Source organism: Mytilus galloprovincialis, chromosome 8 (genome assembly GCF_965363235.1).
Source record: "Mytilus galloprovincialis chromosome 8, xbMytGall1.hap1.1, whole genome shotgun sequence".
Classification (NCBI taxonomy): domain Eukaryota; kingdom Metazoa; phylum Mollusca; class Bivalvia; order Mytilida; family Mytilidae; genus Mytilus; species Mytilus galloprovincialis.
The window spans coordinates 54095368-54167456 of record NC_134845.1 but is presented as its reverse complement, the minus strand read 5'-3'; the positions used below and the strand labels follow the sequence as shown (position 1 = coordinate 54167456).

Below are 72089 nucleotides of genomic sequence, written 5' to 3'. Positions count from 1 at the left end.
TTTGCTCTCTGTTTTAATAGTTCTGCACCAAAATGATGCCATCCTAAGTTTTATATAGAGATATCTAACGGAACCCGACCTAATTCCCCGTAAACCATAAAATTTGGTGTACTATTCCGAACATCAAGAATATTTTTACAGAATTGCAAATGCATTTTCTCAATATTCTGTTTATTTTCAAACCCCCAAACCTCTGATGAATATAATAATATAGGTGACTAGTCTAGTTGTCCACTGTCTAAAAATGTATGGCCAATGTCCCCCTTTATTTTAATTGTTCCGTTATTTGGTTCACATGTCCAGTTTTTAAAAAAAAATGATGAATTTCATCATTTATTAATATTCTTAATCATTGTTAATATATTTACTTCGGTAGAAAAGAAAGTTAAATTATATAAATCTTCATCTGGACTCTAATCTATATGTCCATTCTCTTTTTTGGGATAAAAAAAATATCTTTAAAAAATGCGGTTTCGAGCCTGTTTCGTCGTTTTAATTTGGTTACACTCTCAGCAATTAGTGAGACAAATATGGTATATTACCATTGATAAAGCCTTATATGTGAAGCTGTTCAAATTTTTTTTCTTTGGAGGTACGTGTATTAGATCGATTTTTTAATTGTCCTATATAAATAGTTAAAGTTATCTCAGGTCTAGTTATGTAAAGTATGAAATGTGTCCACTGGAAATAAGACCTTTAAAACACAAATCCCCATTTACTCAATACGAAGTTTATTTGTTAGTGTCTTTTTAATGATTTTATTATATTATCCATTTTTTGTGATAATTTGAGTGGTTGAGCATGAAATGGACACCGATGCTAAAATGAAAATTTGTTTAATGTCATCAGTTGCAATATATACTAAGTATTACACGTGTACAGGATGTTCCCCAGAAAATTAAGGTATTCAAAATAAGTTATACACACCCCAAGGTTAGTACACGCTACTGTCATATGGAAAATTACTGGGTCACCTGTATAATGGTAATCAGCCATGCAATTAATCAGTTAACTGACCATGCCACGACAATTAAAAAAAAAGTTTGTCGTTAAACAAAATACTAATTCATTTCACCCATTTTTTTGTTTTTTGTTATGAAATTTAATTGTTATGAAATTTAAAATTGTTTTCATGAGCGCACTCCAAAATTGTGACAGGATAGTCAACCAGTTGACGGTGACTGCTACTGGAAGAAGAAAACGCAACATGAATATTTATTGAGAGATTTTTAAAGGGTTTGTCCGTACAACGTTTGTCATTGGTATTTATTTTCACATGACTAATATGTTTTCGCGCTTCGCCTTGAAGCTCATTATTCAGAGTATTTCAGACAAGATGATGAAAACAACGTTCAAGGTACTTTTTCGAATATCGTGAAGTGGCAAATATTTAATTTAATTCACATTCCAGGCGCGTAGCAACCCGTACGCAAAAACGCAGTTGCGTACACATTGAAAATTTGACAAAAAAAAATTATGGTAAATCTCGTTAGAATAAAACTTAAATAATAGAATTAATTATAAAGTGTTATAAAAATATGTTAATAGTTACTTTGTAACTATATTCCGTTCCAGAAACTAGTTTTCTCTTTACATTTTCAGGACCAGCATCTTCATTGTGCTGCTGATGTAAACAATTAAAATAATTGAGTCCTCGGGGTTTCAGAATACAAGAAGTGCGTCTACTATGCATTCTTACCCTGACACCTTTTCTGAAGATTTCTGATGAAATAAAACATGATGTTCTATTATTAAGGGTAATATTTTTGCAACCTATTCGCCGTTTTTTTTTTTTAACGATCAACGTGTTTTTTACTTTTTTATTTTATGTTCGGTCGTGCAAGATTGGTGCCTCGTTCGTTCAATTATACGTGTCTCGAAATTAAAAGTGCTTATTCTCCATGTGCAAAATTTAAAGTGATTGTTTTCCTTGCTTTGTAAAAATAAAAGACTCGTTTTTGGAAGTTGATAAAAAGAACTCAGATTTAGTTTTGAAGCTTTTCCTTGTAGATTTTGGGACTTCAAAAGTATTTATATATAAATGTATCATAATAGTTAAAGGTTTCCAAACTATGGTGTTATAAACAAGGACTTATACCCGGGAATCTTTAAAATACTTAACAAAAGTCATATAATATGCATGTATGTCGGTCTTGACGACAACGATAGAACACTCTTTCAGTACCATGAGACGACTAAAGAAATACAATGAAATCCATTTATCTGGGCTTGTTCTATTGAACATATACCACGAAAAACAAATTTCAACAGACACGGTTTTGGATAACTGGAAAGGAAATGGTCATTGACTTTCAGAACTGACTTTGAGAATTAAAAGCTAAAAGAAAGACTGATTGTTCTCTTATAAAATAAAACAGAGAAATGTGATTCGATTTATTTATGTATTTTCTCAATAAAAAAAACCCCTTTAAGGCTTAGAAATTTGGATTTTCTCAGTGAATGTATAGTGGGTTCAGGCGCGTAGCAACCCGTACGCAAAAACGCAGTTGCGTACACATTGAAAATTTGACAAAAAAAAATTATGGTAAATCTCGTTAGAATAAAACTTAAATAATAGAATTAATTATAAAGTGTTATAAAAATATGTTAATAGTTACTTTGTAACTATATTCCGTTCCAGAAACTAGTTTTCTCTTTACATTTTCAGGACCAGCATCTTCATTGTGCTGCTGATGTAAACAATTAAAATAATTGAGTCCTCGGGGTTTCAGAATACAAGAAGTGCGTCTACTATGCATTCTTACCCTGACACCTTTTCTGAAGATTTCTGATGAAATAAAACATGATGTTCTATTATTAAGGGTAATATTTTTGCAACCTATTCGCCGTTTTTTTTTTTTAACGATCAACGTGTTTTTTACTTTTTTATTTTATGTTCGGTCGTGCAAGATTGGTGCCTCGTTCGTTCAATTATACGTGTCTCGAAATTAAAAGTGCTTATTCTCCATGTGCAAAATTTAAAGTGATTGTTTTCCTTGCTTTGTAAAAATAAAAGACTCGTTTTTGGAAGTTGATAAAAAGAACTCAGATTTAGTTTTGAAGCTTTTCCTTGTAGATTTTGGGACTTCAAAAGTATTTATATATAAATGTATCATAATAGTTAAAGGTTTCCAAACTATGGTGTTATAAACAAGGACTTATACCCGGGAATCTTTAAAATACTTAACAAAAGTCATATAATATGCATGTATGTCGGTCTTGACGACAACGATAGAACACTCTTTCAGTACCATGAGACGACTAAAGAAATACAATGAAATCCATTTATCTGGGCTTGTTCTATTGAACATATACCACGAAAAACAAATTTCAACAGACACGGTTTTGGATAACTGGAAAGGAAATGGTCATTGACTTTCAGAACTGACTTTGAGAATTAAAAGCTAAAAGAAAGACTGATTGTTCTCTTATAAAATAAAACAGAGAAATGTGATTCGATTTATTTATGTATTTTCTCAATAAAAAAAACCCCTTTAAGGCTTAGAAATTTGGATTTTCTCAGTGAATGTATAGTGGGTTGAGACTGATTAGGTAGCATTTAAAATATATGGTGGTGGCACTATATATTTTAATTGTTACCTAATATATAAATAAGCTCTACCCACTACACATTAGAAGGTTTTTTTCTCTAATTTTTTTTTTCAAAGGAGTAGGTCCAGTAAGACCACTTTTTGGCCCCAAATTAAAGCAAATTTTTTTTTACAAAATTATTAAAATGTAAACTTTTAGTTATTTATTGGAGAGTAGAATGTTTCAGCTACATAAAGATGGTCTGTTTTTCAACCATGCAATGCACATATATCGGGATTTAGCATCATTAAGTCATACCAAATTACTGAAATCGCCACAATTTTAGCATTTACGTCAAATTTTAGACGGTTTTCGTGTTAAATGAAAGTTGCCGCATTCGTGTTCATTCTTAATATTGAAATGTAAGTTGTATTTGATGATAATACATAACATATTTAAAGGTTGAGGATGAACACGGATGCGGCCACTTTCATTTTTGACAAAAGCTATATGAAAAGTGATCATTTTTTGCTTAATTGATAGATTTTCCATATTTAAGCTTGAATCGGAGCGTTTTTAATGACTAAATCAGTTAAAATCTTTCACATAAACTTATTGAATCAATTGAAATAGACACTTAACTGTTTAAAAAGTGCCCAAAATCTTTCGTCAGATGAACCTGAAATTTGAGGCCAAAATCGGCCCTTACCGGACCTACTCCTTTAATTATTTTCAAAAGTTGACTTGTTACTCATGAAAATAATATTTCTGTGCTCAGGTCATTTTCAGTCCCAGGAAATCGCGAGAATGCAGGATTTTGCACCATTTACTCTAAAGCTTCGGGGGGCCTTGGGCGGCCCCCAGACCCCTCGCCGTATGACTTCTTTCCCCGGCATTGCGTACACATCATTTTGGCCTAGCTACGCCCCTGACTTCAATTTCAACGTTTGTGGATAGGTGTTTCATTGACAGCCATACCACATCTCTTTTTGCTTATTTTTGTTGTATATATTTTTTTTCATTTTCCTTGTCTTTTAAAAAATATTCCATTACAAATTTTATTTGATGCCGAAAATAAGAATACGAAGAGTTATTTGTTAAATGCTATAACTAAGCGAAGTAAAACAACCATTAATAATTGTGTATAAGAGCATCATATATATTTATAAAAAAAAATCATATATATTTATAAAAAAAAATCAAATACAAGCAGACATACCATTTGTGACACCAATTTCATTTATTTCCAAATCTTAAAATCTTATATTTCCACAGTTGTCCAGTTCTTTAGCGTCTCTTAATAATGACAGAACGGGCTTTAGAGTCATATGATTAAGTTAACTAAATTATTTAGTTCTCCCATGCACATTGTGAATTATATTTCTTACATCACTGCTTATTACATTATACAATAAAATGGTATTCATCTTCAATTGTTGAATAAAGATGAATTGTTAAAAAAAAAGCATTGACATCAGTTTTAAAGTTATCGTTCATAGAAGACAGTTATGATTTATATTCTCTTTTAAAAACGTAATATAGTATTTACCCCTTGGAGTTTTTCTATATTACTTCTGTAATCGAATTTGAAGAACCCCACGGACGCCACATACTCTCATATGTCTCTCAAGGTATAATGATAGTCTGTAAACTCTAGTGTTGTAAATAAGGAAATGAAATCGCAAAAGCTTTGTTTCTCACTTTGTATCTCAAAATTGGCTTCTTTAAATAAACAAAGAAGCTTACATAGCAATTTCCTTAGAAACAAAATAAAACAAAGGCAAAGTAAACACAAAAATTTTGAATTGTGGTTCCATTTTGCAGGCTTTCCCTGAATCGTTTATTCCTTCTATAGTTCCTGAGTGGAATAAACCTGATACAAAACATTGCAGTGTCAACTCTATATCTAAATTTGAGAAAGAATTGAAAACAAAAACCAATATCTTTTGGTAGGAAATTAAATATTAATTTTTAACGCAATTGCGATGCTCCGCTTTATTCTAAAACTATGAAATTTTTCCAGCTTATATTACAAATGACCTGTTTTGCAAATGTGTGTCAGATATTGTGGATCGGTACGTCTAAATAACAACACAGGACTTCCTGTACGAATAGGGACATAAAAAGTATACCCAAGGCAAGTTATAGATATAGGAAGATGTGGTGTGAGTGTGAGATATAGGAAGATGTGGTATAGATATGCATTCGGCACTTTATTTATTTCAAAAAATATTCGTGTATTGAAAAATTTGTGTAAATTAGAAATATCAATATAGACGTATGTTCTCCAGGTTAATCCCCAATCTCTCATTCTTGTTGCTCGTTTTGTGCAAACTTGTCATGCGCAAAATCTGTATGTTATTATATGTAAAAATATCGTTCCTTGTACCATTAAACTTGGTTTTATAAGAAATAAAGAATCTTGATAGAAAATTTAATTTTTGATCTTATACTTTTTGTTTTGATAAAATCAGTTCAATATTTGAGAAGATATTTACAAAAAACGTTAAATACACTTTTCGTTTTGTTTCAACTTTATAATGAAACTCGTCCTCAATTTCAGCTAATTTTACATAAAGTATATATAATAAATAAAATGTTCTCTTTAACTATTTTGCCATCTACCAATATCAATAGACATTTTTTTAATTGTGTTCAAAGTTCTAAATCTACAAAAGAATAACTATTTTTGTAACATTGAATACCAAAGAAAGCTTCGCAAGTTAAACTGTTTTTTGGCATAATTGTTTTTATTCCCCCTTTTCTGAAACTCCTGATAGAATAGAACATCACAAAACAGCTTACACATGCACATTTGTTTAAAAAAATATTTTTCGCCATTAAAACTCATTCTTGTTCCGTATGACATTTCCTGAACGAGTGAAAATCTGAAATAATTATTTTATTAAGCTTATATCTTTATTGCGGTAGCCTATTATTGAAAAAGGGTATAATTTTAAATTTCATGAAGTAAGATTCATACCACCAGAGACATTCAATATACTAGTAAACAAAAGAAACGACACAAGGCAATACATTAATCATATAAAATAAAATTAGATACAAAAGCTTTGCTCATTGTGGGAAGCCGTAAGGTGAACTACATGTATAGTTGTTAATTTCTATGTCATTCGTCTCTTTGGCAATCATACCACATCTTCTTTTTTTATATAAATTTGCGTTCATCAGCTTCATGTGGACCTTGGTGGAAAGCAATAGTTTGAAGTTGTCTCATTCACAATCGAACCACATCTACTTTTTATTCTGTCCAAAACCGGGAATGATAGCTGCAATAGGCAGCGATTAAAAAACAACAGCATAAAGCATCGTAGTGGCCATCTTAGTCTGTTAACTTATTTTCACGTTGGTAGGAATAGGGGGGGGGGGCTTTACTTTTTCAGCAAGGTTAAGTCGAAAGTCGAGCTGATGAAGTCAAGAGTGGACAATATTTCTGTGCTCAAGTCTACCCTTTGGGTTCGAAAAAAGAGATTAAGAGTAAATATTGATGAGACAACAACCCAACAACACAGACAATCAAGATATTGAAAGTTTTTTTTACAGTCTTTTGTTTTTTTTTATTATAGAGAGATCCCTATACACCTTATCAAGCCAAACAAAAACGTTCCATGTATAAATAAAGTAAGGAGCTAATTTCATATTACCTGCCATTAAAAATATCACAAAAGGCACATACATATTTTGTGAAAAGTTTAACCATACCATTTTTATAATATCAATTCGTGGAAATCAAACCAAGTACATGAAATAAAAATCAGTACAAGGAAAATACTTCTCTATTTATCAACGATTTAGTAGATATAATAAAAGATATATAATGAACGTTGAATATGCCTTATATCCAGACCTGTCCAGAGACAAATTCAAGTTCCAAATGTTATACTGAATATGAACCCTGTTCTAGACTGATAGTGTCGAGAAAGATTTTTAACGTGCTAGTTCACAAGGTAACACTCCGCATTTGGACATCATTTAGCCACTCGAGCATACCAGTCTTTTTTTACAGATATATCATGTAATGGAGGAGAGGTGTAATTAAATTATTAATTCCACTTGCTTAGCGGAGGAACAGCAATTTTAAACGTTGACGTATTTGGATTGACCAGGCCGGGATTTGAACCCACGATTTCCCGCACAAAGTGCAAAAACATAACCAAGAGAAATCTGAAATATAGTATCCTACCAAAAAAACTAAAGTGCTATAAATAATCCAATCTAAAAGAACTCTCCCTTTTATTTAAGCCATCAAAATGCATTTAACCAGTTGATATTATTAAAAACTGTACTTGAAAAACGATGGTCGATTTAAGCATAGATTTCATGTACGGAAGACTTCTGCACATTTGGTACTCTTGCACAATTAATTGAGGCAGCTCTGTTTTTTATTCAATATATCCTCATTTTGCATTACCATTCCAAGTTCCATGTCCATTCTCTCAGTCGACCTTTTATATTTGCTATGAAAAGCCTACCTATTGTGTTCTCGTTATGAACATACATGTAATATTTGCCACAGGACGTAAAACAAACAACATTTATTAAACAGACTCATTAATAATTAATATCATGAAAACCATATACGAAGGCAAGATTTGCACAATCCTATAAAGTAATATTTCCATGTATCCGTTTCGATAATTATTGAAACTATAACGACCCTTTTCAGGGTTGCGTTCAATATCGTAGCAACTACGTAGTGCGACGTAAATTTATGACTATTGAACGAGAAGCTAGCTTAGCTGCAATTAATATCTATGTAGCAGCTAGGCTAGCCACCCGTTCAAAAGTCATAAATCTACATAGCCCTATATAGCCGATAAGATATTGAACACAACCCAAGGTCGTGTTCAATATCGTAGCGGTTACGTAGATGGGTCGAGTTCAATATCGTAGCAGCTACGAAGTGCTACGTAGATTTTGACCATTGAATGTGTAGCTATAGACTAGTTGTTACATAAATATTGATAGCAGCTACGTAGCCGCTACGTAGCTGCTACGATATTGAACCCAACCCTGGGACGAGTTCAATATCGTAGCAGCTACGTAGTGCTACGTAGATATTGACTATTGAACGTGTAGCTATAGACAAGTTATTACTTAGATTTTGATAGCAGCTACATAGTCGCTACGTAGCTGCTACGATATTGAACTGATCCCTGGTATCAATATCTATGTAGCAGCTAGGCTAAATACAAAGGTTGAGTTCAATATCGTAGTAGCTACGTAGTGATCAGTATCTATGTAGCAACAATTGTTAACGTTTGTAAGATACCAACAAAACTGACGAATCCATCTTAGATGACAAAACGTATCAAAATTTAATCCTATGGGAGAAAAAATAATCCTATAGGACAAAGTTAATCCTAAGGGAAAACAAAATATCTTACAGGACAAAATTTATCCTAAGGGAGAAAAAAAAATCCGGTAGGAGAAAAAAATATCCCATGGGAGAAAAAACATCCCACAGGACAAAATAAATCCCTTAGGAGAAAAAAATATCCTAAGGGACATTAGTTTCTGTCAAAAAGTCTTTCATGATAATCCTATAGGATAAAAAAAATCCTATCGGATTTAACACTTTTTTTGAAAATCCTACAGGATTTTAAATCCCATAGGATATTAATTTAATCCCATAGGAGATAAATTTTCCTATAGGATAAATAAATCCGATAGGATTTATATATCCCATAGGATATTTAAAATATCCTACGGGATTATGACTTTATCCTATAGGATTTCTCAAAATCCTGTAGGATTTTTAAAAATCCTATGGGAGAAAAAAATATCCTACAGGATTTTGTCACTGTTTTCGCTCCAGTTGCCGAACCGGGCAAGCCATATCAAATTTATTTTTGTATTGTGTTATTTATCCCCAGAGGTACATTATTGCCAAATTTGATGATTCTACGACAAAAAAAAGTGTGGTTCCAATTTGCACTTATGAGAAGTGCAAATTAATCCAAGAACATGTTTATTATATATCGTCGCTGTTATGCAAAAACCTCGTATCTAAGGTTTTGATCAGTAAAAACTGAAATCTTTTTATCGATTATTTAGAATTAAATATGTATGTTCCACTGTATGCAAAAATATCTGACCTTCTAACCAATCAATTACCAAGACGAGCAAAAATTTCTGCACCTATATATTGTAATTTCAAAGCTTTTCATTATTTCTAAGCTATATTAGAACCTAAAATTGATAAAACTGTACCTGTTATAATGTCAGCTGCCGTGACATGTGTTTTTCTTTTGAGATACGATATTTTCGCACAACAAAATGTGTCATCAATCCGACTACACTTTTTCGTCACATGTCAGAAATCGGGTTAATGATTGGTTAGAAGATCAGATATTTTCGCATACAGTTGAAGATACATATTTAAATTCTAATTAATCGATAAAAAGATTTCCGCAAAAAATTGAGATACGAGATTTTTGCATAACAGCGACGATATAGTAAAGTAATTGGAACTGATTTTTTCTTCTAAATTCTAAATTGCCCTTTCTGCAGTGACGTCATTTAGAACTGTTCTACAGTCCTGACTGATTTTAGTCAGTTCTGCTGACAGTTCTACGGTTAGAACTGATTTGGTCAGTTCTACCTAGAACAGTTTTAGACAGTTCTACCCTAGAACTGATCCTGACAGTTCTACCTAGAACTGATTTAGTCAGTTCTACCTAGAACAGTTCTAGGGTAGAACTGTTCTAGCTAGAACTGTTCTAGGACAGGTTAGAACAGTTCTATGACAGAATATTCTGACAGTTCTAATGAGAGGTTAGAAGTGATCTCCACTGTACATGCTTTCAACCAAGCTCTAAAAGCCCGCGATTTCGCGGGTGTGTTCTAGTTTTATAGAATTGATGCTTTTCGCTTAGTCCGATCCCCTATTTCCCTGTAACTTTAGTGCGAGTTGATTTATAGTGTTTCATTTGTTGAAAATTCAGTACAAGTCTTTTGATTTATGTCGAGCCTGTGACATAAATCAAAAGACTGTGATATACAATAAACCTTTATTCCGTTGTCGGAAGTGGCGTCGGCGTCTTCATCATTTAGATCGCTATGTTTATCGTTTGAAATGTTTTTACATTTTTTATTTCGGGACCTGTTTAAGCTTACTATTTGGTATGGGTTGTGCTCATTATTGAAGTTGCTATCTTCTTAGTCATTTTGGTATTTGGTTGAGAGTTGTCTCATTGGCAATCATATCACAATCACTTTTTTCCGACATTTTTATATAAGTTTTTTTTTTTTTTTTTGCATTAAATATTACCGAATTAAACTATTTTGACTATGGAAAGGTATTGGTTGCAATCAAAAAAAAATTTTTGTTAAAGTAATAGTTTTTATTTTATTGGCGTCTTCATTGAAATGCCTTTTTTTTAAATTTAAATTGTATATTTTTTTCATTTAATGCGGGGTTCACACATTTCCGATTATTGCTCCCGTTTGAGATCAGACAGCGATACGACACGAAAAGTGAAAAAGTCGGATTACTATCCTCAATTATCTGGAATGTCCTATCATTGTCTGAACGCAGTTGTTTAAGTTCGTAACAGATTCCTACCGGTCGGGAAGGGTCCGCATAGTTCGGCGAAGCACCCCGACAGTTAGCTGCGTCCCGTAATGCCCGCATCACACTGTCCCGATTTTTACGCCGATGGCTACACGATAATGGAAATTTTCAAACTCGGGACTGATCGTATCCAGATCCGGCTATTCGTAGTGCCATCTTTAACCATCGTAGAACCATCGGCCACTTTTTCTAGCATTCGGGGACAACTTCGGGAAGGGTTCTAAATTTTTTAACATGTTAAAAAATCCCCGAAGGTGCGTCCGATGTTGGGGGTTCGTATTGAGTTCGTTTCACCATCCTCACCATCGTAATGTCACCGGGAATGCATCTTTGCAAATCGTATTGCATTCGTGTTTCCATCGTTTCCATCGGGCAGTTTTGTCATTACGATGTCTACACGAATGAATCACGAAGATACCCGTAAGTCTTACGATGGCAACACGACTTCGTGAAGACCTCGTAATCCCGTCGTGTTGCCATCGAATAACAGTACGAAGACGACAAGATGGAACTACGACGGCAATAAATCCAGCTAAAAGTAAGTTAATTTTCGCGCTAAAATACATTTGAAGTGCCATGCGCAATATGCACTGGCCAGTCTAATACGACAGTCAAGAAAGACGTTCACAAAACATGGAGCTTATATCATATGATTCTATGAGAACAAGAAAGGCGACAGCGTTGTTTCTATTAATTCAAATGGAACAAGAAGAGCAGCTATTACAGGCTCAGGATTTACTTTTACATGTAAAATATTATTTTTTGTCAATTTTTCATATCAAGTAACATAATGAAAATCATAAACGCGCCTCGTACTCCAACACTGCAGGTACGAGTATATAGGGAAACCAACTTTTTCTTCATTATTCTGATTTTTTATGTATCGTCTGAGTTGTTGTCACACGAATGTTTACTCCATAACCATTTTGTTTTCTATATGTCATATTTTGCCGCATTTGTTGCTTTCCCCACATCCTTCCTTTTGTCTTTATTATTATGATATTCTCCTGGAAAGAGCTTTTTTTTAATAAAAGGGATCAACGAACCCATTACCTTATCTTTAAGACAGATCAGTAAACATGGGCATAATTATGGATGATTATTCAGACGAGTGCACACATTTTACAGTTCAAACAAGGCAATGCCGAGCGTGGCATCCCCTCGTATGTAACATATTGGGGACAAATATGGACACTATATTTGTATATGACACATGCAGAAAATGGTAAATTGAATATGCATATTTGATACATAAACTATTTTTTTAGAAATCAACCAAAACATTCAGTAACTGGAAATACCTTTAATATATTGTCTTTAGAACCAGCAGGTAAAAAAATTAAGCAACCAATTTCCTGTGTATTATGCTATTTCAAGGAGAAAAAACAAGTCCATCTGCATGACCTTGAACTTTGGCCTTGAACGTAAAAAATGTCAGATCATTACAAGGAGGAACAATATATCAAATGTGGTTAAAATCTTTTGAAGCATATTGGTTTTAGAGTGTCCACAAGGGTGATATTGCCTTGTATTACAACTGCCACTGTGACCTTGACCTTTGAACAATAGGCTTAAGATATTCTTAACGAGTAACACCATACCAAGTTTTGAGCATTTTGGTTCTAGAGTGTCCACAACAATTTTATCTACACGCAACTTACATGTAGTAGGCGAGGGGATAATAAACTAAGTTTTATAAGAATTAGACAAAAAGATCGATCTCCCGCCATGCATGGCAGACTTGTACAGAAACGATATGTTGTCGAAATTCTGTTCGTATCTTTTAGACATCGTATGGCCATCGCGCCATCATCGTAATCCATCGTGTAGCCTTCGTAATCCATCGTGTAGCCTTCGTGATCCATCGTGTAGGCTTCGGCTGAGATATGAAGCTTAAATACCCGTCTTCGGTTAACCTTTGTATGTCCATCTTTTGCTATCGTATATAAATTCGGCACCATCGTATAGACTTCGTTATTCATCGTACTTGATTCGGTCACTTTTTGGTATTTTAACGAGATCGGGACCAACTTCGTACGAACTTACAATTTTTGCATTCGGGTGTCCATCGTATATAAAAATCGGGACAGTGTGACGCGGGCATAACAATCGGGGAAACTCAGCCGATTTAGTCTAGTCGGATTACAATCGTGCCTATGTCGTGACAGATTCAGCTGTATCGAATCAAAATCCTAACAATGCTCTGTGTATTCTGGACGGTGTCCTGTGGAACGGGAATGATCTGGAGAAATTTTTCATTGCTGTTTTTCTGCCGATTGAGTCCAGATTGCATCCAGATCTTGTCGATTGCGAACCGTTTTTGCCGAAACCGTTCCGGAACAATCTCGTTATTAATACGAAATTCGTCAATAATACCCACGTCAGAGTCCCGACAATTACAGAATACAATACGACTGAGACCAGACAAAGCCGTTTGCAATGCGATAGAGCGGACCGTGATAGGATTACGTTCCGACAGTACCTGATCATCCCGATTATGCAGACAGTTTTCGTCGGTTCACTGTCTGGTCACTGTCTGATCTCTGTCGGATTACATTCGGTAGAATCGGGACGCAGTCGTAACAGACTCGGTCGACTTTTACCTGGCGAAAGATACAAATTGGATTAAAAGCGGATTGAAAACGGGATTATCGGGATAAATTCGCTTGAAAACGGTTGAATATCGACGCTTCCTGAACAATATCTGATTGTTGTCGTGATTGAATTATTTGTTTTACAAATTTTAATTAAAGTTTAAATTTCCATCCACGATACACAGGAATTTGATCAGACTTTTGACAAATTTTAATCGGGAATGGTCCTGTCAAGGACTGCAGTAAAAATCGTGAATGTGTGACCCCAGCTTCAGTAATCAGTAAAGTTTTTTGAGACAGAATTTACTTACAATTTGCCAAAATGAAGATTTCACTTTTATTTTTCAAAAATATGTTAAAAAGTATGGGTCACCGTGCTTTTTTCATGCTATAAGTCGTTGAAAATTGCATAAATTTTGTTAGATTGTTCGTGAAAAAACACATTTGTATGCACACAAAAAAATCTATTAGACAGAATTTTAAAATAAATTGTGAGAAGATAGGTTTTGATACATGTTTTAAGAAAATAAAAAGAGAAAATGGTGTCACCTAACTTGTTTTCTTACTACAAGTAATTTTTTTTTTAAAATCACAATTAGTCCAGTATAATTTTTTTACAAAAAGAGTTATCTCCCCTTAAATCGGTCATTTTAAAAAATGATTATAAAAACAAAAATAAATGATATTTGTTTAAATATTATGTATAATACAATTAATCACCAAGTTTTCTTTATATGAATAAACAGTCTATCCATTAATTGCAAAACTGTCTTCAAATTTGCAGAGTTTGGCAAATAACTAGACCGATTTTGTACTGTGATTGTGCAATCCAATATATTTTATTCAATAGACAACTTTCGACCGTGCAAGGGCTGTATAGCCAGTCTTGTCGTTAAAAACTTCCATTTGTTGTCTTTCTAGTTCGGTGCATTTCCGTCAAAAACTCTGGTTTTAGTGAACGTCATTTGTGCGTTTAGGGGCGTCGTCACTTCCATTCCAATGTTGAGCGAGTGGTTGGAAAACTATAATTCTATATTGTACGAATTATTCGGCAAATTGAATTCTCAAAATTGACAATCAGCATTGCTGTCATTAGGGAATTGTCATAATGTACCTACAGAACAACCATTATTTCTAGTTTATCCTGCACAATGACGATCACTAAGACGCTTGATGAACGTAAATAATGCAGGGATACAGGCGACCCCCTCTATCTGGTAAATGACGTCATAAAGGCGCGTATAATTGACGAGTTTTTGCCGGTGACGGATGAACTCGAAAGTGGTCTATTGGTTTAATATGTCATATTTGTTTTTATCTAATTGGTATTTTTCTTCATTTAAATGCAATACTTTTTTAGAAATGATATTTTTTTCATTTTGAAAAATGCAATAAGTTTTATTCACAAAATTTCTTATTCAAATGGTATAACATGTTTAAATGCAATATTTTTTATTCAAGTAGTAAGTTTGTCATTTTAATGCAATGTTTTTTTTTAAATTTGATTGGTATATTTTTTCATTAATGCTGGCGTCACACATTGGCGAATAGACCGGCGTGCACCAGTTGTAGAGAAAATGGTCCGTATACGTTAGGTGCACGAAAAAGAAAGCTAAGCAACCGTTAAACGCGCGTTGAATAAGTTTGAAGTACGTTGAAATGCAAAGGTATACGCTTGGTGAACGCTATTACTCCAGGAAATTTGTATGCAGCATTAAAATTTTCATCCAGCTTAAGCGTTACACGCACGTTATACACGCGCTACAAGCGCGTTGAAAACGCTACAGATAAGTTTGAGACACGTTTAGGGCACTTTGTATACGCTTAAAGATCGTTCGACTTTAACTAAAACGTATGCGGATGTGTTTGTAACAAACAAACCATAGTTAAGCGTCCCAGACACGCCGAAAGCACGGATTATCGTCCCAGATGCGACCGGGACGCGTCTACAATACGTTCAAGAGACTTGTTTTCCTTCGTAGCGTGCATTCGATACGCGTAAGACAAACGCAATACATACGCCACCATAGGGTACTTGAACGTCTGATAAACGCTTATGTATGCTTCTCGTACGGCCAATACACGCTTAAAGCTCGCTGTGCATGATTGACAGGTTAAATGCATCCAAAATTACTAGCGTATTGGCAGCGTACATGATTTAAAACCACGCCCGGAGCTGTGTGTGACGCCGTGACGCCGGTATTCAATGCCAGATCTTTTTTATTTAATTGGTATATTTCTTCATTTAAATGCAATATTTTTATATCTTAATGGTATATTTATTCATTTAAATGCAATACATGTTTTTCAAATGGTTTAATTTGTCATTCAAATGCAACATCTTTATTCAATAGGTATCTTTAAACATTTTAATGTCAATTGGTATAGTATTTTTTTTATATTTATATTCAATAATTGCATTATGGGAAATTCTTTGACGTCACAAGTTCAAATTTGCAACACTGTTTGTGATTGGTCGGTAATTGTTTGGATTTCTCCCCTTTCTTTTTAAACATGAGTGACCAATAATTTAAAAAAAAAACGCGTCGGAATATCGCCACTCTAACTAGATTTTGTGTTCGTGCGAGTCCGTGCACTGGCTGTTAATGCCAATAATGGCCAGGTCGATCAAACAATTCGAGTGACAAGTAATAATTTGACACACATCCTGTTCATGGATAGAAACGGATGCCTGCGTGCATGGCAAAAACGCCTCCAATGAAAACCCTTTCTGAAGAAACTCCCCTAAAGCCTACATATTGAAATAAACAATAATACATAGCTAGAACCAGTTACTAACCTATGTCACAACAATAGTCATTTAACATAGGACGCATACTGTATAAGGAGTGAATTTCATATTGTGGATTATTTTTATTTAATATGTGGTCTCATGTTTCAGATTTGGATATTTGTATAGGAAGTATACCCCTTATTCGTGGTCCCATTGCTTTCTATGTTAAATTCCTCCGTTTCAAGCAGGCACACCTCTTTTATTTGAAGTTCAAATAAAGTGGTAATCATTGCATTTCAAAGCAACTGTTACACTTTATGGTGTCTTGTACTGAAAATATCAACATACCTTAAATGGCATATAAGAAAGAACTTGTTCCCGGACCATCGGATGTACCAAAACAGGTACTTCAGATCTGACAAACAGACAAAATGTACCCTCTTTTTACAATTTGGTGCAGTTTTTTAATATTCAAAATTAAAAGTCCAAAGTGTTCTGCAATGATTACCAGTCCTTCAGCTTTCATTTGATACCAAAAATACTTAAATATTCTACATAATTTGAAAGTGACACTCATGCGTAGAAACTATTTTGTGTTAAATATGTACTACTTTCTGGTATGTGCTTTCTGGCTGGGCCTGAATTAGTGGTGTTACACCTATAGGGGTGTATTTATACGAGTATTGGCAGTAAAGGTTATGGTGTGTAAGCGAGAGGAGGCGGAGGAGTTTCAGATCAAAGATCGTTTCTATAATTCTATATATCTAAGATTTTACCATTCCACTCTATTCTTTATCCTTTGATATCTATTATATTATAAACATGCATGAAATATTTGCCACTGGACATAAGGCAACCAAAAACAACCAAAAGCAATCAACGTATTCTTTATATTTCATCATTTCTTTATTATGAAATATGAAGTGGATGTAAGCAATTAAAGACAATCGTAAGGCCTTCAACAATGACAAAAACCTGATACTCTAAAGTCTTCTATATCAGGCCCGACATGAAACGTGTGAACTGTCAATACCAACGAAAAAACTAACGGCCTATTTATACATAACAAAACAATTTACAAAATATTAAATATGAGTCGAGACATGAACCAACGACTACCACTAAACTACAGGGCTCCTGACCTGGGACAGACAAAAAAAGAATATGGAACGGTTTATATAAAAAGTGAAGATGTGGTCTGATTGCAAATGAGACAACTGTCCGCAAGAGACTAAATTACACAGAAAAAAACCCAGCCTTAAGTCACCGTACGGCCTTCGACAATAAGCAAAGCCTACACCGCATAATCAGATATGAAAGGCCCTGAAATGACAAATGTTAAACAATGCAAACGAAAAAACTAACGTCCGAATTAATGTACAAAAAATGAACGAAACACAAATATGTATAACACAGCAACAAACGGCAACCACCACTGAATTACAAGCTCCTAACTTGGGACAAGCACATAAAATGTACATACAGAATGTGGCGGGTTTAAACATGTTAGCGGGATCCCAATCCTCCCTTAACCTGGGACAGTGGTGTAACAGTACAACAACATGTTTGTGAGCATTCAACCCATCCCGAAGCTGGGACAGTGATGTAACAGTACAATAAAAGAACAACCTGCACTGATCAGTTGCAATTAGATCAACTCAAAGGATCGGTACTAGACACACAAAAAACTTGACATTAAGATAATAGACACAATGCACCGACATAAGAGTATTTGGGATTACTGGAAGTTTGCTCAAAGCTTATTACAACTAGTATTAAAATAAATCTTGTTCTTCCAGACAGTGCACAACGCGCGGCAAAGGATTTATTAAAAAGAAATCAGTCTGAGAAACGTCTGGTTTACGTTGTATATAGATATAAGAAGATGTGGTATGAGTGCCAATTAGAAAACTCCCCATCCAAGCCATAATTTGTAAATGTAAACGGAATATCGGGTTGTCGGTCTAATGGGTTGTCGGACTAATGAGTTGTCGGACCAATGGGCTATCGGATAAATGGCGTGTTAGCTGGTGACATCCCGTTAGTCCGACAATCATTGTTCCGACAGCTCATTACTCCGACGACAGCCCCTTATTCCGAGAGCCCATTATTCCGACAGCTCATTATTCCGACAATACATCTGTCATAAGTGTATGGGTAAATTTTCTTAAATAAGATCAACTCCGTTCTCTATAATATTCAGATTACGACCGGGAAAAGTGTCTCAATATATTGGAGTTGATACACATTCTTATTGCAACTGCTCAGAGTCCTTTTCCGCGTCCCTCTATTGTGTTACGGGTCTTTATATTTCGGTGTGTCTATAATCATTTTGTGCTGTTCTAGTTAAATTGCAGTTTTTTTTTTTTTTGTCTTTTTTTTTATTAGATCTTCGGTTTCCCCCTTTCATATCAAGGTATAGTGAGGTTTCACCACTATTAACTACATACATAAATATACACATGGAAAAAAGTATGGCAACACTAAACTAAAATTTAAATTAAAGAAACACCCTCTATTGTTTTAAGTTATAATTTATTGATATAGAACTAGGTAAACATTATTTATATCTCACCTGAGATTAATCAAGAAATAACGACTCGATAATTTAAATTCCACATGCAGATATTGTACCCGTAAACCACAAAACAGGTGTTTTCATCCTCATCGTTTTCAATACTTTAAATAACGAAGTTTGTAAAGTTAAGTGTTTGAGACCATGTAATGGGTCCTACGCAACTCTCAAATGCAGCAAGATGACAGATTATCAGCATGAAAGAAGCAGAAATGTCCTGCGACAAATTATACATATTGTTGATCATCTTTATTCCCCTATAATAAAATTGAGAAAGGAAATGGTGAATATGTCAAAGCGACAACCACCCGACCATAGAGCAAACAACAGCCGAAGGCAACCAATGGGTCTTCAATGCAGCGAGAATTCCCGCACCCGTAGGTGTCCCTCAGCCGGCCCCTAAAATATGCATAATAGTACAGTGACAATGGACGCCATACTAAACTCCGAATTATACACAAGAAACCAAAATTTAAAATCATACAAGACTAACAAAGGCCAGAGGCTCCTGACTTGGGACAGGCGCAAAATTGCGGCGGGGTTAAACATGTTTATGAGATCTCAACCCTCCCCCTATACCTCTAGCCAATGTAGAAAAGTAAAAGAATAACAATACGCACATTAAAATTCAGTTCAAGAGAAGTCCGAGTCTGATGTCAAAAGATGTAACAAAAGAAAATAAATAAAATGACAATAATACATAAATAACAACAGACTACTAGCAGTTAACTGACATGCCAGCTCCAGAAGTCGTTTTGTAATAATAATCAGGCAAAAAATGGTGTTAAAGACCTACCGAGTTCAGGAAGACCCTCTTAAACATCAGCTAAGGAAAACTTAGCCTAAGAGTAAAGATAGGTCAAAAAGAAACCATTTGCAAACAGTACAATCCTAAAAAAAGGAGTTGTTGCCATACAGGCGACTTTTAACAAGAACTGTTTGAAATCGATTCATAGCTACTGGTTATCGTTCGAGAAGACAATTTTGGAGACCTTTGCTTATGAACAGACATACAGTGACCCGTATACAATGTCGCAGAACTCACCAACGTTGGAAATGGGTTGCAATTACCTCAGCAACATATTCGTCGATTAGTGACAGGCATGATTTGAAGAGGTTAAGAGATGGTTGTCCATGTGAACGGAGACTACACGAAGTATTGATTCTTTGGCCTATAACGATTAACCATGATATGAATAATCATCTTAAGTTTCATTTTGAAATGTCTGACATTCTATTGGTCGATTACAGTAAAAGTTGTAAAAAGCAATTTTTTTGTACAAAAATTACTTCATTTTGGTATCAAAACTGTGGTAAATTAAAACATCGTTTTTGAAACATTTTTTAATTCCTTTTAATGAAAATGTTATCATTAACAATGTTTCAATATCATTATACAAATATTTTATCATATTCTATCCAAAAAATGAAGCTGATTTTCCAAGGTTTAAAAAATTCAGGTGTTGCAATACTTTTTTCCATGTGTATATATGAGACTTGGATAACCTTACCCTCATGATGAATTGTAACAAAATTATTTACGAAAAAAAATAATTATGAAAAACATGCAGAAAATGTAGTTTTGTGTACCCGGTTTTTTTCTGTCTTAATTTTATTGGTACATATTAAAAGATTTTTGTATATACGAACAGAGTGCAAAAATTATTACTAAATATACACAAATAGTAGATTTCCTCATTTTATGGTTAACTTAACAAGATTAAAATATCGATAGACCAGTACGTAGGTTTGATAGATGGAAAATTATATGATGAAATTAAAAATAGAAATGGAGAATGTGTTAAAGAGACAACAATCCGACCATACAACAGCAGAAGGTCATCGATAGGTCTTCAATGCAGCGAGAAAATCCCGAATCCGGAGGCGTCCTTCAGCTGACCCCTAAACAAATATATATACTAGTTCAGTGATAATGGACGTCATACTAAACTCCAAATTATACACAAGAAACTAAGATAACAATTTATACAAGACTAACAAAGGCCAGAGACTCCTGACTTTGGACAGGCGCAAAAATGCGGCGGGGTTAAACGTGTTTTTTTTCATATCTCTGTGGACACATATCTGTGTGGATAGTATATTTAGATGTTTTATAGTGTTATCTGACATAGGGAGTTCTCTGTTTTTCCCCATTAGATTTCTATCATCATGTTGAACTGTGGTGCACAGTGACAGCCAATCTGTTCCAAGCACTAATAAATAGCATAAATGTTCAAGACCGTCGGGAATTCGAAGGAGACACTAATTTAAATCATTGCCACACGTGCATAGATTTTATTTATATAAAAATTGCTACTTATATAATGTCCGTTCGTTCGTACGTCCGTCAGTCTGTTCGTTCGTCCGTCCGTCTACCCCACATAATGTTAAAGTTGTTGGTTAAAGTTTTTGGTCGAGGTATTTTTGATGAAGTAGAATTCAAATCACTTGGGCAATTAATTAAGACTTTCAGCTCAAATACATGTATGTCCTCAATATGTATGCAAAGAAAAGTTTACGACATTTAATGTTGGGTAAACAGACATCAGATAAGATAAATTGGATATTTGTCCATGGGACACAGATGATAAACCTTTTATATATAAGATTTAAGCGGAACATAACTCAGTTTTGTGCTTAATATGTGTTTTGTGGTAAAACGCATTGTTTATAAGATTCATAACATTTGTTTGAGGCAAACGAAAGTTAGAGAAAGGAGAAAATAAATTCAGCATTATTTTTCATTTATGAAAGGGGATAACTCTAGAATGGAAAAAGTGACGCTACCCGAATTCAAACTTTATCTGTGTTTTGTAATAATAAGCACTGTGTATAGGTTTCATAACATTTGTTATAGAATGGAAACCAGTTTTGGGACACACAGACGGATAATGGTAATTTTTAATAGCCGGAGGGTGTGGGTGGGTGATTAGTTGGGGAACAAAAAAGAATTTCACAATGAAAAAATATCTACACTTGAGAGAGCTCATTAGATTTTCGTCAATATGATTATTAAAGTTAAAATTTTAGATGAAGGTATTTCACAAATACAAAATGTATTAAGTTTTATCTTACCAGTTTTTACTAGGCTAGTACAAGTTTTTTCAGTGCCCTTACTATTGATTAAGTGGTAATGTAGAATCATATTCAAAACAGTGTGGTCCTGGCCATTGATTGACGACCTAAATTATCCCATTGACTGGGACAGATTAGGTGAACGTTTGTCGGTAACAATCACTGCTCACTATGTACTTGTTAAAGACACTGAATCTGTGGGGTCACCAAAGGTTCTCAACACCTAAATAAAGCAATTCGAAAAACGAATCCGGAATAATACGATGTGTTGATTTATATCAATAATATAAATCAAAACATAAAGGTTATTCCTGAATAATTTTTCGAATTATTTTATAATTAAAGGCGTTAAGAACCTTTGGTGACCCCACAGTTTAAATTCTATAATAAGTAAGAAGTGAGCAATGGTCGTTACAGACAAATGTTCACCTAATCTGTCCCAGTCAATGGGATAATTTAGGTCGTCAATCAATGGCCAGGACCACACTGTTTTGAATATGATTCTATTAACATTGGTTTGTTCAAAGCCAGTTGTTTATATTAAACATACTCATTTGCAACACATACATTTACCCTCACGAGTTGGTTGACCGTTATGGAATAACCGTTTCACAAATGATATCGGATATGTTCCTTACGTCGTAACTACAATCTCCTCCCCTTTCATGAATGTAACCTACCGAATTAGACTATTTACCGGATTTGTTATCACATAAGCAACACGATGGGTGCCACATGTGGAACAGGATCTGCTTACCCTTCAGGAGCACCTGAGATCATCCCTAGTTTTTGGTGGGGTTCGTGTTGTTTATTCTTTAGTTTTCTATGTTGTGTCATGTGAACTATTGTTTGTCTGTTTGTCTTTTTCATTTTTAGCCATGGCGTTGTCAGTTTATTTTCGATTGATGAGTTTGACTGTCCCTTTGGTATCTTTCGTCCCTCTTTTAAATGTTGGTTGTTGATTGTTTTATGTACAGTCGGAAATAAATCATGCATATTTGTAGCAAATATAAAGATTGCAATAAATTAATTTTGTTAAGTTAAATTCATTGTTTACAAAGTTGATAATTCTTTTGCACTAATACATGTATACTGCAGTGATGACTATTTATCTGAATACTTGATCAGGGAGGCGACCGATTTTATTGAACTCCTCTGAAACCATACAAAGTAAAAAAAAAATTGATATGACGTTTGAACGTAGTGTTTTGTACCTTCAAAATTTTTTTTTGAATTAATTTTATTTTCACAGGAAACATTTTTTTCCCGTCAAATCGAAAGAGAGCTTTCTGTTGTGTTAATATGACATAAGATCTATACAACTGGAGAAAGGGACAAATTTCATTGAGCCGCAACACCTCTAAAAACATAGAAAATTTGAAATATTTGTAATTTGACATATAAATCATGCATTGTTTTGTACCTCCTAAATTTTGGGTGAACATGGGATGATCCCATCACTCCTTTTTTTCTGTGAAGCATATATTATCTCTTGTTTTCCACCCTCCTCATCTGGTTCTCGCTCTTATAATTCTTTTTTTTGGGGGGGATGAACATTGGGTTCTCAGTTTAATAATTTAACATTCTTTTAAAATGTTTTTTTTTTGCCATGGTAAATGGCTATTAAAATTATTTTATGTTAACATATATCAAATTAGAATATATTACTTTCAAATACGCAAATAACTTCTAGCTTCGAGAAACGAAACTAACTTTATAGTTGAGGTGTAGCTTTACACGAGCGGCTTCGTTATTTAATAAATAGAGAGGAGTCCAGTTAGTATAGAACGTCCCTGTTGTTTCTCAATTCCCTCCAACCTAACATCCTATCATTCCCAGGCTTCGATTCCAGAACGGATCATAGGGGGCCGGGCAGCGAGGGGGGCCGATGTTTTGAACCTCATATGCTTGGAAACGGTATCTCCTTTCAGGTGTAAATAGAAACAGAGTTATATGCATATGTCAAATACGTGGAAATCTCCCTTTTTGGTGAATTTATATTAAGTCCAATAAATGCTTCAGACATAAAATCTGAAGTTTATAAAAATTGGTAGAGACATTACAGCAGTATAATTTAAACTATTCACCAAAGTTTCATAGGAATTGGTGAAAGAATTATTTTACTGCCCTCTTCATATGGTTCCCGTTCCTGTAATTGAGTGGTGAACATTTGGTAGTTCCCACCTCAATCCACTTTTAATTTTTGTCGAGCCTTCGACTTTTGTCGAAAAAGCTAGACAAAGCGATCCTACATTCTGTCGTCGTCGACAGCGTCCAAAAATATTCAGTCTGTGGTTTCAGTTCTTTACATTTTGAAAAATTTCTTTAACTATCCTGGATTTCTATCAAATTTTGATAAAAACTTATTTATGATTATAAGATAGTATCGTAATTTGTAACTTTCTTAAACTATCCTGGATTTGTACCAAACTTGAACAGAAGCTTGTTTATGATCAAAAGATAGTCTAGAAGGAAATTTTGTTACAATTTGGTACCTGCTTATCCGTATTTTTGCTTATAAGTTGACTTAGTTTTTTCTTCCAACATTACATACAGTTTGCAGTTAAAGTTTTTGAAACATGTATACGATTCATAAACTATTCTGGATTTTAACCAAACTTGGACAGAAGCTAAAGATAGTACGAATATTCCTAAATTGAGAGATGTACAGACAATTTGAGTCGTCTGCAACGGGTAAATGTTCTATCTGGATGGAAAATTTCGAAAATGTGACCTATTTGGTCAAATGAATATTTCTTTTGTTTATATTGTTGTTAACTACAGCACTATAAAAAGTAGTATATTAAAGAGATTTCATTAATCATAAAATGGCAATATTAAAAGATCAAACACATCAAACGAATAAATAACAACAGTGATATTCCCGACTTTGTACATGCATTTTCTTGTGTAGAAAATGGTGGATTTAACCAGGTTTTGTAGGTAGCCAAACCTTTCACTTGTATGCCTGTCCCTCAAAATATTCTCTCATATTGACATCTTTTTTCACACACTGACCACACACTTTATACACATTCTTTACAAAATAAAAACGGTATAAAATGAACGCACAATGCGCTTTAACGAAAAAACACAAAACTTTGAATAATACCACCTGTATTAAATATGTTTGATATATTAGGTCCAGATATATTTTGCTCTTTTAGGAAGCGATTAGTTAGTACTTGAACGGCTTTTCGAGTAATATCACAAGATAGCAACAAGGAAGCATGATATAAGAATGGATATTGCACTCAAAACATGCATCTTATAAATTAAACAGCATTCTTAAATAATGCCGAACTAAAGTTTGAGACAGACCTTTACGGAAGCGTATTAGCGCCACACATTTTTTTTTATTTGTCTTCCTATGTTTGCGTTATAACGCAAACATTTGCGTTATATAACGCAAACCTTTGCGTTATAACGCAAATATCTTGATTTCAATTATTCATTAAGTTTTGTATATATTATGTCCGTCTGTCATTCATTTCGGATGTAATTTACTAGTAGATAAAAAAAAGAAACATACATACAAGGCCAAATCATTATCATAAATATGCATAGGAATAATAGAATAATTGAAGTGCAATTATACATAAATTAAGACTGATTTGTTCATCAGAAAAGTATATAATTTAACAAGAAAATAGATATAGTATATAGTCATATTAAAATTGAAAGATCAAAAATAATGTCATACAATTGTGAAACCTCCAAGTCAAATAGACAAAATGATCTTTCTGCTTTAAAATGAATTATTAATAAGGAAACATTTTTTTTAAATCTCAGAATATGATCAAGATTCTTTGATAGAAAGTCATTGAATTTTCATTTCAATATAATGAAGTATTTTTAAGATGCTTGGGTAGCAATTTGAATAGAGAGAATATAATTTTATTAATAAAACATCTTCATTCTATACATTTATTGCCAAAGGGTAGCTTGTTTGAATGTACCCTACTTTACACAGTTCTCAAACGAGAGCTTACTTTGGAAGTATATTTATATTCGGTTATCGCTATATTAGCAGGGTTAATTTTTTTCTTAGGTACAAATGTATAACCTCAATTTACTCAATTTTCTTTGTAATATATATACTAGTAGTAACTTGGATATCGTTTTTGGGGACCTTTATAGTTTGTTGTTTAGTGTGAGCCAATGCTCCGTGTTGAAGACCGTAATTCGGCCTATGATGGTTTACTTTTACGAATAGTGACTTAGATGGAGAGTTTTCCTATTGGCACTCGTACCACATCTTCTTATATTATTCTGCTCATTATTAGTCATTGATATGATCTAATTATTCAAGCAGTTTACTTTGCAATTACTACAAAGGTGATAAATTTTATTATATCCAGCCTCCTCCATTAATAACTACTGTTTCCTTTGAATCTTAAATAAGAAATAAGATAAAACAAATGTTTGCGTTATAACGCAAAGGTTTGCGTTGTAATGCAAACATAGGAAGAAAAATAAAAAAATAAAATGTGTGGCGCTAATACGCTTCCGTACGCTTCCGTAGGAAACATAAGAATTAAATCTAAATAAATTCTTGCATCCTACAAAAAAAATGTGTATAAACAATAATCATAATATTTCTACATTAATTATTTCATACCATATTTGTTTTTATTTTTTATGAGTAAATATTATTGATTTTTTTGTATTGTAATATATCCATAAAACAGAAAGTTAGATCAATTTATTAAATATTTAAATTTTAAACAATCGTGAATAAAATACTTGTGTGTTTTCAATTCATAAAGCATGATTTTAAATCCTTGCAGGTCACAACAACCGTACAAATAATGTAGATTAATGTTGATTATTTTATACTGTTAGTATGGATTTATAAGTCTTTGCTTATGTTTTGTATAGTAATATATTCCCTTAGTGGAATGTTAGAATTTAAAAATAGATTTATTCGATAAATAAAAAGTCCATCCGTAAATACTTGAGGTTCGTGTTTATTGATATTATAAATATTCAAAAGAACTTGAAAAAAATACTAACAGGAACGTATGTTTATTTAAAAATTTTTATTCATTTTTTGTTTGTTTGTTTTAATAGTTTAACCTTATAGCATCTAAATATTTGTACCATGGTACGGTTTTGAAAATTGTATTAATTGTGTTGACCAACTATCCTACACGTCTTGCTTCATTCACATTTCAAAAGCTCACTACATATATATCGGTTTGCGTAACGTTCTAAAAAATTCCGGATAAAATGTCAATTAATCCGGAGTCAAAACATTTAATGTAGGCCGCTTGGCATGCATTCGGTTTCAACTATTAGATTAAGATATGTGATGACGCAAATGCGTATTCTTTTCCTGAGTATCAGTGAGATGCTTTCTATTTACTATTTCGTGCGCTAAAATAATACTTGCATGCAATACTATTAAATTCACTCGTGGAAGCTGATTTTCGTTTTCGTTATCTGATTCAGGACACGACAGAAAGAGCTTTACATGTGACTTTCAAGCACGGACATCATTTCTGGCAGCAGTCCTTTTGCGCCAATTACTGTTTTTCAGGGGTATCGTTTGCGCCAAATTTTGTTTTCCAAATGTATCATTTGCGCCAATAATCGGAACTCACTTGCGCCAATTTACCTGTACACATATCTATCATAAATATTAATGATTAATATTTATTCTTATTTTTGGCATAAAAAGTATCATATGATCGGAGATATTTCACCATGAAGATGAGCATCTGGAGATAAATGACTTGAAATACAGTAGACAGTCCATGTACAGAGAGAGAAGAAAACTTATTACTTTGCTGAATATTGGATACAAGATATGTCAAAAGAGAAAAAAAATATAAGCTTTTGCTGATTATGTTTTAGCCACATACGTTGATGACACAGTGCTTTGCTCCCACCATCCGTATGGGCTAAAACTCCATCTACCGCAAGACGTATTAGTAATGGAGCAGAAGCATTCCACGGGGCATTATTATGCACTGTTTTGTGCATTTTATCCTTCAATGTTTGTCTTTTTGGACAATAAAGTTAAGTTACAAGCTACATTAAATAAGTAGGTAACCAAGCAGCAGCAGTTAGAAGAAGTATGTTTCAGTAAAGGAAACATTTGCCGTGTAAACTGCTGGTTCCAAGTCAGAATAAAGGTGAAGGGAAGTCATTTTTCTTCTAATTGATGCAATCGTATGTTTTATTTTTGGCGCAAACGTAGCATTGGAAAAAAAAGTTGTGGCGCAAAAGGACGCATTTTTGGCGCAAACGGATCTTTCCCTCATTTCTAACGGTATTCTGACCTCGAGTTGTTTCTCTTTTGTTTCTTTTTTGAGTCACTGTCCTATTATAAACTTTGACCTTTTCAAAAAGCCGAGGATTGTCTACCCAAGGAATAGATTTTTTAACTTTGTAATGTATTTAGCCTTTTAATTTTTTTTCATTCGAGCGTCACTGATGCTTTTTTTTTTAAGACTTAACTCGTGTCTTGCGTTTTTTATATCTACATACCTTTTTATATAAATTGGTTATTTTGAAAGTATGTACAAGTATTCATAAACTTCTGAATTAGAAATTTTTTGGCAAAACTAAGTTTCTCTGTATAATGTTTGAATTGATTTAAGTAAAATCAGGAAATCCTGAAAATTTGAGATGTTTTATGAGACCAAAATAAGTCTCTTCATAAGACGTCCCAATCAATTGCATGCCACAGGTTTAACCACATACAACATCTACCATAAGTAAAGACAGCTTCAAATACGAGTTGAGAATACAAAGGCATTCATTTAGGACACAAAATATAAAGATATGATAGATAAAATAAATGCATCCAAAATTCCAGATTATAAAGCAAACTGAGTGCATAAATTTATATTGCGATAGGTTTGTGCAATTTGCATAAGTCATCCGGTTAGTAGAAATTAGGATTTGCCAATGAAAATATGTACATTCCCAAGTAATATATAAAATAGTCGAGCTTTAAAATAACTATTCAAATAGAAGCTGTAAATAAGTACGTTCAACTGTCTTCTTCTATTCACAGTCAATTATTTCAATTCAAAAGCAAACACAAATTCAGCAACAATCTTTAAATTTGGTGACCCGGTGTCATATGGTAATTTGAACCCCCTAAAAAGTGAACCCGGGGTCAAAATACCATGCGGTAAAATGACCCCGGGGTCATTATACCGCATGGTATTTTGACCCCGGGGTCATTTTTCACATATGGTATTTTGAACCCCCCTGCGGTATATTGAACCCCCCTGTTTTTGATAAATAGTATTTCAGATAATCTAATTTACAATTTATTGGCTATCATTTTTTTTAATTTGTGGTTTTAAGTAGGGGGTTCAATATACCGCAGGGGGGGTCAAAATACCATGGCTAAGCAAAATTTTCAAAATATCGTTTCCAGCATGTTTAACACATACAAACCACTTATTGGAGTATTATAACTATGTTAAGGAGTTAGAATAGCTTGAATTTTTGAAATTCAAGGTCTATAGTAGGGGGTTCAATATACCGCAGGGGGTTCAAAATACCATGGCTAAGTAAAATTTTCAAAATATCTTTTTCAGTATATTAAATACATACAAACTACTTATTGGAGTATTATAACTATGTTAAGGAGTTAGAATAGCTTGAATTTTTGAAATTCAAGGTCTATAGTAGGGGGTTCAATATACCGCAGGGGGTCAAAATACCATGGCTAAGTAAAATTTTCAAAATATCTTTTCAAGTATATTAAATACATACAAACTACTTATTGGAGTATTATAACTATGTTAAAGAGTTAGAATAGCTTGAATTTTTGAAATTCAAGGTCTATAGTAGGGGGTTCAATATACTGCAGGGGGGTCAAAATACCATGGCTAAGTAAAATTTTCAAAATATCTTTTCCAGTTTATTAAATACATACAAACTACTTATTGGAGTATTATAACTATGTTAAAGAGTTAGAATAGCTTGAATTTTTGAAATTCAAGGTCTATAGTAGGGGGTTCAATATACCGCAGGGGGGTCAAAATACCATGACTAAGTAAAATTTTCAAAATATCTTTTTCAGTATATTAAATACATACAAACTACTTACTGGAGTATTGTAACTATGTTAAGGAGTTAGAATAGCTTGAATTTTTGAAATTCAAGGTCTATAGTAGGGGGTTCAATATACCGCAGGGGGGTCAAAATACCATGGCTAAGTAAAATTTTCAAAATATCTTTTCTAGTATATTAAATACATACAAACTACTTATTAGAGTATTATAACTATGTTAAGGAGTTAGAATAGCTTGAATTTTTGAAATTCAAGGTCTATAGTAGGGGGTTCAATATACCGCAGGGGGTCAAAATACCATGGCTAAGTAAAATTTTCAAAATATCTTTTCTAGTATATTAAATACATACAAACTACTTATTGGAGTATTATAACTATATTAAAGAGTTAGAATAGCTTGAATTTTTGAAATTCAAGGTCTATAGTAGGGGGTTCAATATACCGCAGGGGGGTCAAAATACCATGGCTAAGTAAAATTTTCAAAATATCTTTTCCAGTTTATTAAATACATACAAACTACTTATTGGAGTATTATAACTATGTTAAAGAGTTAGAATAGCTTGAATTTTTGAAATTCAAGGTCTATAGTAGGGGGTTCAATATACCGCAGGGGGGTCAAAATACCATGACTAAGTAAAATTTTCAAAATATCTTTTTCAGTATATTAAATACATACAAACTACTTACTGGAGTATTGTAACTATGTTAAGGAGTTAGAATAGCTTGAATTTTTGAAATTCAAGGTCTATAGTAGGGGGTTCAATATACCGCAGGGGGGTCAAAATACCATGGCTAAGTAAAATTTTCAAAATATCTTTTCTAGTATATTAAATACATACAAACTACTTATTAGAGTATTATAACTATGTTAAGGAGTTAGAATAGCTTGAATTTTTGAAATTCAAGGTCTATAGTAGGGGGTTCAATATACCGCAGGGGGGTCAAAATACCATGGCTAAGTAAAATTTTCAAAATATCTTTTCTAGTTTATTAAATACATACAAACTACTTATTGGAGTATTATAACTATGTTAAAGAGTTAGAATAGCTTGAATTTTTGAAATTCAAGGTCTATAGTAGGGGGTTCAATATACCGCAGGGGGTTCAAAATACCATGGCTAAGTAAAATTTTCAAAATATCTTTTCCAGTATATTAAATACATACAAACTACTTATTGGAGTATTATAACTATGTTAAGGAGTTAGAATAGCTTGAATTTTTGAAATTCAAGGTCTATAGTAGGGGGTTCAATATACCGCAGGGGGTCAAAATACCATGGCTAAGTAAAATTTTCAAAATATCTTTTCTAGTATATTAAATACATACAAACTACTTATTGGAGTATAACTATGTTAAAGAGTTAGAATAGCTTGAATTTTTGAAATTCAAGGTCTATAGTAGGGGGTTCAATATACTGCAGGGGGGTCAAAATACCATGGCTAAGTAAAATTTTCAAAATATCTTTTCCAGTTTATTAAATACATACAAACTACTTATTGGAGTATTATAACTATGTTAAAGAGTTAGAATAGCTTGAATTTTTGAAATTCAAGGTCTATAGTAGGGGGTTCAATATACCGCAGGGGGGTCAAAATACCATGGCTAAGTAAAATTTTCAAAATATCTTTTTCAGTATATTAAATACATACAAACTACTTACTGGAGTATTGTAACTATGTTAAGGAGTTAGAATAGCTTGAATTTTTGAAATTCAAAGTCTATAGTAGGGGGTTCAATATACCGCAGGGGGGTCAAAATACCATGGCTAAGTAAAATTTTCAAAATATCTTTTCTAGTATATTAAATACATACAAACTACTTATTGAAGTATTATTACAATGTTAAAAGTTAGAATTGCTAGAATTTAAAAAAATTTAAGGTCTATTATATAGTAGGGGTTTCAATATACCATGGTAGGGGGGTCAAAATACCATGGCTAAGTAAAATTTTCAAAATATCTTTTCAAGTATATTAAATACATACAAACTACTTATTGGAGTATTATAACTATGTTAAAGAGTTAGAATAGCTTGAATTTTTGAAATTCAAGGTCTATAGTAGGGGGTTCAATATACCGCAGGGGGGTCAAAATACCATGGCTAAGTAAAATTTTCAAAATATCTTTTTCAGTATATTAAATACATACAAACTACTTACTGGAGTATTGTAACTTTGTTAAGGAGTTAGAATAGCTTGAATTTTTGAAATTCAAGGTCTATAGTAGGGGGTTCAATATACCGCAGGGGGGTCAAAATACCATGGCTAAGTAAAATTTTCAAAATATCTTTTCCAGTTTATGAAATACATACAAACTACTTATTAGAGTATTATAACTATGTTAAGGAGTTAGAATAGCTTGAATTTTTGAAATTCAAGGTCTATAGTAGGGGGTTCAATATACCGCAGGGGGGGTCAAAATACCATGGCTAAGTAAAATTTTCAAAATATCTTTTCCAGTTTATTAAATACATACAAACTACTTATTGGAGTATTATAACTATGTTAAAGAGTTAGAATAGCTTGAATTTTTGAAATTCAAGGTCTATAGTAGGGGGTTCAATATACCGCAGGGGGGTCAAAATACCATGGCTTAGTAAAATTTTCAAAATATCTTTTCCAGTATATTAAATACATACAAACTACTTATTAGAGTATTATAACTATGTTAAGGAGTTAGAATAGCTTGAATTTTTGAAATTCAAGGTCTATAGTAGGGGGTTCAATATACCGCAGGGGGGTCAAAATACCATGGCTAAGTAAAATTTTCAAAATATCTTTTTCAGTATATTAAATACATACAAACTACTTATTAGAGTATTATAACTATGTTAAGGAGTTAGAATAGCTTGAATTTTTGAAATTCAAGGTCTATAGTAGGGGGTTCAATATACCGAAGGGGGGTCAAAATACCATGGCTAAGTAAAATTTTCAAAATATCTTTTCTAGTATATTAAATACATACAAACTACTTATTGGAGTATTATAACTATATTAAAGAGTTAGAATAGCTTGAATTTTTGAAATTCAAGGTCTATAGTAGGGGGTTCAATATACCGCAGGGGGGTCAAAATACCATGGCTAAGTAAAATTTTCAAAATATCTTTTCCAGTTTATTAAATACATACAAACTACTTATTGGAGTATTATAACTATGTTAAAGAGTTAGAATAGCTTGAATTTTTGAAATTCAAGGTCTATAGTAGGGGGTTCAATATACCGCAGGGGGGTCAAAATACCATGGCTAAGTAAAATTTTCAAAATATCTTTTCTAGTATATTAAATACATACAAACTACTTATTAGAGTATTATAACTATGTTAAGGAGTTAGAATAGCTTGAATTTTTGAAATTCAAGGTCTATAGTAGGGGGTTCAATATACCGCAGGGGGGTCAAAATACCATGGCTAAGTAAAATTTTCAAAATATCTTTTCTAGTTTATTAAATACATACAAACTACTTATTGGAGTATTATAACTATGTTAAAGAGTTAGAATAGCTTGAATTTTTGAAATTCAAGGTCTATAGTAGGGGGTTCAATATACCGCAGGGGGTTCAAAATACCATGGCTAAGTAAAATTTTCAAAATATCTTTTCCAGTATATTAAATACATACAAACTACTTATTGGAGTATTATAACTATGTTAAGGAGTTAGAATAGCTTGAATTTTTGAAATTCAAGGTCTATAGTAGGGGGTTCAATATACCGCAGGGGGTCAAAATACCATGGCTAAGTAAAATTTTCAAAATATCTTTTCTAGTATATTAAATACATACAAACTACTTATTGGAGTATAACTATGTTAAAGAGTTAGAATAGCTTGAATTTTTGAAATTCAAGGTCTATAGTAGGGGGTTCAATATACTGCAGGGGGGTCAAAATACCATGGCTAAGTAAAATTTTCAAAATATCTTTTCCAGTTTATTAAATACATACAAACTACTTATTGGAGTATTATAACTATGTTAAAGAGTTAGAATAGCTTGAATTTTTGAAATTCAAGGTCTATAGTAGGGGGTTCAATATACCGCAGGGGGGTCAAAATACCATGGCTAAGTAAAATTTTCAAAATATCTTTTTCAGTATATTAAATACATACAAACTACTTACTGGAGTATTGTAACTATGTTAAGGAGTTAGAATAGCTTGAATTTTTGAAATTCAAAGTCTATAGTAGAGGGTTCAATATACCGCAGGGGGGTCAAAATACCATGGCTAAGTAAAATTTTCAAAATATCTTTTCTAGTATATTAAATACATACAAACTACTTATTGAAGTATTATTACAATGTTAAAAGTTAGAATTGCTAGAATTTAAAAAAAATTAAGGTCTATTATATAGTAGGGGTTTCAATATACCATGGTAGGGGGGTCAAAATACCATGGCTAAGTAAAATTTTCAAAATATCTTTTCAAGTATATTAAATACATACAAACTACTTATTGGAGTATTATACCTATGTTAAAGAGTTAGAATAGCTTGAATTTTTGAAATTCAAGGTCTATAGTAGGGGGTTCAATATACCGCAGGGGGGTCAAAATACCATGGCTAAGTAAAATTTTCAAAATATCTTTTTCAGTATATTAAATACATACAAACTACTTACTGGAGTATTGTAACTTTGTTAAGGAGTTAGAATAGCTTGAATTTTTGAAATTCAAGGTCTATAGTAGGGGGTTCAATATACCGCAGGGGGGTCAAAATACCATGGCTAAGTAAAATTTTCAAAATATCTTTTCCAGTTTATGAAATACATACAAACTACTTATTAGAGTATTATAACTATGTTAAGGAGTTAGAATAGCTTGAATTTTTGAAATTCAAGGTCTATAGTAGGGGGTTCAATATACCGCAGGGGGGGTCAAAATACCATGGCTAAGTAAAATTTTCAAAATATCTTTTCCAGTTTATTAAATACATACAAACTACTTATTGGAGTATTATAACTATGTTAAAGAGTTAGAATAGCTTGAATTTTTGAAATTCAAGGTCTATAGTAGGGGGTTCAATATACCGCAGGGGGGTCAAAATACCATGGCTAAGTAAAATTTTCAAAATATCTTTTTCAGTATATTAAATACATACAAACTACTTACTGGAGTATTGTAACTATGTTAAGGAGTTAGAATAGCTTGATTTTTTTAAATTCAAGGTCTATAGTAGGGGGTTCAATATACCGCAGGGGGGTCAAAATACCATGGCTAAGTAAAATTTTCAAAATATCTTTTTCAGTATATTAAATACATACAAACTACTTACTGGAGTATTGTAACTTTGTTAAGGAGTTAGAATAGCTTGAATTTTTGAAATTCAAGGTCTATAGTAGGGGGTTCAATATGCCGCAGGGGGGTCAAAATACCATGGCTAAGTAAAATTTTCAAAATATCTTTTCTAGTATATTAAATACATACAAACTACTTATTAGAGTATTATAACTATGTTAAGGAGTTAGAATAGCTTGAATTTTTGAAATTCAAGGTCTATAGTAGGGGGTTCAATATACCGCACGCAGGGGGGTCAAAATACCATGGCTAAGTAAAATTTTCAAAATATCTTTTCCAGTTTATTAAATACATACAAACTAATTATTGGAGTATTAAAACTATGTTAAAGAGTTAGAATAGCTTGAATTTTTGAAATTCAAGGTCTATAGTAGGGGGTTCAATATACCGCAGGGGGTTCAAAATACCATGGCTAAGTCAAATTTTCAAAATATCTTTTCCAGTATATTAAATACATACAAACTACTTATTGGAGTATTATAACTATATTAAGGAGTTAGAATAGCTTGAATTTTTGAAATTCAAGGTCTATAGTAGGGGGTTCAATATACCGCAGGGGGTTCAAAATACCATGGCTAAGTAAAATTTTCAAAATATCTTTTCCAGTATATTAAATACATACAAACTACTTATTGGAGTATTATAACTATGTTAAGGAGTTAGAATAGCTTGAATTTTTGAAATTCAAGGTCTATAGTAGGGGGTTCAATATACCGCAGGGGGGTCAAAATACCATGGCTAAGTAAAATTTTCAAAATATCTTTTCTAGTATATTAAATACATACAAACTACTTACTGGAATATTGTAACTATGTTAAGGAGTTAGAATAGCTTGAATTTTTGAAATTCAAAGTCTATAGTAGGGGGTTCAATATACCGCAGGGGGGTCAAAATACCATGGCTAAGTAAAATTTTCAAAATATCTTTTCTAGTATATTAAATACATACAAACTACTTATTGAAGTATTATTACAATGTTAAAAGTTAGAATTGCTAGAATTTAAAAAAATTTAAGGTCTATTATATAGTAGGGGTTTCAATATACCATGGTAGGGGGGTCAAAATACCATGGCTAAGTAAAATGTTCAAAACATCTTTTCCATCATGTTCAATACATACAAACTACTTATTGGAGTATTATTACTATGTTAAGGAGTTAAAATAGCTTGAATTTTTTAAATTCAAGGTCTATAGTAGGGGGTTCAATATACCACAGGGGGGTCAAAATACCATGGCGAAGTATGTATTAAACTTGTTGGAAAAGATATTTGAAAATCTTACTTTGCCATGGTATTTTGACCCCCCTGCAGTATATTAAACCCGTTACTGTAGACCTTTAATTTAAAAAATTCTGGCAATTCTAACTTTTTTTATGTAGTTAGAATACACCAATAAGCAGTTTGTATGTATTCAACTTGCTGGAAAAGTTATTTTGATAATTTTACTTTGCCATGGTATTCGGACCCCCCTCCGGTATATTGAACCCCCTACTCTTGGCCTGTAATTTCAGAAATTCTGGTAATTTGAACTCTTTTATGTAGTTAGAATACACCAATAAGTAGTTTGTATGTATTACACTTGCTGGAAAAGATATTTTGAAAATTTTACTTTGCCATGGTATTTTGACCCCCCTGCAGTATATTGAACCCCCTACTCCAGGCCTTTAATTTCAGAAATTCTGGCAATTCAAACTCTTTTATGTAGTTAGAATACACAAATAAGTAGTTTGTATGTATTTAACTTGCTGGAAAAGATATTTTGAAAATTTTACTTTTGCCATGGTATTTTGACCCCCCTGCGGTATACTGAACCCCCTACTCTAGGCCTTTAATTTCCAAAAATCTGGCAATTCTAACTGTTTTATGTAGTTAGAATTCACCAATAAGTAGTTTGTATGTATTTAACTTGCTGAAAAAGATATTTTTAAAATTTTACTTTGCCATGGTATTTTGACCCCCTCCCCCTTTTTTACCATGGAAAATCAAAACTGCCCTTATATATATATATATATACATATGTTATAATTACAAATAATTAAAGCATTCAAGCTACATATGGTCTAGTTATAATGTGTCAATAAGTATTTTGAATGACATTTTGTTGGTAAAGACTTCAGAGCACTTATACCAAGCAAAGATATTTCTTTTAAATAAGCATGAAAAATGTACCTCCCCTTCTTGTATGAATGATTTTTTAATCTATGATAAGCTTTAGAATAATGTAAAATGTTCTAATATTCATCTAGGATGAAAAAAACAAGGGGGTTCAATTTACCATGGGGGTTCAATTTTCCATACAGGGGGGGTTCAATTTACCATGGGGGGGTTCAATTTACCATAGCGGTATTTTGACCCCGGGGTCAATTTACCATGGGGTTCAAAATACCATATGACACCGGCAGTCAGCGGTGTTAGGTTCATGTATTGCTTTTCTTTTTTTTAAAGAAAGCAACTTGTTTACTTATTCTAAATCACCAAAACGACTTGACTATTGAAATCAAACGGGATGTATTTATTTTGTTCAGGGGGATTTTATATATCAGTTTGATTATGACAAGTCGTTTGGTCAAGTTGACATAATTTTAAGAGAGTTATCTCACCTTTACCCTTTTATCTATTAATGGGTTATGTGTATATGCGGACTACAGTCCATAATTGAATTGTATATCAGTTTGATATATTCTCTTGATTAATTGTTACTATATATATAGATTTACATGTGCTGTGAAAAATAGAACCAGGGGCGGATCCAGGATTTTGGAAAGGGGGCGAAGTTTTTAAAGATCGGCGAGCGGAGCGAGAAAAAACATTTTGGGACCTTTTTGGGGCTATAAAACATAAAATAAGTGTAACATGCAATTTTTAAACGGTTCCTGTCGTGGTGCATGTTTATTTTGTAGTTGCTGTAAAGTGTAAGGGTTGGACATTTTCGATCCTGTATTCTCCCTATTAATTGTCTTTCATAAAATGATAGCATGGATCCAAAGCTATGTACTGATAAATTTAATGTTTGACTTCTCAGTAAAACATAGACAAGTAGAATTTTCGCCGGTTTGTACATGTTGTAAGTTAAGTTATCATAACCTCCCAGCTTTCTTGTTGTAAACAATATATACGCCTGGCTATTCGATGGAATTTACAATACGACCTACAAGAGTTAAAAAAGGCAATCAAGCAATTTTTATTCCAATGTTTGGTTGATTTGTTTCACCCAACAAATTCAAGGGAAGTGAGGGGTTCCAAATCAACCAAAGGCTACGAATGAGTCTTATGACAACGAATTTATTAATGACGGTCGTCAAATGGAGACAGAAAGTCCACACCCAGCAGGCAGGTTGCAGTCTGGTCTTGAAAAAAGTATTCAACATATCAGTTCGGCGAAACAGACATTCCGGTCAGACATGCAAACCCCGGCCACAAAAATAAAAATAAAAAAATACGCCCGTATTTATTCATCGTGTTCATTTAATGCTAAATAATTCTGTTGGAAATTTTTGTTTCTAATAGCAAAAAAGTGGACAAAACTATTGTTTTCAGTCAACTTCCGGACAGAACTTGTTTAAGGCAAAAATCAGAGTCATTTGTTTTTTCTCAAATATCTAATACTGCCTCTTCAATTCAAATGGTTCGTACCTTAGACTTTAAATCTATCTAGAGCTTATACAGACTTCGGCTCATTACTAGGCTATGTTATTTTAAAATAGGCTGGGCGTTTGGGGTTAAACATGTTTTCGTAGGTAAATAATATTTCTATGAAACTTTTTTTTTCTCATGAGAGTGTAATAGTCTATAGAGTATTACTTTCTGTTTGGTGGAATAGTGAAATAGAAGTTAATACGCTCTTTCTCAATCCTTTTTCGCTTTAAAGGTGTTATGATTGTCATACCCAGCCTGAGCAATGTATTACTGATATTTTAATTTTAAAATGACTGAGTGACGTTTGCTCGACGCACTGGTCAACATCACCATAGCGAATCACATGACTTTAACAATCAGTAAATTCCAGCGAAAAATATCTTTATTGTCGCAAAAAAAATAATACTAGAGTACACGGGAAATGGCAAAGTTCCGAAAGTATAGTCTGATTTATCATTTAATAATAAAAAAAAAGTCCAAACAAAGGGGAGAGGGCGTATGCTCTCTACGCCCCTCTCTGGATCCGCAACTGAGAACTTTATTAATTTGAGAAAAGTGGTTATTCATTTATACCAGAGATAAGTATAAAAGTAGTTAAGAAAGATTTTGATTGGATAACATAATTAATTAAGCATAATCTGAATTAATTTTAGCATTACATCAAAATCAAACTTATCAAAACTTATCAAAACATCCATAGCTCCCCCTCAGAAAATCAAATGGTTGTTGTATATATAATACATAATTTCAATTTTGCATAATTTTTTAAATGTTCTTTTTTGGAGATTTTCTTTAGTCACTATGTTTTACTTGATTTTGGTACATTGTTATTTTTAAAATCTGTAATTAATATACAGATGGTCAAAACCCGGTGGGATGGGTCGAGGTCCCCGGAGGTTTGGCACTGACCCCTTCTGTTACAGGTAAAAAGGATTGGCAAAAGTTAAGAACTATCAAAAACTGAACTACTCAAAAGCAACAAATGGGATTGTGCTGCAAATAAAAATTGACCTGTATTTCTGATAGTGCTAAATCATTGAACAAGATTGAAAAACATCAGTTGTTCCAATCTCAACTTGTCATCGATTTTTAATTTAATGTAAAAATTGTATTCGACCTTTTAACACCACACAGTAGTGAAGTTTTCATTCATGCAATCGGCAACAAATGTACACATTGTATATATATAGCACCGTTAAAGGTTAAAAGGTCGAATACAATATACACAATTACACATAGAATTTTATTTAAACAACAAACACGTGTCAAGAATTTGAAAATTTTCCAACATATATATAAGACCTAAATTTTTATACAAAATCGGCTTAATTGGTAGCAAAGACTGATTAAGTCATTTTAGCATATGCTAAATTATAATATAGCATATGCTAAAATGATTAAGCTGAATTCTTTTTAGCATAAGCTAAAATCATTTTAGCATAAGCTAAATTCATTTAAGCATAATCTAAAATCATTTAAGCATAAGCTAAATTCATTTTAGCATAAGCTAAATTCATTTTAGCATAAGCTAAATTCATTTAAACATAAGCTAAAATCATTTTAGCATAAGCTTAAATCATTTTGGCATAAGCTTAAATCATTTTAGCATAAGCTAAAATCATTTTAGCATAAGCTTAATTCATTAAGTATATGCTAAAATAAACTTTAATCTTAATTATTATGACCTTGATTCCGCGCCAACATTTATGTATAAGCTAAACAATTCAGCATATGCTAAATTGATTTTAGCTTAATATGCAAAAATGAATTCAGCTTATGCTAAAATGAATTTAGCTTATGCTAAAATCATTTTAGCATATGCTAAATTATAATATAGCATATGCTAAAATGATTTAAGCATATGCTAAATTCGATGTTTATGACCCTAATTCCGCGTCATAAACTAGTTCCTTTATCTTGCAGACCCTGGCAAGTCAATACAAATACAAAAACAACAACATAAAAATTATAACAGTTCCACCTGTACATATATATTTCTGTTTTCTGAATAAGTAACAGTATGTCGTCTAAGTAGGTTAAATTTAAATCATTGGTCTTATCATAGCTCAGTTGCAATGTTAATATCAGACCATATGAATATTTGGACCGTACGCGTACGGTCTGGACCGTATGCGTACTTTCTTCAAAATACACATACAGTCGGACTGTACGCGTACGGTCTGCGTAATTTGAAGATGTTGTTCACATATGTAGCAGGATCTGCTTACCCTTCTGAAGATCCGAGATCAATCCCCCAGTTTTTGGTGGGGTTGGTGTTACTTAGTCTTTAGTTTTCTATGGTGTGTCTTATGTAATATTATTTGTATGTTCGTCTTTTTATTTGTTAGCCATGGCGGAATTTTCGATTTATGAATTGACTGTCCCTCTGGTATCTTTCGCCCCTCGTTTATTAGATAAAAATGCATATTACTACGGAAGCCGATAAGGGCCATTCAAAAAAAAAAATTATGTCGTAATTACGACATAGCATGTCGTAATTTCGACATAACATGTCGTTACAACGACATCGCTATGTCGTAATTTCGACATAAAATGTCGTAATAACGACATACACTATGTCGTTTTAACGACATAGCTATGTCGTAATAACGACATCGCTATATATTTAATAGAATATGTATTATGATTGACTAAATGACACAGAAATTAACAACTATAGGTCATCATAATGCCCCCAATAATTAGAAAAGCCCCCGCATAGTCAGCTATAAAAGAGGGACGGTCGAAAGATACCAGAGGGAGAGTCCCCGAAATGCTGTGTGGCAGACAGTGTTATTAATTAATTATTAGCTCCCTTGGTTAAAAATTTCATATTTAATGTATATCATTGTTAAATAATTTACATGAAGCTTAATAAGTATATTTTTGTTAATTGCATAGCTTTTGCTATTTGAATTCATTGGTTAAAGATATATATTTATATTGTAACAAGTTTAATTTTTGCATCGTCGCAAAATCTCTGGTACCTTCTTTGGTTACCTTCTGTAAGAAACTTATATATTTTATAGATCCAATTGAAGTTAAACAAAGTTCCGATCGTGAAAGGGTTATATAGCCTGTCAAAGTCCATATAAACTTCTATTTGTTTCAGTCCTACCAAGGCAAGCCAAGCTGTCCACCTTCCTGTAAATAAGCGCAAACTACATGGCTTCTTGTAATAAGGGTGAACTGAAGTATTGATTGTTCTATATCTTCTTTCAAACGGTGGGCACGATGTTCCTACAAGCCCTAGGATTTAAAACAGAATCTTCAAAATTTCATCCACAAAACAAAATAAAAATGTTAGAAAACACGAACCAATATTAAAACAAAATCAATATATGTTTTAAAAGTTATCAAAGGTACCAGGATTATAATTTAGTACGCCAGACGCGCGTTTCGTCTACATAAGACTCATCAGTGACGCTCATGTCAATTTTAAATTATGTTTTTACAGCTCTTCATCATTTATTAAGTAATACCTAGTTTATTTGAGGATTAAAATAACAAAGCTATGTGAAAAAAAAACGGATGTCCAACGTTACATTTATGAAAAACTGTTTTAACTCTTATGTAAAGTGATTCTATTTCTTATTCTCTGATCTTTTTGATTCTTGGCAGGAACAGCGACACGTGTCGGTTCTTTGTGGCGTTAACGCCGTTATTTTGCCAAATTTCATTTGACTCGGTGGCTGCATATTAAGCTGGAATAAGAAAAATGTCCAACGACGTATTTCGTAAACTCAACGACTGAAAGTGAATTTTATAAGTAGATATAGCAGAAAATGAATAAAAAGAGTAAGACACTATTAAAAACAAAAGTACAAATATTTGCCTCATTGTTCGTGAGTTCAAATATTGCTGATTCAATAAAATCTTCTCTTCACAGTCGTTTTTCTAACGGTAGCCATTTTGTCCAAGTTGATATTTCATTTTCAAAGCAGTTAACGCGTATTTTTTTTATAATTGATCAAAACAAAAGTTAGATACACGACGAGCAAAAAATGCCAAGATTCTTTTCTTATTAACTACATATTTGGGTCTTCAAGGAATAAAATGATTCAACACACATTACAAAACGGTAGCCAATTTGTCCAAACGTCTGAAAACGTCTAAAATCCGAAAGACGCTAATTTCCGACGTTACATGTGCTAAAGTTTCAATTAAATGTTCATGATAATTAACAACAAATCGTGTTATGAAATTTGGAAAAAGAGGTTGATGATTGCTGCAGAAAAAAAGAATAGTGCATGTTGCTATAGACTCCGCCCGGGGACATAGGTTCGACACAGGTTAAATTTTTCAATTTTTATTAATCGTTTATAGCTTTTAACAATTTATTTAATAGATTGATTGATTGTTGGTTGCTTTACGCCGCATTAGCACAAAAAGGCTATATCGCGGCGATTTTATTTAATAGAATGGGGAAATGGGGAAAAAATCACATGATCTTCGTCCACTTTTTGCAAAGACAAATTGGGGACACCAAGACAGTCTTCTAAATGTAAAATGCGAATTGAAATTTATGTTGCGGAAGTAGACAATTTGTAGTCGTCACTTCAGTAATGTGCAATCACCAATAATAAAAGACTTAATACCAGTTCACGGAATGTTTTAATTCGCGATTTGTCCTGTTCATGTTATAACTGTCGTGATGAAAGTAATTCCTGTACTATCGAAGCCGGAACTTTTCGTCAATATAAACTTGTGCATGAAATGGAGGTAATTGAAAGACGAATCCCAAACAGCGACGAAAACTGTTTCATCGAATTAATAAAAACCCGGGATTATATTAACCGTTTTCGCGGACGATCCAGGAGTAGATTACTATATTTTAAAATGTATATCAGAAGTTGAACACTATAGATGACTTGGGAAATAATTCTCAAGCCAAGGTTCAAGTAATTGAAGGGGTGTATTTCGGCAACTTGTGTGCCAGGGAAAACACAATTCTATTCAAATTTAACCAAGGGTAAAAATGTCCGATTTACTTGCAGTGTCAGATATATTTGAATTGGAGTTGAATTAAGATATAGAAATTTTACAATGACAGATGATATGCACCTTGAAAGTTAAACATCCTATGAAAAAAGTTTTGTACATCTCAAAATTGTTTTTTTTTATTGAAAACCGTATACAAACTTCCTCCCATCTTTCCTTCCTACATTACTTGCGACAGTTCTTCATTTTTTGTTGAAATAACTTAAAGGATAAACATTATTAAATCGACTCATTTCCACAACTTTAGGTAACTTATGATAAAATGACATCACAAAACGAACAGAACCAGAATCAACCAACATATAAAAAACCGAATCAAACTTGCAAAAATTAATCGAAGTCAAAAACCCTCTTCGACGCCGCATTTTAAGTGTAATGTGGTGTTGTAGGAACATCGTGCCCAACGTTTGAAAGTAGAAATATAGCAATCAATACTTCAATTCACCCTTATTACAAGAAGCCATATAGTTTGCGCTTATTTTACCTTGGTAGGACTGAATGTCAGACCACATATTATAGTTCCACATATTATTCTTCCAATAAATTGAAGTTTATAATGTCTTTGACTGGCTTTATAGCCTTTCACGATACGTCGGTAGTTGAATGAACTTTAATGGATTCTATAAAATATATAAGTTTCTCACAGAAGGAAACCAAAGAAGGTAACCAAAGATTTTGCGACGATGCAAATATTAAATTTTACAATATAAATAAATATCTTTAACCAATGGATTCAAATAGCAAAAGCTATGCAATTAACAAATATATACTTATTAAGCTTCATGTAAATTATTTAACAATGAAATACATTAAATATGAAATTTGGAGTTTTACCAAGGGAGCTAATAATTTATAAATAACACTGTCTGCCACACAGCATTTCGGGGACTCTCCCTCTGGTATCTTTCGTCCCTCTTTTATAGCTGACTATGCGGGGGCTTTTCTAATTATTGGGGGCATTATGATGACCTATAGCTGTTAATTTCTGTGTCATTTAGTGTCTTGGCAATCATAATACATATTCTTTTATATATATATGGCGATGTCGTTAATATTACAGAAATGTACGACATAGTGATGTCGTTATTTCGACATGTTATGTCGAAATTACGACATAGCGATGTCGTTATAACGACATGTTATGTCGAAATAACGACATCGCGATGTCGTAATAACGACATGTTATGTCGAAATAACGACATGTTATGTCGAAATTACGACATGCTATGTCGTAATTACGACATAAAATTTTTTTTTTTAAATTGGCCCTTATCGGCTTCCGTATATTACAGATAAACTTAGCTGAAATATCTAATTAGTTTTAAAAGTCTATTTTAAATGAAATCAAAACTTGCTATTTTAATTACCTAAAACATTCGTGTTAATCTAATCTATGAAGCTCATGTATATTTAGCATGTCGGTTAATACATGAGATTTAATAATACTCACTGAAATTGAAGTTATTGAAAGTAAACATGTTGGAAGAAAAGATTTTAGAATATTTATGCTCTTTTCTACAAAAATTGTCAGATTCGGGACAAAAACTATGAAAAAAATCAGTCGAAAATACAATAAAAAACATAATAAAATGTGTCGAAAACTAAATTATGCTAAAACGAATAAAGTAGATTTGTTACCCTAATAAAACATTTTGTACCAGTTGTTGATAGGATCTTTCTCTATTATATAAATGTAGAGTTGATAATATATTTTACTTTATTTACCTAATTTTAATAATATTAATTTGTAAATTTAATAAAAGATTATTTTGATGAATGCTTGTCCAAAAGTTAGACTGGTTCCCGATCGCAATATTCAGTATGTTACACATATATACCAATATAACTTGAGAGAGTATGGCTATTAGCTTATTACCTGGAACGTCGCACCGGGAAACAGGGGCGGATGCAGGAATTTTCGAAAGGGGGGGGGGGTGCTAACCCAGGGCACCCAGGGCAAAGGGGGGGTGCAAAACATATGTCCCGATACAAATGCATTGATCGGCAAAAATAAAGGGGGGGTGCGCACCCCCGGAACCACCCCCCCCCCCCCTGGATCCGCCACTGCCGGGAAACAGGATCGTGTGAGTTCGTGGTTTAGTGGTTAAGACCGATGGCTACAGTCCTGAAGGTCCCGAGTTCGATTATCACTCGGGTTGCTAAAAATATCAGTACATCAGAAGAGTAATTTTCACCCTCTCACACACATCTCTTGTATCCAGACCAGAGTTTAAACTAGAATGGGTACTTTGGGGGCCTCGGTTGGTCAAAGTTGTCCCCTACTTTGACCTGGAGATCAATCTTCTGATATCTCTCTGGTCTGTCTGTTTCCACCGAGTGGCCAGGTGGTTCTCTCCGAGTACTTCGGCTTCCTCCACCATAATAACAGACTTCCCGGTGTCCTACACGCTCCCTTGGACGGTGTTGGGTGGGGATTGTTCTGGTGGTGGGATAATATTGTAAAGGACACATCTCCATTAATCCTTAGGGAGCATAGCCAGAAATTAGGAGTGGTTTTGCTAATTAATATTCATAATATGTAAATGAGAATTGTACCACGTGATAGTACTTTGAACTGGACTGGCTTGATAGGCTTGACATCATTAAAATCTTTAAAACACGGATATTATAAGTTGCCCGTCACAGAGTCCTTATTTACAATCACTTTGATATTTCCGTAAAGTTGTCAGGCGGTCAAAATCGAAACAATGAACGCGAATTTAGTGAATGTTTCGTGCTTTCGTGAGTTTATTCTTCTTGAAATAGGGACATTTTAATTTTACGTGGGAACCTAGAGTTCAACGACTACACATACAAGGTTTGGACTTGCTATTCTTTGGAAATTCAAGTTTCATATTTCACCCCGGCAACCTGTTTTTGTAATGACCTTGTAAGCCAATTTTCAACACGAAGTTTGCAAATTTGACGTTTCAGCCATTTTAGCCTGTATTTTACACTGCAATGTTAAAAGCCTCTCGCTTCGATTTTTAAAATAGCTCAGGAACCTGTATTTCTGCAACAACAGTCATTATGTTTCGTTTAAATGGTGTATATTGTTGTGTATATTCATTTTCTGCCCCGGCAACCTGTCTATCACTTAAATTAAAATTAAAACAGACATTTTTTCAAAATTCCCTATCATTTTAATGTTATTTCCGTGACCCGTATCCGATTTCTTTAGTATAATATTCAAATAAGCAAAGTGGCGTTGATTTCTGGATATGGTGTACATTGATCCGCTGTACCCTTGCAGTCAATCAAGGGGTGCGTCTTAATTGGCGGAATCTCAGTACATACATTGCCATAAGATAGTCTAAAAATAACCCCTATGGTCCAAATACATTTATGGACCAGTTAGTCCTAGACCATTGAGTATACTCATATGGTCCGACTGTATGCGTATGGTCGGACTGTACGAGTAGGCGCATATGGTCCAAATACTCATATGGTCTTGAACATATGTATATATACAAATGTACATGTATTTATCTATGTAAAAAGGGCAAATGTCCTTTTTTTAAAAGCGAAAATGTCCTATGATTTGAAGCGCATGTGTCCAAATAAAAAAGCGCAAATGTCCTATGAAAAAGCGCAAACGTCCCGTGCCGTTCTCAGCAGAGCTGCCTTGATCTATTTTGTAAAAGTTTGTTTGTAATTTCTTTAAAAGTATTGCAAACGATTTCAAAGATTTCTATGTCATATTTAGATTCTGCATATCAAAAATCAAAACTGTCAAGTTTTTTTCTTCTTATAGATATATTGTCATAACGAGAACATGCTAATAATACACGCACGCAGTCGCCCATCAAACCATCCGATATAACCCTTATCATCTCTTCTAGATTATATTACCGTATTACTTACTTACTTAATCCTCTTCATGTTCTTGAACACATAAGGCATCAACAATATTACCGTAATACCCACTTTAAATCATCAGTAGCTCTATACAACAATTTAGTTAGGCTCCATCGTTTCTATAACTCTTAAAAAGAAAACAAGCACATCCAGCTGTTGTATGAATACTTTTTCCGTATACATGTACTATGAAATTACACCAATTGCAGCAAAAACGTCAAAACAAAAAAACAAAAGAATTTCCAGTAGAAATAATTTTTGTGGAACTTTAAAAATGATTAATGAGGCTTGAATCTTTTTTTGCAACGGATTTGTTCTTTATTCTAATGTTTTCCATAGGCGTCTATCATTTGGTAAATTGTTCGGCACGTCTTTGAATGGTGTATGAACATCAAAGGGTAGGGTTCGACTGGTCCTTAAACAAAAATGTGCATTACTTCAGCGTAAATCGACGTCACACTGAACTCCGAAAACATCAAAACGAACCAAATTGAAAGAAAAAAAATCAATACAAAACTAACGAAGGCCAGAGGTTTTTTTTCTTTTGATTAATCAACACAGCACCAGTGCAAGTGCTTATATTACAAAGAAAAACCCGATGTGTTCTGTTATTTTCATTGATTTTGGTTACCGTTGTATTCGTGAATTCTCAACTGTATTAGTATACATGTATTTATGCCAATACCATGGTCTGCTTAAATGCAATAGACAAAGTGTCCAAGTCTTTCGGGACATGTGACGAAATTGTTGTGACATTATTCATAAAACTGATGCATGGTTATACTTTTCTGTTAAGTATTGAATCCTGATTTAAATGAAAATATATTCAATTTGCATGCTTTTAATATAACCCAAATTAATGTTGCATGAGGGAAATGTTAAGAATGGATATGACTGCGCATGCCAAATAGAAAATATTAAGTAGTCTACGACATGGATATTTGTTTCACAAATGTACGGTTTTTGTTTTATCTTATTATTTCCATTTAGGATGTCTAGAAGGCTATAATGCAGAAATCAATTCAACATGCAAACCATGTACAAACGGACGGTACGGTCGGAAATGTCAAAATAGATGCAAATGTATCAGCAATGAAAGGTATTGACTATGTTTGTATATTCATATCATGTCTATTTCAAGTTTAATAGACAAGTAATAATGTGATAATCATATACATTTTACAGCAGTTGTCGTTTGTTTATTTAATTTATACGTGTCTCTCGTTTCTCTTTTTTATATGGATTAGACCGTCGGTTTTCCCATTTGAATGGTTGTACACTAGTAATTTTGGGGCCCTTTATAGCTTTTTGTTCGGTGTGAGCCAATGCTTCGTGTTAAAGGCCTTACGTTGACCTATGTATGTATGTATTTAGTCATTCTATTCAAACATGACAACATATAACTTAGATACCAACTATTAAGAAAACAGTATTCAATTGACGTGATAAGCGGAATAAAAAATCAAAAGAAAATATTTCTATAAATATTGCTATCAGTGTCAAAGAGTTATTATAAACCTATTGAAATACAATTGTAAACGAGAAAAGGAGGAGATTAAAGGAAATTTGAATACATAATGGACATACGAAAGGCGCAAGCCTTAATTTTGTACAGAAGAAACCTATATAACATTAGCTACATTGACAAAGCAAATGTAGCCAATAGTTTGTGTAAACTACTCAGGGGTTTTGTTTTTCTTCATAATATACAAATATCGTAAATGCCGCTAAACCCGTTGCAACAGGCCGTCCTAAATTATATGCCAAACTTATTTTTACTCATTGCTGAAGGAACTGATTGTAATATAATGATAATAAATTGCTATCTTGCTTTGCCATTGTTTTTGGTTTTGCGTTCACGTTGTAATGTTGTGTTATGAACTGATACCCTATCCTTGTTATTATGAAAATGTTTGAGGAATTCCTTTTCTAGACTTAAAAACCTAGTTATTTATCAGTAACATTTATGAAAAAATGTACATACTTTGTTTTATCAACTCCTCCTACAGTTTTCAAATATTATAATGTTCGGTTTAGTGCTTAATTCTTATCAAATTTAGAACAAATTTCGGCCGACTTTAGTTTTATTGCTTTTCATAATTTTATAGGTGTGATCACATAAGAGGATGCATTTTTGATGGGCAGACAACCAAGAGAAACTCTGAAAATAACAATACTACATCAAGCACGTATACTGGTAAATTATATTTTCAAATGTTGGAGCTAAATCATCTTAAAACAAAACAACATATAAACACAATCTTATTCTTTTCAATGTCATTTTTGTCGAGCCTTCGACTTTTGTCGAAAAAGCGAGCCATAGCGATCCTACATTCCGTCGTCGTCGTCGTCGTCGGCGGCGGCGTCCTCAAATATTCAGTCTGTCATGTGTCTGTGGTTAAAGTTTTTGCAATTTCAATAACTTTCTTTAAATAGCCTGGATTTGTACCAAACTTGGACAGAAGCTTGTTTATGATCATAAGAAAGTAAATTTTGTAAAAAAAAGTCAATTTTTTCCGTATTTTACTTATAAAAGGACTAAGTGTTTCTGCCAGTAAACATTACATTCACTCTGTGGTTAAAGTTTAAAAATATAATAACTTTCTTTAACTAGTCTGTATTTGTAACAAACTTGGACTCGTTTATTCGTCCGTCCGTCCCGCTTCAGGTTAAAGTTTAGGGTCACGGTAGTTTTTTATGAAGTTGAAGTCCAAACAGCTTGACACTTGGTACACATGTATCTTTCTAATCTTATTGCCAAATTAGATTTTGACCCTAACTTCATAGTCCACTGAACATAGAAAACAATAGCGCGATTTTATTTTTTGCATCCTTGTACTATGGACACAATCTTGTTTTCTCAAATACTACTTTATTGATGCGATGTTATGTGCCTAGTGAATCTGGAAGACGACTTCTTCTCGTATTCCAATGCTGATGTGTTGGCGTATGCATAACTCGTCAAAACGTGCAATTTGGTTTATTTTTTGTGTGGTTTTGTTTGTTTTTGTATTTATCTATGGGTTTTTGTGGTTCCTTTCTCTTCAAGATATTTTGGGTTCCTGATCTTTCAGTTGGTTATTTTTAAATACATTTGAATCTTCAAATGTATATCCCTAACATTTTGCTAGGTAGTTTTACTTTGATAGTTGAGGGAAATAAGACCATTTTGTACTTCTTGTACAAAATGTATAGTATGTTCATCTACATAATTTTGTATTTACTCAGGTATACTTCTCTTTCCTTGGTAAAATTAGAGACAACTCTCCACAAGAAACCAAATGACGCAGAAATTAACAACTATAGGTCATCGTATGGCCTTGAAAAATAAGTAAAACCTATACCATATAGTCAACTATAACAGGCCCCGAAAAGATAAATGTAAATCAATAAAAACGAGAATTACGAGCTCTTGATCAGTTATATACAAAATGTGGCAGGGTTAATGCATTCTACATTTATGTTGACAGTATCATGTGCAAAAACAATTTTAGTTTTCATCAGACAAAATATGAATTATTTTTAACTAGTCATAATTTAAATGTATTTACCAGATACAGAAGGAAGCACGTCATCTGTCAAAAACAAAGAAAAAGGCGACATTATAATTTGTGAGTATTTGTGACAAATAATGAAAGTATTTCACTCTGAAATGTAAAGTAAGTAACGACTGTACAAAGTATATCTCTAAATACATATGTATGGTAGGAGACTAGAAAAAAATGTCGTCAATCGATTGAGAGAAAACAAATCTGGGTACGAATCAAAAGCAAAGGAGACACATCGACTTTAAAAGGGAACCCGAGCTACAATAGGAACATTGACGTGATAAAAAAAACAAACGCCAACATACATTGAAACGATCTACTTGATAACAACTGGCGTATTTCTTACTTGGTACAGGACATTTTAAGAAAAGTGATGGGTTGAAATATTATTTACTATTTTTTGTTAATAAGTACGGGATGGTTCTATTCCAATATGATCACGTTTTAGAAAAAAAATTTGAAGAAATTTTTATTTATTTTCAGCAATTACAATTTGGGAACTTATATTCATTATCATCATTATAATTCTCAGTCTGATTATTTTATTTGGACTGTCACAAAAGTATAGAAAAAGACAAAGAAGGACTTTGATAAGTCCAATTAATCATAATGAAATAGAAGCACATGAGATCAGAGAAGTTGAAGATAGAACTGAAAGTGTTTATCACGAAATAGACGAATCAGCTATGAAAACTTTATCACCTAGACAATCATTCCATCATTCGTACTTAGAAATAAGAAACAGTCTACATAGCACAATACACACAAAAGCAAAAAGCAGCACTAGTTTAGCACGTGTAAGCTCTAAATCTAAATTAGTTCGACAAACAAGTCTTCGAAGACAACGACACAGTACAGAAGGAAGCTCCAATGATATAAATAGTGCAGTAAGGAATGAATATTCGGATGGATATCTCCTGCCAATAACACGGTCTATTGCGAAGCTTAGGATATTAAAAACATTTTCTGAAAACCGGGAAATTATGTTTCCAAACATTGAGAAAATAACAAGCAAACCAAACGATGAATGTATAAACAAGGAATCTACCGGTATAGGTATATGCAGATCGATGAGCTATAATAAACTTGTGTTGAAGGACATAAGAACCACGAGGATCGATATCGTGGACAATCCGACTTACTCTGAGACAGTGCATCTGGATCCCAAATACACAACATTGTCGCCAAGGAGAAGAACATTATAATTTGCGAAATAGATAACGAAATTGTAGTATAGGTTAAATAAAATAATTTTAAAAATGCATACTAAAGTTTCAAAAAACAAAATAAGTTGTTGTACAAGTATTTCCATCTTTCAATTTTGAAATAACGATATTATGTGTAAATCGTACACCCGATCGTAAAAATAATAACTTAAATAATTGGTTTAGATGTGTTAAACGTTAGATAATGTTAAATAAAACGCTATAAAACTTTGATCAATCACCTACAGCTGAAATCTATACTATTAAACGAGAAGACCTTATTTTGTGTGCCGATTCTCTTCTTTCCACAATAAATTAGATTCAATTATGACTCTGTGTTTTTTAAGGTACCATGCATAGTTGCATTTGTCATCTATTCTTATGATCATTCAGTTTGGGGTATTTTTGGAGAAAAACGAAAATGAAGGCTTCTGGATATTGTTTCCGTCATCAGACCAACTTTTAAGTCTTACAAGATATCCGGATTTAAACTTGCACATAATTTTCATAAGAGTACTTGGGGACAGGACAATTATTTTCGAGTTAATAGAGACTCTCTATATAGTATAGCAGTGATAGCCGTGGAAAATTTCCTGAACGGGAATATATGATACATGCTATATTGAGAATTCCTAACGGAAAATACCCTTTAATCCAGTGACTGAGTAGAAAAAGTTCGGTCCTTCACCATTTAATGATAGATTTTTGTGACATAAAGTAGAATTGTCATGATGAAAATTAAAAACAAAATGGCGATCAACTTATGACCTACCGAATTATACTATTTATCGGATTTATTATCACATGAGCAACACGACGAGTGCCACATGTGGAGCAGGATCTAGTTATCCTCCCGGATAACCTGATTATCACCCCCATTTTTTTGTGGGGTTCGTGTTGTTTATTCTTTAGTTTTCTATGTTGTGTCATGTGTACTATTGTTTGTCTATTTGTCTTTTTCATTTTAAGCCATGGCGTTGTCAGTTTATTTTCTATTAATGGGTTTGACTGTCCCTCTGGTATCTTTCGTCCCTCTCTTATAACTTTTCACAAATAACTTTCCGATTTGTAGAAAATATCATATTGAAAAAGGCAAACACATGACACTATGATATAATTCTGTAGTGCTAGTTCTGACCTTCCGTTTTTGTTGTTCTTGACGTTTTTTTTGTTTTGTGTTTTCCGTTGCTGTATTAGTACAACAATCGACATAAGGTGTAGACCTATATATTGTCAGATCACCAGATAAAATACCACAAGTTTGTTTTCTGTTATTCTGTAATAAGTAATAACATCGTGTTAACTTTTAGGACCTTTTTGTGAATATTATATCACTGATTTAGAGTTTGAAATATTGAAATGGAAGTTGGTATTTTCATTCTTCATTCGTGTTGAGGTCACTTTTGATATATCATTTATGTAAGTTTTGTTTATCTTGTCATAGCTAAAATTTGGAGAGCAGAAATCTCCAAAACTTGGTATAACCTTAGTATTTATAAGTTTGCTTATCAAATTTTCAGAGACTTGTTATAAATTTTCGTTCGAAAAATCTTGTCGATATTATTCGTAGATCTGGGTATTGATAGGAGATCCTTGATTGAAAATTTTTATTCAGTTCATAACATGTAAAGAAACGAGACGATTTACAGCTTGTCAAATTGGTTGAAGACTGTGTGTTCCACTACACATATCACTGCAAAAGTAAATCAATCGAAAAATACCAATCTTTGTCTGAATTTGCATGATTTTTTCTCAACATTCTCTCTGTGTCTGAAATATTTCAAAACATCTGATAAGTGTCCTGATTAATCTCGACAAATTCTCGACTGTCTTGAATTTGTCTCGGTCAGTCTTAAAGCTGTCTGAATATATAATGACATTGAAATGTATTGAAACTATCTCAACAGTATATACGTTTCACCTGATTTGTGTAAAGACACATAATAAAACATAGCTTATCATATCAACACTTTGACGTTTGAATTTTTACTTTATTCGTACCCATATTTTATTAATAAAAATATTTACATTCACAACTTTTTTTTATTGTAATAACAGTATTTTATATAAAGAGAAGTTAAGATAACGATATATATAATATATTGGTCACGATTTGTAAAGCTCAAACTTGTCCAGTAAATGAAAGACACAATTCAAAATGCTCAGAACATGTCAAGCCCTAATGAAAAAAAGAATGTCGAGATCCTGTCTTGAAATTTCAAGACAGTATTCAAATATCGAGAATTTGTCAAGAAATGTTTTGACCATATTCACAACATCGAGATTTTGTCATGTAATTTAATCAAAATTTAGTATGAATTAGAAATTCCCAACATCTTTTTTTACTTTTGGAGAATTTTTAGTAATTGTTCATGCAAATTGAGACAAAAATTGGTCTTTTCAGACTTTTGGAAATTGTCAGTGTACATGTAAGTGTTTGGTTATTCAATGTCACTAGGTTGCTGTCTTATATCCTTTATCACTTGATCTGTATGACCAAATGATGATAATGTAAGATGTATTTGCACCAGAATCATAATAGTAGTAAATCTAACCTTAATAGTACATTTCTGCTAAGCAATAAAACGATAAACACAACAAAAGCACAAACCAAATAATTTATATCAAGTCTGACCCTCCGTTTCGTAAGAAAACCATGTTTATGTCATTTATTATATACATTTAATTAAATTACAATCTTCTGTTCACAAAAAATATACACACATGTATCATTTTTCATTTCCAAAGAGTGCAAAATAAAGACTTAACTGAACCTTCATCTTCAGTCGAAATAAAATGAACTCAAACTTTAAACTGTATTTGCATTGTCTAGAAGCTCGACAATACTACTGAATCGATTTTCCTTTGCAATGGCTACAGGAGACTTTCCAGAATTATCGGTTATATTGATTTGTGCTCCTTTATTAAGCAATATCTTAACTATTTCAATATCACCATTGAAGCATGCTTTATGAAGAGGAGTTTCACCAGATAAGTCTTTTGAATTTATATCAGCATTTTTCTCAATCAGTACGTTAACAATATGTGCATGCTTATTCATACATGCAGTATGAAGAGGGGTAATTCCTTTTGTATTTGCCCAGTTGATATTGGCACCATGTTCAAGTAATAAATTGATTATATCCGTATTCCCAGGTGTGCAGGCATATTCTAAAGGTGAACACTTGTATTTTGTACATTGCGCCACATTTGCATTTGAAACCAAAAGTGTCTCAACCACACTTATATGATTTTCTTTGCAGGCTAACATAAGGGGAGTAACTCCATCTGAATTCGAAATATTGACATCAGTCTCTAAATTCAGTAGCATCTTTACTATGTCATTATTACCGTTTGCACAACTGAAAAAAGAGCTGTCCATCCATTCTTAGTTCTCTGTTTGTAGTTGACATTCTTCTTCAAGAGAATATCTACAACATTTTGATGCCCGTTAGAGCAAGCTTCGTGCAATGGCGTCACCTTATGCTTGGTTTTAGAATTAATCACAGCACTGTGGTCAATTAACAAATAAACCATACGTTCATTTCCATGTCTACATGCTATATGAAGAAGTGACTCGATTGTTTTCTCCTTTACATTTACGTTCGAAAGATTTTCTATCAAAATAGTTGCTATTTCTATACCATCTTTCTCGCAGGCCGCATGCAGCGGTGTAGAACCGGTTAGTGTGCTTTGATTTATATCCGCTTTGTATTCGATAAGAAGCTCCACAATGTCTTTATAATTCCCAGTACATGCATAATAGAGAGGAGTTCTTTGTAATATGTCTAATGCATTTACATTTGCTCGAGCAACTATTAGCAATGAAGCTGAATCCACCTGTCCATTCATGCAAGTTAAATGTAGCGGTGTCAATCCATTTTTGTCTAGTATATCAACATCAGATTGATGGTCAAGCAGTATCTGTACGATTGGTGTTGAACCAATTAGACATGCTATGTGAAGAACACTTTTGTGTTCCCTCGTCGTATACGTTTTGATGATATCCACCAAGTCACCCTTCAAATTTGTGAAATATTTAACGACTGAGATTTCGTTCTTTTCACATGCATAGAAAAAAGGTGATACTTGGTCCTTGTTTAAGATGTGAACATTTCGACTATATTCAACAAGACATTTGACTGTTTCAAGATGACCATTCAAAGATGCCAAGTGCAAAGGTGTATTTCCGTTCCCATCTGCCCGATCAACAATTCGTGTGTCAATCTTAATAAAATGAGAAACATAATCTTCATAACCTAGCGATGAAACAACGTGTACAACAGCAGACAAACCATTTGAATTCGTTTTCGACGGAATTTTCTTTCTAATCTTATTGAGGTGGACTAACCATTTTTTTCTGAATATTGTAAAGTGATTTTGATAATTTCCAAAGACATCACTATACTGTCCTTTGGCAAGTTCTCTTGTAAGACGTGTAAAATAAGCCTCTTCATGTTCCGATCTAATTTTTATGGCAAGAACGGTCTTTTCCTCGCCTACACATGCCAATCGTACTTGATTCATGAACACAGCACTTTTACAGTAATTAAGTACCGATATTAAAAATGTGTTTGCAATGCAATAAAGAACTACAGTTTGCATATTTTCATGGATAAATTCGAAACAATCGTTATCAACCTTAACATATGTGTCAGTCAAAGCAACGAGATGGCTTATTATAAGTTTTTTCGATGGACGTATTTGAAATCCAGATTCTCTAAACAGGGATTTTATCAACTCTTCATCTTCAATGTCATTAAGAAATGATTTTTTGTTGATTTTTTGTTTTATAGCAAGCACAGCAAAAGACATATAACGTACTTGTGATTTTTCCTCGTAATGATTGATTTCTTCTTGAATATATTGAACGGGCATGGCAAAAAAGCTTTCAATTTCATCAACGTTCTTCGATGAAAAGTCCGAACATAAAGAGGGAAAAAAAGGAAACATCATTACACTTTCGTCATTTAATGGTGCTACGTCACCTCTGTCGATGTACGCATCAAAGATTTTTCGTTTTTCTGTCAGAGTTAATCTCAACTCTTTTGTATGTAAATTGCATAAGAGTGCTGAAAATCCAAAACGTTCATATTTTTCAGGATGCCAAATAGACTTTCTGCAGGTTAGTATTACTTTAGTTTTATCGTTATTAATTAAAATCTTTTGAATGAGTGGACCTTCTTTTTCCCATGCAATTGATTCAGCCTCATCTAAGGCATATTTCCCAATGAAATCATCAATGATAAATACTTGGTGTGTACCTGGTATATAATATTGAGTAATGTCTGATGGCTGTCTGGCAGGCACAATTTCATAATCATATTTATCTCTTAATTTAAAGGCAGCATAGTAAGCAAAAGCTGATTTACCTGTCCCCGTTGGTCCTATAATAGTAACTACCTTTTCTGACCTAATGCGACATACGTTTTCTGCGGCATTTGTTACAACAAAGTTATTACTAAGTTTATTTCTCCAATTTTGTATTGTTTCTTCTTGCAATTCTGTAGAGTAAAAGGAAAAATTTAGCAAATAGCATTAAGAAAAAGAATACGAAAAAATAAACACAATGTATTTTGTTGAAAACAACGTTCTCAAAAAGAAAAAAAAAATGTTATACCACCGTGTGTCCATTTTTAGGATATCTTGTTACATTTGTATAAACGTGACGTATTTATGTGAAATTTGTAAGTTTTTTGTTTGTTTGATAACCTGACTATTTCACATCGGTCTTCCGATTCAGATTTATTTTTGAATGCACAACATTTTCACAAAAAATCAAAGATAATATATCCCCAAAAAAGTACTTCTCTTGACATTTCTGGCAAATTATGTCAACAAAAGATATCTATATATGTCATTGAAGAGGCGTTTAAGAAATTCGACGGATATCTATTTATTTCAGTTTTTTAGACCGACTATATCTGTCTTTTAAACATCACAAACATGATAAACTTAAACTCATTGCATCATTTTATTTTTGTTCTAGAAATGCGGTTCATATTTACATGATTGAGATGTATTGTGCTTAAAGTTACCAGACCGATATCTTTTAGTATCGAGCGTTTAATTGGTTTACTGATGATAAATAAAATCGCATCAAGTATACTAGTTTGTAATTGTGTTCGTAAGATGCGCGTTTTGTCTACATAACTCACCAGTGAAGCGTTAATCACAACAGTTAAAAGGCCAATTGAATTACATGTACATATATAGATGAAAAGCATTAAAAATTGAAAACTCAAAAATGTTGTGTTAAATATATATTAGAATATAATAACATAGTTGTTTCGAATAAGTAAACAATTTATCATCGGTGAAAAGACAGAAACAACTGGCACGTCAACCAGCAGTGGCATCGACCTAATGTACATAGATGTAACATCAAATTCCGCATAATTACTCTCTTAGTTAATTGATGAAACATATCTGAGCACTATTTTTTACAAAAAATGTCTCATCTACTAAAACAAATTTACACAATTGAGAAACTTATTGTTAAACATATGCATGTTTATTTCTTTAATAGTAATCAAAGGTACTATGTCTATAATTTGATACGCAAGACGCACGTTTCGTCTACATAGGACTCATCAGTGACGCAAAACAGTTTAATAGCCAAACGAGTATAAAGTTGAAGAGCATTGATGACCCAAAATTCTAAAAAATATTTGTACGTACACTGTGAGGTGTGAAATGATGTATGATTTCTTAATTATGACAATCACTGAATGTTTTACCTTTCACACGGTACGGAACTTTTCCTTTATATTCTTCGAGTTTGGTTATTTTTTCCTTCAATTCCTCTTTTTCAAATTCAATGGCATCAATTTGTTTTTCAAAACTCGATTTTTGATTGACTATTAGAGAAACCAATTTTTCACCAAATTCATCTATCGGAACTGTTTCCAAACCTACAAAATAAAATGTATACAAAGACTGTCGTAAGATTTCTGACTTGTTTTCGTGTATCAGAGGCAAAAAAGAACCGAACAATAATTTAATACAAAGTTGAAGTCTATGTATAACCACAAACTATTTGACGTCATACATTGTTCTCTTTTTTTAAACCCTAGGAATATACAAGCAATGAAGCTGGTAGCTTATTTTACTAAAACTCAAATATCATCAAAATGATTTTTTTCGGGATAGAGCAAGATATGAGAGTGAATTTTAGTAACATAAACCGTCTATAACATTTAAAGATAATTTTATACTTAAGAATAGAGACAACAGATACAAAAGTACAATCAAACGCATAAATCGAAAATAAATTGACAACGCCATGGCTACGAAAGAAATAGACAACAATTGTTCCGGAAGATCCTGCTCTATATGTGGCACCTATACTGTTGCTTATATAAGTACACAACCGGTGATTAGTCTAATTCGGTAGGTCACATTCTATGGGAAGAGGACGGGATTGTAGTATCTAAAACGGGAACATAGCTGTTGGCTTCTGTCAAACATATGTTCCAAATGTCAACCATCTCAGGATGGTGTCCATGAAAATACGGAGAAATGTATTCAACACATTTAATAGCTTCCTTTCCTTGTTAAGAAAATCATGATACGAAATCCGTATCAACTAGGAGGTATATGTGTTCGATGGATTCAACAAAGTCATCACATTTTGATTTATTTAGTAAGAAAACATCTTCTTTATCATGTTTATATTGGAGCGTCAAGTTTCGGGATACTGATAACTTCTTTTCTTATAGAAGAGCATGCTTACGTCCCATGGGTTAGTTGAAAAAACACGTGCATTTATTGCGTATCCTTCTGTTATTAGGAATTTGCATTATCTTTCAAATACGTAGCTCTACGCCTGTTAGAGAATTTATAAGTTCTATTTGGTTTCCTCTATTTCATGAGTTTTTTATGAAAGTAAAAACAGATTTTTTTTAGTGTAATTTTCAAACTATTATTTTCAATGTTCAACTTTGGTCGATAACTTTGCTTTTTTACAGAGAGTTTACGCTGGTATCATCACCTCAGTGGTCGGTGATTTGGTACGCCTATGATTTATTATTTGCTTTTTCTTTTCGATTATCCTTTGATCTATTGATATAGAATTAAATACTAAAGATTCAAACACTATGAGGCAAAGTTAACTTTCGATGGATTTGGTTATTCGTTAAATTGAGTGTACTTTTCTATAATCATAAAGCTCGTCATGTGTTAGGTTAGTATAAAGATATGTAATTGTTCAAAAGCATAATAAATCAGTTTCAACTTAGAATTATCTCTCCATGTGTTAGGGGTTTACACACCATTTGCTTTTAATTTGTATGGGGTTTAAGAAATGTTGATAAAATTAAACTCGTGACAGGCCTTCCAACGAAACAAGTTTAAAGGGCAGTTCTTTAACACTTTGTATAAGAAAACTGAAATTTAGAAATATAATGAGAAAACCTTTTGATAGGAACACTTAGTATATAGACAAAAGGTTTACAATTCATCAGGAAAAGTTTACATTAGATAATTTTGGTAATTCGTGTAGGTCTCGTTTGATCATACATTTTCGTATTGGTTTACGTGTTCATAAACTGTTTGCTTTCTACTTTTTGGGTATGAACAATTTGTATTAGAGCAAATTTAGAAAATCTTCTTGGACGCAAGACATGTATCAAGTTTTATATTTCTAGCATTGTATTCTTATTAAATAAAGAATTTTAGCTGATAAAAGTCAACTCTGTATAAAATTTAACAGGATGGACTTTTAAATGCTTATATCAAAAGACATTCTGAGTTACAGAAAGCATGATTCTGATTTTGAATAAAAGATAGTCCACAGTGTTGACAGTGGGTTACTTGCCAATATTTTTTATACCCCTTCCAAATTTATTTCTCCATGTTTCATGCCTCAAATTGCAAGTTTTGGGGAAAATTACACTGTATAAAAATTTGATTTCAGAATTTTAAAGGAAAGTAGTGATTTGGTCCAGCTGACAAAAGGTTAAAAATTAGCACTTCGGAAGCTGTGAAAAGATTTCAAGACGCCCTCAACATTTTGAGTTAGAGCCGATGAAGTTTTCGTTAACTTGGATATAATTTGTCCTAAAAGTAGTTCAACAGACTGTAAAAATTTCATTGAGAAAGCCCAGGTGGGTTTTGTTTAATTTTCATTTATGTTCTAAAAGAAATGCACTACGAATTAATTGTCGTCTCGGACCAAGAAGGCTACAGGAGCTGATGGTTTTCCAGTAAATATAGTAAAACAATGTAAATCTTATATTGCACCACAGCTAACAACTCTTGTAAATTTCTCAATAGAAAATAATTAATTTCCTGATAAACTTTAAGAAGCCCTATTCACCCCCTTCATAAAAAGAGTGACCCATTATTAAAAACAAATTATAGACCAGTAAGTGTCTTACCCATATTTTCTAAAATCTTTGAAAAAAATATTTAATCCATTTTTGTGTACAATTAGACGTGGACATGGATGTCAGACCACACTTCTAAGAGTATTAAAATTTGGCGTGAAGCTTTCGATAAAAACCAGTTCATTGCAGCGGTATCTTTCTAATGCCCCACAATATCATGCTAGATAAATTATCAGCATATGGTTTAACCCCCTATGCAGTTCCTCTTTTAAAGTCCTATTTATCTAATCGAAAACATTAAAGTAAAGTCTCTGTTCTGAGTGCTTGGGAAGACATCCATAAAGGCGTACCACAGGGTTCTATACTAGAGCCATTGTTGTTTAATACATTTATAAATGATATTTTTCTTTTTTTTAAAATGGTAGTCTATATATCTATGCAAATGACAATACTTTGTTTTTCTGTACTCCAGATTTTGACTTCTTAATTTCAACTTTGGAATCTGAGTCTAAAAATTGAGTGGTTCGGGTGAATAAAATGCAAGACAAAATCTAAATAAGTTTCAAGTTTTGGCTGTTGGCCTAAAGACCTTTGAAAAAAACACCATGTATACGTATTCAAAAATCGAACCTGACATGTGAAAAAATACAGTAAAATTATTAGGCTATCAGTTAAATTTTGATGTTCAGCTCAATTTGTAGGTGGGCATCACATTAATTAATGTTTTGAAACGTTAAGGCTCAGTTTGGGATAGATTTAGTAAACTTACTTTTTTTTGTATATGAGGATTTAACCAGCTTGTACGAGGACCTCTTACTTAAAAATAAGCTGCCCTCCTTGCAGATCAGACGAATAAGAATAATTGCTCTAGAAAGTTTTAAGATTATAATTAGTATAGCTCATGCGTGCTTATATAATTTGGTGAATGTACAAAAATCTAAATACTCTGTTAGGTATGTCAATATTCTGGAAATTTGTATTATAGGTTGTTTTAAATGTCAAATTATATACTTATAAAAATAGATGTTCGATTTTTTAATTGTATAACATTTAAGATCGTTATACTTGGTTCAGCATAGATTGATGTGATTTATTTTAACATTATAATCATACTGATTAAGGATATCTGTTATTCAAAAAATTTATTGATAATTACATTTAATGTTTCCCTTTTTATGATTGGTTGGGCGTTTAGAAAAAGGTGTCTAAAAACTGGATCAGGCAAGTTATCATGGTTATGTCTGGTATTTAAATACATTATTGTTATTTTAAAATTGCTTATCACACAAACAGATTATTATCGGAAAATTACCACATTAACAATATATTTATTGTTATATAGGAACATACAATTTACTGAAACAAAAAAACACATTTCTTTATGATTACTAAGCATTGAACACACTTCTTAGGTTTAGTGCCAAAATAAATTGTATTATTTGTTCGAAAACAATATATTAAGAAACAAACTTCAGAGCTTCATATAATTATCTCCAACGTGTATCATGCTTAAAATATTATTGTGACCATTACTTTGATAAAGTAACAAACCTGTGTGTTTGCGTTTCATTCGACATAAACAAGGTTGCAGGATAGGTAGCGCCAAAAATATAACTGCAAAAAATATTTGTAATGATTCTCATCATTAGAGACAGAACTTGCTGAAGTCAAGCAAGATATGAAGCAAATAGAAGGCAGAGTAATTGGATCTGAACACGTAGTTAAAAACATTGAAAACAGATTTGGCTTTATAACGGAGGAATTCGATAATATGAGACAAGAAAATATGGAACTAAAAGAAAAGCTTCTCGAAGTTCAGTCAAGGTCGATGAGGGAAAATCTTCTTTTTGGTGGCATACTCGAAGATCCGAGGGAAAAAGAAGACTATGATAATATTGAAACGGAAACAGTCCTTAAGAAATTTATCAAAGAAAAACTTAAGATAAACGATGAAATAAAATTTCATATTGTTCACCGTCTCCGACCACGCAAGGACGCTAAACCAAGAACCATAGTAGCTAAATTTGAAAGTCGAAAGGATAGAAACAAAGTTCTTAGAGCTGCCCCTGCTAAACTGAAAGAGACATCTTTCAGCGTATTTGAGCAATACCCATACGAAATGGTAGAGAGAAGAAATGTTCTATGGCCTATTTTTAAACGAGAACAACGTTTAGGAAATCATGCACGTCTTAAGGAAGACAAGCTATACGTCAATGGTCACAGAATATATCATGAAGATGTAATTGAAGCTCAGAAAAATGCATCCAATGTACCCAACAACCCTTCGCAAGACAACATGTACCCATCTCAACAAGGCAGTCAATTTCTAAGGGAGCACTTTGGCTCACGAGACGAATCAAGAGCAGGTTTTGGCCGTCCCCGTCACATGTAGGACAGGCAAACAAGAGGACAGTTGAACTTTAAACCCAGTATATGTAACAATTTTGACTCATTAAATATTTCATGCTTAAATGTATGTGGCCTAAAAAGTCGATTATTATTTAAAGAATTTACTGATTTGATTGAACTAAATGACATTTTTGTATGTATTGAGTCAAAACTAGATGATTTAGACATGCTTAACTTGCCTAAGGAATATGATTATTTTACCAAAAATAGAAAAAAATTTGAACGAAAATCTGGAGGTATAACAGTTATTTATAAAAAATGTTTACAAAAAATTCTTACATTTATTAACACAGACTCTGAGTTTGTACTTTGGGTTAAAGTAGATATTCCAATGCAATCAACTAAAATTATGTTTGGTTGTGTTTATGTACCTCCCGAAAATTCAAGGTACTCCTCCAAGGATGCCTTTGATGAAATTGAAACAGAATTAATTACGTTAAAAGATCAAAGCACTGCAACTGCACTACTTGGCGATTTTAATGCCAGAACAGGGTCTCTTTGTGATTATATTATTCCAGACGATGAACTTTCAAAAATTTTGAATTATGATGGAATAGATGAGATAGATAGATGTTTATATGACTTTCATAATTTATGTTTATATAATGTACCCTTACAAAGGTCGTCTGAGGACAAAGGTCGCATCAATGTATATGGTAACAAACTTTTGCAATTATGCAAAAACAATTGTTTATATATTGCTAATGGCAGAATTGGTAACGACAAAAATATGGGCAAAGTAACTAGCAAAGAAACTAGTCTAGTTGATTACTTAATAGTATCAGGTGATTTGTTCCCTTATATTACGGAATTTGAAGTTGTTGATTTTGATTCGTTATTTTCTGATATTCATTGTAGATTGCGATTCAATCTTTCAGCGATGTTACCTGATGATTTGCTTGATAAAAACAATTCACCGAATGTGCCTAGTAAGCATATTCGTTGGATTGGTGACAAAAGAGATCAATTTGTTGACAGCGTTGAAAGTAAATTGACCATTGATAACTTGTCGAACCAGTTAGACACGCTTGATATAACTAATGAAAATTTTCAAACTGACCTTAACGAATTAGTCGAAAGTTTAAATAAAGTGTTTATTGATTCAGCCGTCGAAAATTTCGGAAATAAACCCGCCAAAAAAATTAATCGTATTTCAAAACAACATCAACCGTGGTTTAATGCGCAATGTCGTTTAAAACGAGATAATTTTCACCAAGCAAAGAAAAAACATAATTTATTTAAAACGGAGGGAAGCAGAAACGATTTGAAAATAGCTAGTAAGGCATATAAAACAGTAATGAACAAAAGTTACGAGGAGTTTCAATTTAAAGCTGAAAACGAGCTGCGTAGTATGGATCAACATGATCCTAAAAAATTATGGAATGTTTTGAATAATTTTGAAAGACCACAGGATAAAAACACACCAATCGATCTTGATGAACTTCACACTTATTTTAAAAATTTGAACACAGACGGAGAACGAGATGATGTAGATTTTGTAATACCAGATTGCAATGACGAACGTGTAAATGCAATCTTAAATGGTAAAATTACAGAAAATGAAATTTTTAAAGCCGTTAAAGATTTAAAAAACGGAAAAGCGCCAGGTTACGATATGGTCATCAATGAATATGTGAAATCTACCATTCAATTTATGATGCCCCTTTATCTTAAGTTATTTAATAAAATATTAGACTCTGGAGCCATTCCTGAAGCTTGGACTTTAGGTATTATTTTGCCATTTTTCAAAAATAAGGGGGACCCCCTTAATCCTGACTCATACAGAGGAATTACTCTAGTATCTTCTCTGGGAAAATTATTTACTGCCATACTGAATGGGAGACTTTCAAAATATGCAGACTTATTTGAAATAATTCCAAAAGCACAAGCTGGCTTCAGGAAAGGCTATTCAACTCTGGATAACATATTTTGTTTACATGTGCTAGTAGAATTATATTTATCATTTGGTAAAAAACTTTATTGTACGTTTATCGACTTTAAGAAAGCGTTTGATACTGTTTGGAGATTGGGGTTATGGCAAAAGTTGGTAAAAAATCAAGTTACTGGAAAAATTTTAAGAGTGATTTTTAATATGTATGATAACATTTAATCTTGTGTCAAAAAGGGAAATGATATTTCTGGCTTCTTTTCTAGTGATCTCGGGGTACGCCAAGGAGAAAAATTATCACCTTTTTTGTTTTCTATTTTTCTTTCGGATCTAGAAGAATTTTTGTGTGAGAATAACATAAATGGACTTGAAACAGTATCAACGCATTGTCAAGAACATATTGGACTATATTTACAAATTTTTATCTTATTTTATGCAGATGACACTATCATACTTGCAGAAACAGCAAGTGATATGCAAAATACATTAGATATGTTTGAACTATATTGTACACAATGGAAACTTTCTGTGAACACAGATAAGACAAAGATTATGATATTTTCAAAAAGAAAAAGCAAAAGAAACCACTTACATGATTTTAAATTATATGGTTCTGATATTGAAATAGTAGATTTTTATCCTTATCTAGGCTTGCTGTTTAATTGTAACGGTAGATTTACAAACGCCAGGAAAAAATTGATAGAACAAGCAGAAAAGGCACTCTATGCTCTCTACAGAAAAATAAGGAATTTAAATATTCCTATTGATTTGCATTTAAAATTGTTCGATTCTTTGGTTGAACCAATACTGATTTACTCTTGTGAAATATGGGGTTTCGAAAACATAGATGCTTTAGAAAGAGTTCATTTAAAATTTTTGAAAAGAATTCTTTCATTAAGAAGCAGTACTCCTAATTATATGGTGTACGGTGAAACTGGCACGTATCCCTTGGAAATTAAAGTTCGATTACGAACTTTATCATTCTGGTCAAAATTATTGTTAAACAGCACGAAATTATCAGGATTATTATACCAATTTTTGTATAAAATGCATAATTCTGGAAATATTGTTTCTAAGTGGATTAATTGTATTAGATCTACATTAGACAACACAGGTTTAAGCTATGTATGGAACAATCAATGTATTTTAAGAAATGTTAACATAAAAATATATGTAAAGCAAATTTTACAAGATCAGTTTATTCAAAAGTGGTTTAGTGATGCTGAAAACTCTTCTAGAGGTGGATATTATTTACTGTTTAAACACGTTTTTTGCTTAGAAAATTATTTGGTTAAATTAAAAAAAGAAAATAGAATATATATTACTAAACTTAGATGCTCAAATATCAGAATTCCACTAGAAACTGGTCGATGGCATAATATTCCAAAAGAGGAAAGACTATGTACTTTGTGCAAAAATAATTGTATTGGAAATCAGTTTCATTACTTATTTGTATGTCAAAATGACGAGGTTAAAAAATTAAGATGTGCATATATCCCAAATTACTATATTGTTAACCCTTCAGAATCTAAAATGAAAGGTTTGATGTCTCTATGTAATGTAAAAGTCTTAAATAATTTGTCTATTTTTATCAAAAAACTTATGAAATACCTATGATTCTAATATATTATCACTTACATGTAATCGACTGGCGATCTCATATCCCATTATTTTAGCGTTGAATGATTATCACGTGTTATGTATGTGTATACTTGTGTACAGAGATTTAGGTATGATGAACTATGTATGTATATTTCTTTCTATCTTGTTCACCATTGTAAACTATTACTTGTATTATTTGTCTGCCTCTTGTTACAGTGTAAACTGTCTAGAGTGTTAATAAAAGTTGAAGTTGAAGTATAAAAATATAATGAAAATCATATAAAATCTAATGATATGACCCATACTACATGTACTATACACGGTTATGCATAAGATAATATCATTTACATATTTAAGCAAAACAGGATTCGCCACTAAAGAACTCGACGTACATAAGTTGAAATGTGACAAAAAGGAGTCGTGAATGAATTGAAACAAAATCATTCAAAGGTCAGTATCAAACACTTATTTATTTATGTCAGAAATTAAACATCAAGATACATGACAGATGTCTGGGTTCAATTAGTTTATAAGATCTAAATACTCCTGCTTGATATCTACTAGTCAACACAGCAAAGACGCGTGTTAGAACAAGCAATAAAAAAAAAACAGACTACGGTAGAACGATTAGTATTGTAAAATCCAAGTACAGTACATACAAAACTGAAATGTTACGAATTCATTATAACGACTTCAAAAAAGTGCTTAGAACAAATCCAAAAATAAATCATAAAATCTTACATTTTGATAAGTATCAATGTATTAAGTATGAAACTGCATCCTCAATGTCCTAATTAGTACAAGTAGACACGGTGATGTGCAATGTTTAGAAGAAAAAAAAACACATTTCAGAACATCAATACAAAACACTGAATATTTGTTAATTGTATTCAATCTTCAAAGTTTGATGAAAGTTTTAAAAAAACCGACACTAATAATTTACAAACAACATATTTATAACAAGCATTGCAACGTCTTTGAATTCAAGATGAAAGATTTCAAGAAAAAATACAAAAAATTATCAGCTTTTATAATATCATTGTACATGTTTTACTTTAAAATAACTGCAGTCATTCTCTTGGGTGTGTGTATCTGATGCGATTTCACTCTCAGGCAATGTAGACTATTTAAATAATAGTTCTTGAAAAACTGGTCATTATCGTGATATATGGACTGCCCACAGGAAAGTGGTATTGACTAAGATAGTGATACAGACTGAGCCGAAGGCGAGGTCATTATCGCTGTCGCAGTCAATACCAATTTCCTACGGGCAGTTCATGTATTACGATAATGACAAGTTTTTCAAAAACTATTATGTTTCTTCTATTGAGAAACCATGTTTTGGAAAATTCGCATAATTTCAAAATGCCTGAAGCGAACTCGCTTAGTTTTATTATTTTTATTGCAAAGAGTGAAGACCAGTCGTAGTAAAACCGCTATTCATTTTAGTGCAATTTTCAGTTGATGAATACTTAATCAAGTTTTCTAAATTTTATAATTAACGAAAATATTATAAACAATTCAGCAACTTAAATATAATATTGAAAACAGCGGTCAATATCAGACGGAAACCAAGCCCCACCGGTCATTATATGTAAAAGTTTGTTAACGACCGGTTTTCTGGTCCGTTTTATTCTGTTAATGACCGATTGAATTTATTACTGAAGAATAATGAATGTCATGTGGCCCCTTTTTATCCAATAAAAGAAGCTTATTCTTAACCGATATGAAATAAAATATAATTTATTACTAAAATATTGTGTTTCATGACCAGTTGATCTTGTATTGAATATCATTTTCTGGTAACAACAGTTCGTCATTTCAAGTGGTAGGCCTTTCGAATAATGTCTACACAATAAGGGAAGTAGGGGTTCATGCATCGACTGTCGAGGTTTTATAGTATATTGAAAGTGACCAGTTTCGGAGTAAAATTAAAACTGCGGAAAAGACTAGTATGTATATTTATTGTTGTTTTTTTTTGCGCATGTTTTTTTCCAATAACAATAACTTTTCAAATGCGAGTTGGAATCAGATCGTAACAAAATATTGCAACGTCACGGTAATATTTGTAGTCGGAATGTAATTTAATGGTCAAACTTGTAGATTTTTGCCTTGAATTTTTTGTTTTAATTACTGCAAAAAAATGGCCAGACAATTTTTTTAAATTTTTTTTTAAGACTTGAAATCATTTATTGAAAATCACCTGAATATAATTTACCTTGTATAACCCAGGGAAGTATACACAAGGGGCCCTGTGTTTACAATGATCCAACGTCCAGGGATAAACGGAGGACTCTATTATAAAAAAAAATCTATTTTATATTTTTTCCATACATAAGTTATACAGTCACATTAATTGCATAGATTGAGTTTGCGTATAAAATATGTATAATATTCTAACAGTAAATAAAATACATCAAAAGTCCCCCAAAAACACACTACAATCTACACAATAATTTACCTATACTTATAATTGACATTTAATTTTTTGTACTTTTAACACCTGGATTACATTGTTATGTGTCGGTCAGTGATTTTATAGGTCACATGCTCGACCTTGTAAATGCGTGTATTTTATATTGCTATCGTTGGATGTATTATGGTCTAAAACGGAAAGGAAAGTAAGTACAAATTATTAGGTTACTTACTAATGTATAAGATTTATTATAAGTTTTATTTCAGCTGCAAAATTTTCTTTTTTGGAAGATAATGATTTGTTCATAGATTCAGTTAAACTGCCCAGTTCCCGTTTTGCATATGATATCAATTGACTGAGATTCCTAGATCCAGTTTCTTTTATCTTAAAGAGTATTGTATATAAAGTTGTCGCTTTTGATGTTTTTCGTTTCTTCATCCCAAATATCTTTTATTGTATGAATTCCACTTTTTCCGAAGTTAGCGAAAAAAATAGGTTTTTTGTTGTATTGAATTTTTATGTTTCCAAAAAGTTGTTGGTTTGGGATATCGTTTTTATTTATTGGACTTTGTATACTTAAACATTTTGACCACGTTTTAATTAACTCAAGATAGTATTTTGGAAAATTTTCCATTTGTAATCCTCGTAAGTCCGAACACTTTGCTAAACAATTATCACAATTATATTTGATATCAAATTTCTGTAGCCACCATTTGGCTATTGTGTTTCAGTTATTGGTTTTTGATCTTAAAATCTTTTGCATACTTTTGATTTGTTTTGATTTAATGAACGAGTCTATATTGATCATACCAATCCCCCCTTCCTCTACCGGTAAGCAACACACGTCCCTTTTAATTAAATTTACTTTTCCCTCCCATATAAAATTCCACATGACATTGTTTATTTCTTTTTTTATATTTTTCAAGTATACCTCGCATTTCGATTTCGAACCCTATTTTAGATATAATCAATGATTTTAATATTAAGACCCTGCCCTTCAATGTTAGGTCACGAGATTTTCAAACCTCAATACACGCCTTAATCTTCTTTATTTTATCTAACCATATAGCTTCTATATCAACACTGTATCCATGCATGAACTCTCAATGCTTTAATTGGTTCCCTTGACCACCTATTTTTTTTATATTTTGGTGTTTTATTTTTCCAACGACCCAAATATACCTCTACAGTCTTTTCATAATTTATCTTAGCTCCCGATGCTTTCTCATATATTTCTAAAACCTTGAATTTTTTCTCGATTGATTCCTCTGTTCTATTAAAAAATTGTGTATCGTCTGCAAACATGTTAATCTTGACCTCTTTCTTTTCATGTTCTATGTCAGGGTGGGGTAAATTTATTCCTTGAATTTTCGGATTAGCCCTAATTGTGGCTGCCATCGGCTCTGCTTGTAAAATGTATAGCATCGGCGATATTGGACAGCCCTGACGGATTGATCTAGAAATTGGGACGTATCTTGATTGAAAACCGTTAGTCATTAAACAAGTTGAAGCATTTTTTAGTAACATTTTAACCCATTCCCGAAAATTTTCCCCAAATTGAAATTTTTTTTAACATGCATCTAATCATTCCCATTCTGCATAGTCAAAAGCTTTCGTTTGGTCAAGTTAAGGATAGATCCTTCCTCGTCTTCCATATCTATAAAATCGAAAATATCTTGCAGCATTCTATTAGAATCAAAAATATTTCTGCCCTTAACAAACCCTTTTTGATCTGTTTCTATAATTGATGGTAGAACCATTTTCAAACGT

General features: G+C 32.6%; 1 protein-coding gene and 1 long non-coding RNA gene across 2 annotated transcripts; one reads left to right on the top strand and one right to left on the bottom strand.

Moving 5' to 3' along the window:
• Positions 1–48888: 48888 nt before the first annotated feature.
• On the top strand, positions 48889–51712 carry LOC143043380 (uncharacterized). The gene is made up of 3 exons (XR_012968352.1): positions 48889–49021; positions 50031–50119; positions 51477–51712. It is a non-coding gene; the product is annotated as an uncharacterized LOC143043380 (long non-coding RNA).
• Positions 51713–55860: 4148 nt separating this feature from the next.
• Positions 55861–57712, bottom strand: LOC143042211 (uncharacterized). The gene has a single exon (XM_076214480.1). The coding sequence runs from the start codon at positions 57629–57631 to the stop codon at positions 56012–56014; it is 1620 nt and encodes a 539-aa protein (XP_076070595.1). The 5' UTR covers positions 57632–57712; the 3' UTR covers positions 55861–56011.
• Between the last annotated feature and the right edge of the window lie 14377 nt (positions 57713–72089).

What these genes read in the sequence shown, in the direction of transcription:
- LOC143042211 (XM_076214480.1), bottom strand. Translation starts at nt 57,631, where the DNA reads ATGATGTTTCCTTTTTTTCCCTCTTTATGTTCGGACTTTTCATCGAAG.